The 60948-nt window shown below is 40.1% G+C and overlaps 1 protein-coding gene across 1 annotated transcript; it reads right to left on the reverse strand.

Moving 5' to 3' along the window:
• Window positions 1–28649: 28649 nt before the first annotated feature.
• STEEP1 (STING1 ER exit protein 1) lies at window positions 28650–40138 on the reverse strand. Its single transcript, XM_053472787.1, has 7 exons — window positions 39978–40138; window positions 35303–35420; window positions 33454–33495; window positions 30996–31134; window positions 30443–30532; window positions 29882–29974; window positions 28650–29414 (listed from the first exon to the last, which is right to left on the reverse strand). The coding sequence occupies exons 1-7, from the start codon at window positions 40099–40101 to the stop codon at window positions 29352–29354; spliced, it is 669 nt and encodes a 222-aa protein (XP_053328762.1). The 5' UTR covers window positions 40102–40138; the 3' UTR covers window positions 28650–29351.
• Between the last annotated feature and the right edge of the window lie 20810 nt (window positions 40139–60948).

Below are 60948 nucleotides of genomic sequence, written 5' to 3' on the forward strand. Positions count from 1 at the left end.
TTTTTAGCTAGTAATCTTTACTATGAAATCCAAGGGGTCTACATTGTTGTGAGCAACAAAGGCCCGGGAGCCACAATTAGTACCTAGAAACTAAAACTCTGGAGAATAGTAATTGTTGATGATGAAAAGAAATCTGCCTTTTTTCCAGTGAATCACTTTCGCAAATATGATGTTACCCTCAACCGCTAACTTTACAGGGGGAAGGCTCTTTATTCTTTTTTTTTTTCCTATTCAGCTTTTATTTGGAGTGAATCTCACGTTGACAAAGAAAAAAGGTACACTACCAAGAGTAACAACAGTAACAATTTTAATGTTAGGAGTAAACTTGCACATTCAGATGCATATGAATTGCAAATGTACCAAACTTTGGTAAATTCAGCCATTCATACAAAGCTCAGAAAATGATTCCAGACGAACCCAACACAAATCAGACAAAAACAAAGCAGAAAGCTCAGAATTTTCATCTGAAATTAAATTTGCAGCCTTTTCACTCACACTCTCATTCTCGTTCACTCTCTCTCACGCTCTTTATATAATTCCCTACCTCCTCTGCCTACCCCTTCTGCTTCTGCCAACCACTTCCACTTCCTCCTTCTCCCTTCCCTCTTCATCTTTTATCTCCAATCTTCTGTCTGTCTTCTATCTTCATCACTATCCCAAAATGATGGCCCTTGTGTTGACATCCTCTCCCCTTTCCCAAGTAATATGAGCTATAGTGAACTTCTCAAGAAGAACGACCCTAAGGATCCGTAAGTAGATCTCCATGTAATTGTGAGAATAAAGAAATCAGACCAGTGGAACCCTTTTAATTCCTGTCCGTGAACCCTCCCTCTTGCAGACATTATACATTCTTCCACGCGTGATTAATAAAAGAAATTGCCAATCAGTCTGTGAGTGTGGTACCCATGTCTGGTATCATATGGTAGTGGCTCTGTTTGATCGTAGAGCAGCATTTTATACAATATAGATAGTGAGTGGGGTGTTTCTGACCCAGAGGCACACAGCTCATCGAAAATGGTTAATTCCTGCAGGAGTTGGGTCACTCTGGCAATTGACCCAACGTAATGCTTGAGCTGATAATAAAGGAATTGGCATGGTCTCTGGTGTAAGAAACCCTCCTCAGGTAGGGATAAGCCCCTAAGAAGTGTCCCCCATGCCTGGTATAAAATCAGGATTATGGGATAAAGAATGTAAGTAGCTTGGGAACCCAGAAAGCTCTATATTGTATAATATCTCCTTCTATACCCGCAAAGTAACAGCTGCAGTCAGGTGATCTCTGTACATTGGATAGGTGACCGGGTCTCAAAGCCAGACCAACACTGGCAGTAGCCTACTAAAGGAACCCGGCTCTACCTCAACACACAGTTTTCTAGTGGGGATAACCCACTCCACCCTCCTGCCAGTGTTAGAGACCTGCCAGTACTTTTCTAGATGCGGCATACCCAATCCTCCCTTAGACCGCATCATAGTAAGACGTCTGTATGCTAGTATGGGTCCCGTGCCCCCCCCCCATACATAATGGGATATCAATCTTGAACATTGTTTGCGGAAGGAGCAGGAGATATTTGAAATATTTGCACCAACGAAAATTGAATTGACATTTCAACACAGACTCTTCAGCTGCATCAATGTGAACCCCCAAAATATCTGATTTTGCAAAATGTATCTGAAGGTGGGAGAAGGTACTATACCCTAAGTTCATTGGTTATGTGTGTAAGGGATTGGGTCATGTCAGTGACCTTAACCAGTATGTCGTTTGCGAATATAGCTAATTTGTGTTGTTTAGGCTGGATGTGGACCCCCTTAATTTTTGAGTTGCTCCTAATAGCATTGCCTAGTACTGTTTGACAGGGTGATCCAACCAGAGAGCTTCCTGTTGAGCCATATGTGTGTGGAAGGATCTTCATAAAAAAAGATCCTATCAGTCCATGAGCTGCAGGCCAAAACCTAGTCCCTCCAATACTTTAAACAAGCAGGGCCAGGCCACCAAATCAAACAGAAGGCTCTTTATGCTTTAGAAATCAGGGTTGGCGGGGGTGACCATAGTATACAGGCCACCGATGCAACTGCCTATGGCTCTGAACTGGTGGAGGACACCGCTGTCAGACTCTCTTCAAGGTTTCAAAAAAATGCATGCCGTATGGGTTGCCAGAGACCTAGGATGTAGGTGAGGCAAACAATGAAAAGAAACAGGTGACATCTAGGAACTATAAGCAGAATCAGGAACACAGGAGTAAAAACAAAGTTAGAACATGTTTACTGCAGAAAAACCTTGTCATACCAATGCCAGGGACATACCTAAAGTATTTGGCACCCAGGGCAGATCCTGTATGTGGCACCCCCCGCAAAAAAATGTTGGCAAGAATATTTATTTCACAAATTTGTAAACTGTATGTCAATCTGAAAAAAAAATGATTAACTTATAAATAAATAATAAAAGTATATATATATAAGTGTATATATATACATAATAAGTATAAGATATGGTACAGCAGAACTCATCACTATATACTGAGCCAGACATTGATGGTGATTGATGGCGAATTTTAAAATGCCGCCCCCCCATCTACCCTTCCTCTCCCTCCGTCCCTGCCGCCGCCCCCCCCATTATCTACCCCCCCCTTGTACTTACCTTTCAGCAGTCCTGCGGCGAGTCTCCCCGTTCGGTCTCGGTGCCGGCTTGTAATGCTGAGTGCCGGAAATGATGTAATCTTCTGGCACTCAGCATTACAAGCCGGCACCGAGACCGAACAGGGAGACTCGCCGCAGAGGAAAGCGCCCCTTTCTCTCTCTTTCGCTTTAAAAAAAAAAGGGCTTGGGGCAGCAAAGTGCCGCCCCTTCAAAAGTGCCGCCTGGAGCGGTTGCCTCACTCGGCTCCATTGTCGGGCCGGCCCTGATGGTGATACAGCGTAATTCCAATCACTTGACGGTAGTGCAGCATAACCCAAATCAATATACACTAAGCCAGACATTGACGTGGTAAGACGTCTGTCCCTTAAACAACCTGCTTGTGCCACCGCTGCCCCTAAACCAGTCTGCCTGGGCCACTTCTGCCCCTTTAGCAGCCTGCCTGTGCCACCTCTGCCCCTGAAGAAGCCTGTCTGTGCCACCGCTGCCCCTTTAGCATTCTGTCTATGCCACCTTTGCCCATGAAACAGCCTGCCTGTGCCACCTCTGCCCCGGAAAAAGCCTGCCTGTGTCACCTTTTCCCCTTAACAGCCTGCCTGTGCCAACCCTACCCTTTTAGTAACCTGCCTCTGCCACCTCTACCCCTTAACAGTCTGCCTTTGCCACCACTGCCCCCCCAACACTTACTCAATTATTCCTTCATTGACTCTCCCACACCCGTACTTCTCTTACAGAGGGCAGTCTCAATCTGGAATGAGAGTTCTCTTCAGAGGTGGATCTTGGGGTGGCATTTTAAGAAACTGCCCTGGTCTGTGGGAAAGAGAATTGAGCCAGAAAGTGCCGCTCAATAACTTTAGTGGAACGGTGCCAGTGTGCCGTAATTTTCCTGGGAGGCACCAGAGCCACTCAATGATTTTCATGGGTGGAGCCAGCATCAGTGTGGCAGCGGGAACCCAGCAAAGTGTCAGGGCACGTGGAGGACTGGAGGGATCAACCAAAGTCTTCAGGTAAGTTGGCAAACTGGGGACATGGTTGCAAATGGGAAGTTTTTTGAGGGAAGTGGTTGGCAATGGAAAACTGGGGACAATGATGACTATTGGAAGCTGTTTGGTGACAAAGATGGCTATGGGAAACTGGGGACAAAGATGACTATGGGAAGCTGTTTAGTGACAAAGATGGAACTGGGAAACCAGGGACAAAGATGACTATGGGAAGCTGGTTAGTGACAAAGGTGGCACTAGGAAGCTGTTTTTATATAATGTACGCCTGTGTGTTTAATCTCATCCGCTTCATAGTGTGGGGAAACTCTCTGTTCCTGCCCAGAGGAAGAAGGAAATTCCGCGAGAAAAAAGAGTTTCTTGTGTGTAAGCTCCACAGTTGTAAGCTGCAGGCCCACGTCAGGCCGCATAGACATCTGCTCGGCTGGCCCTTGGCCCTTGGTGGTTTTATCTTACCAAGTTGTCAGTACCCGCTCCGCCCCTCTCTCTCTCCTCTGCGAGCCCTCTAGCTTGGTCTCGGTGCCGGCTTGTAATGTTGAGCGCCGGGAGATGACGTCATTTCCGGCGCTCAGCATTACAAGCCGGCACCGAGACCGAGCAGGGAGACTCACCGCAGGACTGCTGAAAGGTAAGTACGGGGGGGGAGGAAGGGTAGATAATGGGGAAGGGGGCAGCAGGGAGAGGAAGGGTAGATAATGGGTGGGGCGGCATTTTAAACTTCGCCCCTGGCGGCATTTTGTCTTGGGCAGGCCCTGACTGGAGCGCTCTCATTTATATTATGTTTATATATTTGTTGCCAACTTTATTGGGGTAAGAAGCGCAGACAGTTTTTGTTTTTTGTACTGACTGGAGCGCTGCCCAAAGGACATTTGCCCGATGTGCCAGATGGCCACTCTAGGCCTGGTGCATACCCTGCATTATGTTGTTTATTTTTACGTCCATAGCCTGCGTGTACAATTTACATATGTACATATATTTGATAGAGTTACTAAGAGGAGTGGGACTTCCCCCAATTAAGGGACCTGCACTGTCAGCGGATCATAATAAGTAAGTAGGAATGTGGCCTGGACCCGTCGTCTCTAAGTAGGCACCTTGGTTAATTTCTGCATGATCCAGCAGCCTACTGTTTCTTTTATTTAGGCGCTGAACAACCAACATTTCAAAGATATAATGCATGAAAGACTCCCAGTGTTTCAACAAGAGCTTAGAAATATAATATGCAATTGATACTCCCTAAATGTATATTACAGTATTGTATTATATATATATAGTATATTTCTCAGTTTTTTTTTTTTTTTATGGGAGCAATGTTATTTTACTTCAAAATAATAGTTTTATTGTATTTATTAGACTTGGTTTTTTCTAGTAATTTTTGTTCTTTTTACATAAGATTCCACTAGTCACATGCCAAATGCACCATAAGGGCATTATCACATTATTTATGAAATGTGTGTTTAATAAAACATGCTAGCATTTGTGAAATACGTTCAGTTGTTAAGTCATGTATCAATGTGGCACAACACAGGTTGGCAACGGTTGTGACTTATACACCAAGTTCATAAGACGCTGTGCCTTAAATAATAATTTTGGCATAAAAACAGCCCTGCTGTGTTCCTGCCTCTCTGGGCCTATCCAAAAGGGCAATGCCCCCGGCCAGCACACCTCCGTATATTACAAAGGGTTGTTTTTACGGCAAAATTATTATTTCATGCAAAATTATAATAACAGCCTGTGATCAAGATATAACATTTCTTTGTACATATTGATACACTTGAGAGCAATATGTGGCAGAATCATCAGACCTCAGAGAAGGAGGGCAGCTGCAGTTACAGATTTGTAGCTACTACTTCAGTTAGTGCTTTATTTACCGGTATTTTAGTTTTGAAGAATGTTTATTAAACTGCTCACATAGTATTTTAATATGCATTCTTCTTTTGTGGGACTGTTATGCCATCAAATTAACAAAGCATTCACTAATAAATTGGTAGGATAATATTCAAAATGACCAGTAGGTGGCGAGTTAAGCCTTTGCAAAGAAATATAGTTAACATACTGTATAATCAAAGAACAAAAACATCTTTATAGATATGGTTAGCTGTAGTAGTATTTAAGTATTTAAGGTATGAGGTACACCTTACTTTTTCGAAACCTCTTTGCCCTCTCATGATTTGGGGGTCTCTAGTGACCGTGTATTACTGATATTATCTATGTTCTCAGGAGAAGTGTGAAATTCATGTTTTGTGTTTTCTTTCACATTCCAGCCCAGCATGCAGCATTCATACCAAAACATGACTGAAACGTGAAAAAGTAGAACTAGAACCTCAAAATGGTGTGTTCTCGTTAGATTTGTGGCCATCTAGAAACATAAGTGGGGTGTCTTTGAAGTCCTGGGGAGGGGGGGTGATTTTAGGGAACAAAGTTTTGTGGGATTGAATGTGAAAAATGCTTTCTTTTTTTGTTACACCAATTTTGAAAGGTAATGGAGTGGAATCATCTGCATTGAACATGTCAATATTCTCCTAATCCGTTTCCCAGTAGTGTTGTCTAGTTTTTTGAAAAAATATAGCTTTATTGGGGTTGGAATTGAAATATGTGACATCTACTTCTAATCAGATGTGGACCTAGCAAAGAGATCTGATCTATGAGAAACATTACTTTTTTGAAAATATCATTTTTATTGAGTTTTGTGGAAAAAAATCCCAAAAAACTACAAAGCAGTAGAAGAAAGAGGTAACAAAGAGAATTAGAGAATTAAAAAGGGGCCAGTCAACATCTTACTTGTCCGGTTCAGTAGAGTCCCCTGCCTGGGGGGCAAGTGGTTGTCTAAAACTGTCACTCTGAACCAACTCCAGTCAATAGTAATAAGTGGGCGTTCTGTGTGAGATCTCATGAAAATAGTGAATTTCCCCATTATTAATCCGTTCTTGGAATGATGGGAGGAGTGCGAGACTTTCACCAAGAGGGGACCAGAATCTTTGCAGCGTTCTGCAAGTGCTTAACTATTGATATTTTTATATTGTGACACTGAACTGTTAGTGTGGTGCAGCAGGTGAGAAACATAACTCAACCATGCATGTGGGGTATTGCTGTACTTAGGGGGGGGTGCTGACTACAAATAAATTACTTTTTGTTCTTCCACATACGCTCTCAGAAAAGAATATAGTGAAACTGCAAAGTGAATGTGTTTTTTTTTTGTGTGTGTTACACCAACATTGAAACATTGAAAGGTGCTAGCATTGAATAATCTGCATGGAACGTGTCAATATTCCACTAATCAGATTCCCATTGATGTCTATTGTTTTTTAAATATATGTAGTTTCAATTGTAGTTAAATTTAAATACCTCTACTGTGCCTCATATGAGACGCGGACCCAGTAAAGTGGCCAAGCAGAGAGGCATATTAGGGAGGCAGAGTGGCATATAGGAGTGGGTTTAAGCATACCTGGGAACTTTTGGCCTCCGGCTTCCTGCAGTCTTCCCTTGCGGAACATGGCCAGGACTGCCCACTGACGTTGGCGGATGGTCCCCTGGCATCAAGGGGCGTTCCCGCTGACGTCTGTTGGAAACACCCCTATTTCAAGGGAACATGGGTGGGGAGGGAGGCGTGTCAAGACCCCACTCCCGCGACCCGGAGGATACGGGTCTTGACCAGGAGAACCAGAGAAGCGGTGCTTCACCCGGCAATCTCCGGGTCAAACACGGAGAGTTCCCAGTTATGGGTATAAGGCATATCTGGGGGGCAGAGTGGCATATAGGGGGGTATAAAGTATATCGCAAGCCGGGGGGCAGATGTGCATAACTAGAGAGCATGTTGGCAAATAAAATGAGATAAAAACAATAATAAGACCTCAAATAGAGGTCTGACTACAAGACAAATATCCAGATCCCCTGCCACGCTGGGACTCGATCCGCCTCTCTGGCAGCAGGGACTTCCTCTGGGGCTTCTATGACGGAGCGCCGGCATCACAAGATCTTCTGGTGCTCATTCATAGAAGCCCCGGTGTAAGTGCCGGCAGCAGCAGCGGAGATTGTCTGTGCACATCACACAGACCTCCACTGGCTGCCCCCACTACACACCAAGGAACCTGCACGAGATGCACTGGTAAGTCGGGGGAGGGTAATAGTGGCATATTGTGGGGGTATAAGGGCTTTCTGGAGGCAGAGTGGGATATAGGGGGTTAAAAGGAATATCAGGGAGGCACAGTGGCATATAGGGGTGTATAAGGCATATCTTGGGGACAGAGTGGCATATAGGGGTATAAGGCATATCTGTTTTTTTAATGCAAAAATGCATTTTGCTCAATCATAGTTTTTATTAAATATGAAAAAATACATGTGAATAAATATTTACTAGTAAAACTTTTTTATAGGGTAGTCATATTCAAGCTCTTTCTTTTTTTCCTAAATTAATATTCAAATTTTGAGGGGTCATCTTGTAATCGAGCAAATACGGTAATACGTTTTTTCAGTAATTGCTTGTACCCTTGGAAAGAAATGTACAAAAATTCTGTGTATGTATATAATGTCTGTTAAAAATTATATTTTACTGCAATCTGCAATGTTTAAATAAAAAGGGTTAAAATGGGATGTAGACTTTTAAAAAAATATATACTTTTATTCAGCAGTTTTGCTTTTTCTAGCCACTCTTGGAGCCCAACTAACCAATAAAATCTTGTTTGGAAACAGTTACATGCATCATTCATACTTAGCTTTGTAACTACCACAATAAATGTAGATACCAGGCATATGAGGTGTTTCCAAAATCAGGGCAAATATCTTGATATATTTTGTTTTTGTTATTTCCTATTGTACTGGCTGTATGAAGCTTTTATAAGCAAAACGTTGAAAAATGTGTTATTTCTTAATTTTTCAAATTAGATTTTTTTAATACAAAATCATGAGTTATGTATGCAAATATTATTTAAAAATAAAGCCTTACTTGTCCTTAAAAAATTAAATAATTTGAGTGCGTGCATTGAACACAAAGGAAGATAAAAACTGTTATGTTGCAAAAATAAATAAATTCTGGTCTTCAAGGCATATCTAATGGAGCATAGAACTTGTTAATTAAGGGGTTAAAATGATTCTATGTCCAATGCACAAAAAGGAGGCACTCAACAAATTTGTTATGTTGGGCATTCCTTTGCCACCTTTGGTGTATTATGTACATTTTGGAGTCCCAAATCTTCTAAAGAAGATTACACAAAAATGATGAACTGATCTGAGACAGGAGATGCAGCTCTACAGCTGTTCTCCTTCTCCATGGTCTGATGATTCTTGCCACTGATTGGCTGCTTAAAGAGCCAATCAGTGGCAGAAAATGTGACATTGTTGATATCAACAATTTAACCCAGGATGGAAGTTTATTATTCGAGGAAAAATGCTAAAACAATAGGTTACAATGTAATACTGGAGAGTCTTCCAGCAAAAGTGGTAGAGACTAATACAGAGAGAAAATTTAAATAGGGTAGCAAAGAATGATAGGAATATGATTAACCTGATTATAAAACAAGACCAGGAATTGATTAAGATTAGAGTCGTTACATTAGATAAAAAGTCTGACAACTGGATGTGACAAAATGTATTCTTGGGTTTGGATGTTAAAATAGTTCAGTAAATAAATAGCCTGGGATATGATTTTTTAGCCCTCTGGTATCGAGGTGGCTAAGTAGGCTCCACTTGTCTATGTGGGGGCAAATTAAGTTGATAATTGCACAAGAATCACCTGTTTGTTTTTTTTGTTTGAGCCTTATACTTTTATGTTTTTTTCTTCTCACTTAAATATGCTCTGGCCTATGGATGTTGATGGATAAGATCTAAGCATTAGCCATGGGCTGGGGTTTGAAATAGACACAAAACCACTTCATGTTTGGAGCACATGTGTTTTGGTTTGAGCCTTTTGGCCCTATCCCTCCTTATAGACTTCAGTGGGTCTACCTCTTGGAGGAGACCCAAGAAGATCTGTCCCTCCCTTGACTTTGGTCTGGGAGGGAAGGAAGGGGCTCTGTATCCCCTTAGGGGGGAGTGCAGCCTCAGAAGAAGAAGATTGGGGACATGTGTCCTTAGACTCGCTGGAGCACCTGTCACCTTTTTCTTTTTCACAACGAAAGATAAGCAAGCCATCCCAGGTTCAAATATAAAATTATTAAAATACGGCAAACATCGCTTTATTGTAACTGTGTACAATTTTAAATGATAATGCATTAAATATGCTTTCTTGTGGATTATAATGTATTACCCAACTGTATTGTGGCAATAAGATAATACAAATGAATATCAAACATTATAAAATATTTGCGTGAACAATTTAGTAAAATAGTATGTGAATGTTTCAGGGTTTTGGTGAAGAATTAACATATTTTAAGCTATTTATACACATATTTTTGCTTTAAACACAAAAGTTCACATTTCTCACATATATTTTTTAATGTCCTCCATTGCACTATAGATAATGCATATGCATGTAGAGGGAATTAATTAGGCCTTGATTCATTTATTTCCCTCTGCCATCATATGTAACCAGCATGTAGAGCCTCAACATACAAAGTACTTTGTGTCTGACAAAAATGGGTGGCAACTTTGGTATGACATACTTAGATATTATAGATTTAGGTGAGGTTACAAAGTTAACTGGTGCCCTCACCCAGTACCTTTCAAAGTAATATTCACAGGCTGTACTCATATTCTGACACAATCCCTTAACTAGCCACCCCAGAAACATCCCAGATGCTCAAACCAGACAGACTACTGCTTATACTCACTAGTACCATCACACCAGAGTGCATCCAAACTACACAACCAGGCCAATGGGATGGCTCAGACCAGTCTCTAGTGCAATGCGTTCTTCGGCTTGGCTAGTTAAGAGGAAAGGAGCATGGGCTAAAGCTGAGAAACCTACAACTTTTTCATTCCACATTTGGGTCAACAGCCAACGCATCAAACTATGCCAGACTGAGCAGCAGCATCACACCATACAAACAACATCAAATATATTACATACTACCTATTGTAAACCAATGCCAATGTTTTGAAAAGAGTGGGTTCAAAAGTGGGTTGGTGATGTCTGTTATTCCATTTTGTAGCGTTATTGACAGGAAGAGGGAGAATACCTAGAATAGCTTTTTAGTGGCTAAACAGTATGAAAAGCTTCTTCTGTGGATACCTCCTCACAGCAGAATCCTGAGCCTTTGCATAAATTCAAGAGAATTGTAGTAATCAAAGATATGGGTTGTATTCACCAACTTGTAACCTTTATAATACATTTAAGACAGATAAGTCAGATGAAAGGGAAAGGGGATTTATGTCAATGGTTTTAGCAGGGGCATAATATGAATATCAATAAAAAAGCACAGTAATTTATTAATCCATTCAGGCTTGGGAAATTTCGTACAATAAAGCCTGTGTGTTTTTTTGACATTTTTACCATATGTGGGTTTAATTAAGATTCCCCTTCTCTGTGTTTAATATACCCATACAAATTACACATCCTATTTTTTTCCAGAAAAATAAGACCTTCATTTGAAACCATAGATACATGCAAAAAATAATAATTGTGAGCGCAAGTATGTAAAAAAAAACTATAAAAAAACCAAAACACTATTTTTTTTTTGCAATTTTCATAAAAAAAACATTAAGTGTTACTTATGAAAAATGACCCAATTTATGTTCGACAGCATCCCTTAATTACAGCCATACCCACATACATATGTATTTATGTTTTAAAGGGCCACACTTGTGATCGCCCCGGTAGCAGTTGTGACCCCTATGGTCATGATTGTTACACCCTGGTGTTACTTGCTCTACTTTGCTCAGAAAGAAGCTCTAACCTGCCACACAGGGGCAGCACTTAGATTTAACCAGGGTATTCATTATGCCTACTTCTGAGAACTTTCTTGCACATAGGAGATCCCGCTAATGTCACAGGACACACACCATTGTTGGAGAGAAAGTGGGTGGGGAGTTGGGGATGCAGCATCGGCTCTCTCGTGACCCGGAGAAGCAGCTCTTCACCCAGAGTCTCTGGGTTTTACCTGGGGCAAAGTTTAAAATTGTGCCCCCTCCATTATCTACCCTTCCTCTCCCTCCCTCCCTATTATCTACCCTACCCCCCACCCTGAGCTAGAGGGCTCGCAGAGGAGAGAGAGGGGCGCCGAGCGGGTACCAACAACTTGGTAAGTGGCTTAGGGATTGTAACAATTTTAGCTAATAGCACTTCAGATGGAAATGCCCTCTCTGTGATCACTGTGTTAAAGAGTTTAGTTACATTTGGTATTAATATATTCTATACTTTTCTATAATATAGAAATCCATTTGGCCCTGTTGGTTGTGGATTTTTTTACATTCATAATTTCATTTTTTGAGCTAGGCTGGGTCAACCTATCGCCCAATTTTGCAGCTAATTGTGAAGGCTTGGTTCACCTCCAAAAGATATAAATTTCCTTTAGAATTGGTTGGTGGGTGTTTTTAATCACTTTTTTTAGGTTATATAATTGTGCGTAATAATGCTTCTACCAGCGTCATTCTCCACTTCTGCAGTGAACTCAACCCCTTAACATCTAATATGAGTAAAAAAGAGGGGGTGCCCAAAATGGAACTGTATTGTTCAATTTCAGGCCGAAAGTGGGCTTCCATGTGCACGAGATGGAGGTCGGTACTTTCCAGTGCTGTGGGTACTAGAAAGCGAGAATAAGGGAGACGAAGCAGAGGTAAAGTAAAAAATTATTCTAGTTATTTTGCCTGGAGTGTTCCTCCATGTCTGCCCAAATGTTGACTATGGCTGGTAGTAGAATTAGCCCATGGAAATGGTAAAAAATCTACTATTTGAAATACCCCGCAGTGTCTAGTTTTCAAACATATTTGGTGTGATGGGGAAAATTGAATTGGGGGGCTTCAAATATGTCTCAAAGACAACATGGTGTCAAAATTCCAAGTTGAAATACTGAATTGAGCATGTCCCAAACATGGCCTATTACCTCCTTACACAACTCGACAAACCCATCGGGGAATCATTGTAATTAGAAGATATTGCTGAACACATATTGGGGTGTTTTGCAGTGACATACACCAGAAGCTGTACATTCATACCTGAGGTAAAGTGTGTATTAAAAAAAAACACAAAACAATTACTATCACAAAGTTTGACAAAGGCTGATGGTAGAATTAGGGTTAAAATGCTAGCATTTGAAATACCCTGGGGTGTCTAGTTTTCAAACATATATGGTTTGATGGGGATAAATTGAAAATTCTAAGATTTTCCAAAGGGAGTAGTCATGGGGGAGAATGACCATAATTGGTTTTTAATAGAGAAATAGGCTACTTGTACTTATTGTCCTATAAAATGCAAAAAAACATAAAAACCATTGGGCATTTCTAAACTGAGGTCAAATAGAATCTATTTAGCAGTTTTTCCATTAGCTTTTGTAGATGAGTAAAACAAAGCGCATTTTTCTCAAATTTTCACCATATTGTTTTACCATATTGTTTTACAAAATAGTGGCATCTAAAGAAAGCCCTTCTTGCCCTGAAAAAAAAAACAATATATAACTTGTGTGGGCTAAGTAAACAAGAAAGAAGAAAATTACAGCTAAATGTTAAAACAGCCATTGTCACAAAGAGTACAAAAAGTAAAATCAGCCATCGTCACAAAGGGGTTACATGTGGCACTTAGCTTTACAAATTTGTACTCTTTTTAATGCTTTCTCTCTGGATTACCCCATCGAGCCACAATAAGTTCACAAAATACGTATTTAATAAAGAACTCTCCCTCTATAACTGCTGTAAAGTTATGTAACTGTCTGCTAAAGGAGCCTGTTGTATACATAACTGTAAGAGAAATAATGTGAGCTAAATATGAGTTTTCAAGAATATAGTTTTCATTCATTCCACAGTATGCTGTATGTTTTTATAGCATGGACTCTATTTGACCCTGATTGGATAACACAAAGGTACCTCAGGGAAGTAGAGCAAACCTAGCTGATGTTATGACACCTTTATAAGCATTTGTTTCTCTCCTTTTGAGGCACCCTCATTCATCAGTGTACACGGCAGTTTCTCTAAACACAGACTCCAATGCTATGTGCTAAATCTATTTATTTTGGCACTTGTTGCCAATAAACAATGCATCTTTTCCTAACGGCTTGTCATTTATCAGCTGGAAACTAAGCAACTAAAACTTACTAAAAATTACTCTATGCTGCACTGGAACACTAAAGTTAGGTTATCTAGTACTGAGAACTGCCAGGAATTACAAGCGTAGAATTTTAGCAGAAAATAATTTGTAGACGGTGTCATTCCTGGGCACAATGAGCTACGGTGCCAATGGGCCACCATACTCAGTGTTTTCAATTATGCTTTGGGTCCCTAGTTTTTCAGTGGGCCCCTTGTCCTACTCTTGATTAATATTTGTGCATTCTTTGCTACAGAGGGGTAGGCAAGGTGTTTCTTGAAGGACTTAAGTAAGCAATATACTGCTTGTGGAAGTCCAAAGTACATATTTAGATAGATGTCCTTCACATAGTGTATATTGTTGGCTATTACTGACGACCACCCTTTTAGAGTCTTCTTTTCCCTACTTGCACCCTGCTGGCCTTGTGCCAGTTCCTTTACCGCCTCTGAGAAGCTACATGCTGCAGTTTGCCTTGATATAGATGTGTGCTAATCTACTGCCAGACACTTTGGTTATCAGTCTATATACAGCATTCATAACAGTCTAGATGATATAGTTGAGCAGGAGTATACTTAAAATTTGTTTCACTGATCAATAAACTATATGACATGACTCTTCCTTTAAGGCAAAGGCCTGAACTATTCTATGACAATTATTAAGTATACTTTTATGACTTTGAGAAGCGTGTCCTTGAGTGGTAAAAAGAAGAACTTCATATTGGTGACCCTGTTGTCTTAGATTTCTATTTTACATGTTAAAAAACTTGAGCCTTTACCCCTTTAGTTTAACCATCTCCACATCCCAAACCTCGCTCTACTATTTGCTTTTTAGCAGAGGTTTCCATAATCAAATAATTTTTTACAAGAATGTATGTTGCTACATTTTCACAGTTTTATATATTACACTAAGAATACCATATATGGTATAATCGCAGATAATTCAAGAATTTTTGGGTTAAAAATACACCAAATAATTGTGTTCGGCTTATTTACAAATATTATGGCCTGATCACTTATTTTATGAAAGAGGAGGGATCATGTAACATTGTATGTGTCTGGGTGTCTGGGTATGTGTGTTAATGTGAGTGTCTGCATGTGTGAGTGTTTAAGTGTGTGTGTTTACATTTTTACAATCTGCTTATATATGGGTTACACAGTTTTAATGGTATTTTGCTTGAAATTTTGAGGGTCAGCTTATCTGCCGCATATGTTCGCAAATAACCTATAAACCAGTGAAAACAAATTTGTTTGAAATTTGTATGCTACATTCAGTTTCAAACATGTAACATGTATTAACAATGGGGGCATGTTCAGTTAAAAGGAGCTTTGTTTAATTTATGTAGGAATTAACCTATAATGGTATTGTTGTTCTTCATACTCACCTGTGTACAGTTAGAATAATACAGATACATTATATTTTAAGTGGCATTAATTATATTCTTCATTTTGTTCGGAACTTATCTGTACAGTTACTTGAAGAACAACCCGCAATCCCTTTAGGGCTGTCTTTTCCCCTCCGACCACTATTACCACAGAGTGTGCAGTTCCTTTTGCACCGTGCCAAAGCAAGCTACTGTGGAATTTCAAAACATAAGCAGAAGAACTTGTTTGCAATCCATCCTTCCCTCAGCAGGGAGCAGAAGGACATAAATTTCAGGGGCCCTTTCAAACAGCATGCCAAGATGGAATAGAATAAAAAGCAGAGGAGTTTAGGGCCGTGACTCCAGGTGCTCTACATTTTATGCGATACGTGCCTCTCATTCCAGAGCCTGCATTCTTACTTTCTAATCTACCAGATAATGCTATATTTGGGACTTCAGTATGCTGTCGAGAATCCAGACAAGCAGTGAATTGGAGAACAAAAAAAATATATTTAAAAAAATCCATTTTTGTGAAACATGACAATCGCATTTTTTTGTGAGGCCTGTAGTGAGGGGCTGAGAATTTCAGGATGCACATTGTGTGTCTCATGGCATTAGCGAGAAGATATTTGAAGTTAATCTACTACTTTTGCAAGTGTTCCCACAAGAGGCCTTGTGAAAAGCAGAAATGTCACAATGTATTTGTAATCCACATGGAAAAAGTAACCTTACACAAACTGAAACTAGTAACTGAGCAGATTTCACCATGACTAGTAACAAAAATAGACGAGATGGAGGCATGGGCGACTGGCGGGGGGGGGAAGGGGGCAGAGGGGAGCCCCCCCTGGAAATTCAAAGAGCAGCAGCAGGACAGGGGGAAACTGTAGGTTTCTTAAAGTAGGTTAACTAGACATAGAGGCAGAAAAAAACACCTGGTAGTCAGCAAAAAAAGTGTTTATTTCATTCAGTATGCTGATGCCATGAGACACACAATGTCTTAAGTACATGAATTCTAAAAAAAAAAAAAAACCCAAAAAAGTAAAGTGTAGGTACATTAAAAACAGAGATGGGAGTGTTAGATAACGAGGACCAGGAAAATGCAGAAACTTTAAATAACTATTTTTCCTCAGTATATATTAAGGAGGAACCTATGGCAATGGTAATGCAAATGACTACTGCAAAAAAAATCTGCAGTCAAACTGTGATTGGATGACTCAGGAAAAGGTGCTGCAGCAACTAAAGAAAGTTAATGTCAACAAAGCTCCGGGGCCTGACGGTATTCACCCACGAGTACTTAAGGAGCTGAGTCTGGAAATAAGTGAACCTCTGTTTCTAATCTTCCCGGATTCTTTTCTTTCAGGAATCGTACCAGAGGATTGGAGGAAGGCAGATGTGATTCCTATTTTCAAAAAGGGTTCAAACTCTTTGCCTGGAAATTATAGACCTGTGAGCCTAACTTCTGTGGCTGGGAAAGTATTTGAAGGGCTATTAAGGGATTATATTTAGGAATTCATTGGGAAGAACAGTGTTATTAGCAAACATCTGCATGGTTTTATGAAACATAGGTCCTGTCAAACTAATTTAATTGCATTCTACAAAGAAGTAAGTAGAAGTGTAGATCAGGGTGTTGCAGTGGATGTAATCTACTTGGATTTTGCCAAGGTGTTTGACACGGTTCCACACAATACAGAGAGTTGTCATAAATGGTAAATTTTCAAGCTGGATAAAAGTAATAAGTGGTGCTCCTGAGGGTTCTGTCCTGGGACCAATTTTATTCAACATATTTATAAATGACCTTGCAATAGGCGTTGAAAGTCATGTTTCTGTGTTTGCAGATGACATAAAACTCTGTAATGTAATACAGTGTGAGCAGGATATCACTTTGCTGCAGAGGGATTTAGATATACTGGGGGACCGGGCACACAAATGGCAGATGAAATTTAATGTAGATTATTGCACTTCAGGGTAAGGAATGCACAAGCAATTTACATGCTAAATGGTAGTGAATTGGGGATAACAACAAATGAGAAGTATTTGGGAATTATAAACCACAAACTAGGAAACAATGTGCAAATGTGTCAGTCAGCAGTTGCTAAGGCCAGTAAGCATACCTGGGATCTCTCCGGGTTTGACCGGGAGATTGCCGGGTGAGTGCTGCTCCTCCGGTTTTCTGGGTCAAGACCCGAAATCCTCCGGGTCACTTTTTCCATTAACGTCAGCGGGAACGCCCATTAACGTCAGTGGGACCACCCACCAACATCAGCGGGAACACCTCCCGACATCAGTGTGCAGTCCTGGCCGCGTCCAGCAAGGGAAAGCTCTGAGGAGCTGGAACCCAGAAGTTCCCAGGTATGCCAGTAAGGTATTGTCATGTATTAAAAGGGGCATCAATTCGCAGGATAAAAATATAATTTTGTTCCTTTATAAATCAATGGTAAGACCACACCTTGAATATGCTGTGCAATTTTGGGCACCTATTCTAAAGAAGGATATTATAGCACTGGTGCAGAGGAAGGCTACAAAATTAATTAAAGGAATGTAACACTTTAGTTATGAAGAAAGGTTAATTAATTTAAATCTGTTTAGTTTAGAAAAACGGCGCCTCAGAGGGGATATGATAGCATTATATAAATATATTTGGGGCCAATACAAACCATTGTGTGGAAATCTATTCATAAATAGGACTATGCATAGGACACGTGGTCACGCATTTAGACTGGAAGAAAGGAGATTTAGTCTAAGGCAAAGAAAAGGGTTTTTTACAGTTAGGACAATAAGGACGTGGAATTCTCTGCCTGCAGAGGTAGTTTTATTAGAGTCTGTACAGACATTTAACCCATTCGAGACCAGCATTTCGGTACTGCGTCTTCACTTGAAGACCGCGTACCCATTTACATTTCCTAGTTCCATACATGTGATTTGCTTCAGAAACGATCACGTGCATGGAACTGAGGGGGATTGGCTGCCATGGATCACCCATCAGTCAGTAGCAGCCATCCCTTTGCGATCCCAGCGTTCAGAGCGACGCTGGATCGTGCATCATCAATGACGTACCTGGTATGTCCTGGTCTGGAAGGGGTTAAACAACAATTGGATGTATACTTGCAAAAACATAATATTCGGGGTACAATATTTAAATTATGGGGAAACAGCTTCTTGATCCAAGAAGGATTTTTTTTCCCTAGCTTGTGCAAAATTGGAAGAGCCACAACTGGGGGTTTTTGCCTTCTTTTGGATCAACAGCAAGAAATAAACAGATATGGGAAAGGCTGAACTTGGTGGATGCATGTCTTTTTTCAGCCTATCTAACTATGTAACTATGTACACCCCTCTGCTGTCAGAGTGGTTTGGTCTGCATTCTACTCTCCCTCTGTCTGGTCTCCTCCCCTTCACTATGGTAGCCACTTCTTCAAAGAGACAGTTCCCACTTGGACAGATACGCAGTTTACAGGCTGCAGACAGAAGGTTGTTTTATTTTGATCATGTATGGGAGCTATGGTTAGTTAATACTCAAGCCCCCATGACTCCCATACAGTCTGGTATGTTAAGCATAATAGGAAAGTGAGTACAACTAGAGTATGAAAGGTTAGTTTTTGTAAGCTCGTTTGAGCAGGGCCCTCCTCACCTGTTGTCTCTGCAAGTCAAATTGTTATGTTACATACTACTTGTTGTGTCCTGTCCACCCATTGTACAGTGCTACAGAATTTGATGGTGCTATATAAAACAATAAATGATAATATCATTATGGAATGGCACTGCAGCTGCTGTGGAATGCACATCTCATGATTCTCAGCCATCCGTTTAGTAATAACAGCACTTTCAGTGCCAAACGTTACCACAGCTGTGGAAAAACTACCAAGTGTCCTATTTTGGTTCCAAACCTTTATGTTCCTTTTTTTTTATCCCCCTTTAACTATTCTCTTTTTTTTATGTGAGGGGCCTACAATAAGTCCTCAGTACAAACACTCACTTTTGTTGACTGCACCTACAGTAATTTTCAGCAGCCATCTTGCTGGCTGAACTTCGTGGCAGTTGTAGTTATACACTGGGGTGTGGTAACTACACTACACACAAACTGCAGCTACCATGATATACAGTCAGCCATTACTGGCTAAACACAATTACATTACATTTATGTGGCACCAGCAGATTCAGTAGCCCTGTTACAGAGTCAGTAAAGTCATTTAAAATCACACACAATAGCAAACTGATACACAATGTGAAGATGTCCCTGCTCTTGTGAGCATACAATCTAGACCGGAGTCGTCTTTACCACCCTAGCTATTGTAAACTAAAGTTTTCATGCTGCATGGGTTCATGACGGTCGTATAATTTTTCCTATGAATGGGTCAGTAACATTTGCCTCCCACCAGAAAACCCCTCTCCAGATTTAACAAAGGTAGGCAGTGGGGATGAGGTATTGGGGTGGGAGAGGGGAAAGGTGCGGAGGAAAAAATCCTGCGGACACTCACGGATAGAAGACTCAAGTATCACAGATTATTATAGAATATGAAGTCTGCTTATGACTGCATAAGCCCAAAAATACACCCTTTCACCATGTGTACAATCGCCTCACTAACTTCCTCTCCTCTAATTCCCTCCTTGACCCTCTACAGTCTGGTTTCAAACCCCTTCACTCTACTGAAACAGCTCTAACAAAAGTCTCCAATGACTTGCTCTCTGCCAAAGCAAAAGGTCACTTCTCTATTCTAATACTACTGGATCTCTCTGCTGCTTTCGATACTGTTGATCACCACCTTCTTCTAGACTCACTTGCTTCTATAGGCATTCGAGATACAGCTCTCTCCTGGATCTCCTCATATCTGTCTAACCGTTCCTTCTCTGTCAACTTCTCTGGCAAGACATCATCACCCCTTCCACTTTCCGTTGGTGCCCCCCCCGCTGTTCTCTCTTTATACTTCCTCTCTTGGCAAACTAATCAACTCATTTGGCCTCCAGAATCACCTATATGCAGATGATACCCAAATCTACCTGTCTTCTCCTGATCTCTCTCCATCTCTCATGTCCCGTATTACCAATTGCTTGTCTGCCATTTCCTCATGGATGTCACAACACTACCTGAAACTTAATCTTTCTAAAACTGAACTCATTATCTTCCCTCCCTCCATCTCCACTCCACTACCTGAATTCTCTATCATCATTAACAACACGACTATCTCTCCTACTAACCAGGCCCGATGCCTTGGGGGTCATCCTTGACTCAAACCTCTCCTTCATCCCTCACATTCAGTCCCTCGCCAGATCTTGCCGCTTGCACCTAAAAAACATCTCTCGTATCCGCCCATTCCTCACCCAAGAATCCACAAAAACTCTGGTTCATTCACTTATCATTTCCTGTCTTGACTACTGCAACACTCTTCTGGTTGGCACTCCACTGTCTCGACTCCTCCTCTACAGTCTATCCTAAATGCCGCTACTAGGCTCATCTTCCTTGCACGTCACTCCTCTTCTGCTTCCCCACTCTGTGAAACCCTCCACTGGCTCCCAATTACCTTTAGAATTAAATTTAAGATCCTGGTACTGACATATAAGGCCATCCATAATACTGCTCCTCCGTACATTTATGACCTCATTAGCAAATACTCTCCTACTCGATCCCTACGTTCCTCCCATGGGCTAAGGCTCTCCTCCTCACTCATCACCTCTTCCTTTTCCCGTCTACAAGATTTCACTCGAGCTGCCCCATATCTCTGGAATCTACTCCCAAGGAACCTTCAGCATTCACCCTCCCTCCCGACATTCAAGAAACATCTAAAAACCCACTTCTTCAGAGAAGCCGCACCTTCTTAGCTGCTAAAACTTCCTTGTCATCGATCCAACCACCACACTACCTCTCACCCTTTCTCTATGCCTTATGTTTGTCACCCCATTTCCCTCTAGATTGTAAGCTTGCAAGCAGGGCTCTCTCCACCAAATGTATCGGTTTGTCTTAGTCTGTCAATTCTTGTCTTGTCATATCCCTTGAATTTATGTATTGTATTAAGCGTTGCGTAAACTGTTGGCGCTATATAAATAAAGGATAATAATAATAATAATAAAAGAGACCAAACTAAAAAGCACAAGACTTGGGTCCAAACCCCTAGAATTTCCAGATAAGGCCATTACAAATGTTAGTTTTGTAATGAGACTATCACTATTTTTGTGTTATTTCACATATTTCTAAAATGTTCTTGTGTACAAGTAGAGCTATATATATATATATATATATATATATATATATATATACATATGAAACATTTTGTCTGTTGCCTTTGCATGAATTTATTACCCTAGCTTGAGACAGATGATCAGTTTATTATTCAAGACACTATGTATCATTTTCAATGCAGCTTCTAAAAGTGGTCTTATCGCCATAGCAACCAAAGGAATGCTTTAATCCACAGGAACATTTCTCTTGGTTGCCGTGGTGGTAGTACCACTCTTCACATTTTGCATATAGACCAATTTTAATATATATAACTCCCTTGCCTTTTTATTGTTTAAAGTACTGCACATTTGGATCATTCGGGATAGCAATATGGTTACTCTTTCAAATTCACAATCACATTTTGCACATAACCTCCACTGTTTGTTTTCCAGTTTTTGTCCTCCATGGATATTTGAAAGGCTTTGAACCTCAAGAAAATCCTATACATTCCCTATACATTCTGATGAATTATATCATTACATAACAGTATCAGTCTGCTCCTGCCTATGCTTACTGAATGTTGTGAACATTAGATGAGATCTATACATGTAAGTATTGCATCATCACATACTCCTAGACCTTTTTTTATTTTTAGTATACATCTGTAATAAATTAATTCGAATATACTTTATAGACATTCCTCAGCATCCACAGCTTCATATTAAGCCTAGATACATTGCTGCACAAAAAATGTTGCATATGAATTTAAAGGCAAGTGTGCCAACTCTCAACAACAACTTGATCAAATGCAAGTGTATGTTTTTTGAATTTCAAGTACTTTTTGTTGTTGTTAATCCTGTCCCATATACAGAGATGTACTTGATGGGCAGTTCCCTAGACCTAAGCAGGGCTGGACGGGGGATGAGTAGATGGCCCTTTAAGTCCAGTAGCCTCCAAATGCTTTACTTTCAGAGGAAGTGGCAAATACATGTGTTTATTGGCAGAGAAAAGGTTAAAGAGTGGGTGAAATAAATTAGTCTCTTAAGTTTTGACGCAGAGCACTCTTTAAAACTAATCGCCACGCTTAATATTAAAAAGTAATTAACATTTAATAAACAGATCACTGGGAAGGAATAATCCTTATAAGAGGACGTGCTTAGGCAGCAATGTTAAGTGTTTATCTTCTCATTAGGAGCCTTATTGGTCCCTGTGTAAAAGAAATCATAGTCCCATTCAAATTAATGAAAACAATCCTACATCCAAACTGCAAATGGTCAGCAACATGACCATGTTCTACATAGACAGATGTATTCATTAATAAGAGCCTCTGTTAAAAAATACTCATTTTATCCATGTCATGTTTTAGTGGCACTTGATCATAGGCATAAATAAACCAGGTTCTTTTTTTTAATACAGGTGGTGTTATAGCCCACTTGGTGTACATGATGTATGATACCATGCCCTGACATACATATCAAAATGTTAATTGGACATTGCAGAACAAATTCTAATCAAATATAAAAAAATATCCCAAGTTTTAATATCTTTCTTATATAGCCTTCTTTTTTTCATGGTCTTTTCTGACTACTACACAGGTGCCTCATTAATGGCTTCTCTGACTTTAGGCAAAGTTGACGTGAGTACCTGTGAGGGCAAGTAAGTACAGTAAACTCGAGGTACAACATTAGGTGTCTCCTGGTTTTGTTCACCAGGGCACCCACTGTGTGATTATTTGTGCAGGGACACAATTGCACTTCATAAGTGATGTAGGTAAGCATGCCTTTTGCACCCTAGCTCCTTCGCTACACTTTTTTATTTCTCACCCCAACCGTAATATGCCCCGGCCTCTGGCTTGTGGTAGTGGGTTAACTTCCAGCCATGGACTGGGGCCAGTATATGGCACTCTACGTTCCTGACAGCACGTTTTGCGTTTAGTGCATATGTGTTTTGTGTTAAGCACCTCATTTGGTCACCACAATGTCACAACGGAGCTGGGTCCCTGAAGACTCAGCTCTTTTGGTGGGGTGGGAATGTTGCACCTTTTGGCCACTTTTCCACTCTTGAAGACTTCAGGTGGTTCCTCACTAGGGGATCCAAGAAGATCCACCCCTCCTTTGGCTTGGGCCTTGGAGGGAAAGAAGGGATGCATTGACCTTTGTGGGAGTGCAGTCACAAAGATGAAGATTGGGGACTCGGCTACCACTGGAGTAACATTGCAACTTCAGTAGATGGAGAAGCACAAGTAGCTTGGGCTTCCAAAAAACAGGCGCCTCATTATTAGTGTCCGGAGAAGGCCTTACGTTGCTTTAGAGTCTCTTTTGGGTTGAAATACAAAGCAGTCCCACTGATTCAGCTCCTTGGTAAGCAATATATCCATGAAAAATTAGATAGGACTCACCAAACTTTGGGTACTTTGACTTAGTGGGGGGCTAAGCATATAGTGGCCATATAGTGTGACAGATTCCCCAATATTTATGAAGCTTTTAATGGGTATGTGCTGAATTCTTTGTTTTGTGTATTTATTGGTCATTAATATTATAGCAGCAACCTGGCAATCGGAATGTCTGTGTCTTTTGTGCTTCTTAAATTGTGCTCTCCCCTATTTTGTATATATTTTGTGTGCTCTCTATTCTTTACTGTTATTTATAATTTGTTTATACTGTTCATTATAATTTGTTTTGCTACATCCAATTAACATTTTACTATATGCAATGTGAACTGACCTCAGGTCCAACTGCAAAACAATAGGCTCATTAATAGACCCAATTTAAATGTTGTCCTTTTCCCTATTGCTTGTCCTTAGGCGACTTGCTGAATCACCTGTGCTCTACCAAAAAATAATTTCATGTTGGGCTCTTCAAAATCCTTGGAGAGTTAATCTAAGTCGCTTTTTCATTCTGTTCTGACAATCATCAGAGTATTGTGTGCGGGAGTTTTATTCCCCTGTGTTTCAATGGGTTGCGCGGTACAGAGAAACCGAACAAAAGGAACCAGTCACTGTGCAAATAACTAAGTAGTACAAAAGACTGTTACAAGCACCCTAATACATAAAATACAGATAAATGAGAATTAAACAGTGAGGTTTTTTGGAACAATGAGAGTTTAGCTATATATGTGTTTTCCCTATGTGTTACTATAAACATAATAAATAAACACCATTTTCCTAAGAAAATAAAATCACTTAAATACTGATATTCATGAAGCTGTAGGGGACATAATACAAGCAAAAGTACAAAACAAAAGATTCTGTGCTTAAAACCATAATAATAAAAACATCATCTTAAAACATATCATCTTGCCAACCGCCCTATAAGCCAGCTGGCCTAACTCAAAATATCAGTTCACCCCATAAAATTATAGGGTAACCATACCCCAATAAAAGCTACGACAAATAATTTTTCAAAAACATTACAGCAATATAAAGGGAGGGGTGGGCGGGCGCATCTTCATCAACTCGTCCATCTTCAGCTCACCGCTTCGCCACTGCTTACGAGCCTCAAGGACAGTGCAGTATCGGCTAGGCGGTTTGCCAGGTAAGTAAACTAGCCCCCTCAGGAGCGCTCTATTTATACTTAGTTTTCCCACCCTTAGCGCAGTGCGAGACAGGGCGCGGCATTCCTAAACGCATCGCGAGGCACCCGCGAGCGGGCACGAGACAGCTAAAAAAGGCGCTAGCGCAGGCGCAAAACACACTTTGCTTATATACCGTATTGGCTCGGATATAGGCCGTCCCCGTATATAGGCCGCACCCTAAAAGTTTGGTGCTTTTTTAAAGAAAAAGTTTTTTTCTTTAAAAAAGCATCAAAAAAAACATGCTGCCACTCTGTCCCTTCCCCGAGATATGCTACCACTGTCCTCCTCCCCCCACCGAGATATGCTACCACTGTCCTCCTCCCCCCACCGAGATATGCTGCCACTGTCCTCCCCCCCCCCGAGATATGCTGCCACTGTCCTCCTCGGCGCCCCCCCCCGACTTACTGGAGCAGACTCCCGGGTGTCTTGCGGGGCCGGCGGGGGACATCTACGCAATACGCGTATACAACTTCTGGTGCCGGCACCGGAAGTTGTATACCCGTATTGCGTAGATGTCCCCCGCCGGCCCCGCAAGACACCCGGGATTCTGCTCCGGTAAGTCGGGGGTGGGCAGAGGTAAAACGCATCGTGCGGAGTAGGATGCAGGTCCCCTGCACCGCTGCGGGGGATCTGTATCCTAACCCCGCTGCCTAGACCCCGAATATAGCCGCACCCCCACTTTAAAGACTTAAAGTGGGGGAAAAAGTGCGGCCTATATTCGAGCCAATACGGTAACTTTTCTCTTTTTTTTTTTTTTTTTATAAACGCTGACCTTTCTCTTACCCCATTCCTATTAAAGTCAATGGCACATTAACCTCTACTCTGTCCCCACATCTTCATGTCACCCTGCCCTATTTGGTGCAGGCTTTATCATTATCCCCTTCTTCCCCGACATGGTGGTGTTTATTATTAACTAAACAGGGGGATAAAATAAATTTGCAGCGACATAAAAAAATTAAAGTCACCACATAAACCATACATTATAAGAGATACTATGACAGGTTAGGCCTTTATAATGTTAGTAATACAGTGAGATAAAATATCAAATCTCACCTACAACTCAATGTGCAGTTAATAAAACCTTAATGTTACTAAGATGAACTTTACATATTGAAAGTAGGGAATAGAAATAGGAAATACAGCAATAAGATGTTGGCATTTCCGCTATCAAATCACAATCCGCCACCAAATCTTCTATCATGTGCCTCACTTTTAAAATTTATATAAAGTATATTCAATTTATACTGATCAGTAAGCACTGTTAAGTACCACTAAGGGCTCTGGAACTATTAATAAGGGCTGGGTTTTCTGTGTATATGATACTGGAAGCATTGCTGGTGGCAAATGGTTAACAGAAGGAGTCTTCAAACAGGGCTGTCATGCTTATGCTGCTACGTGCCCACCAAGTCCCTATAGGCAGTGTGGCACATTTGGCACACGTTCTACCTTCCTTCACACCAGCAGATGTTTTATCTGCTCTGCCACCCAGAGCTGTCAGGGTTTATTAAGTTCCTAGATGACAGGGGACAGAATTTAGCTAGTCAGATGTTAGAGTGAAATCAATGTATGCTATGCAAAGGTAAATGATGCAGCGTGTAGACACAGAACGAGAAATAAAATAAATCAGGGCAGTTCATGCAGGAAAAGACTTAATTTAACTTCCTCTGCGCCACGAAGGCAAATGCTACGTCAATAGCTATGGGGGCTCTTTTCCATGTATGACTTTCTGCTCACTATTCCGAACAATGCCAAAATACTAATAATCTGTTTGCTGAGGCTATCAAATAAAGGATTGTTACTTTCACTGCTCCAGTCTATCCTACGCAACTCCACCAGAATATTTTTTGCCCCAGTGCACCAGTCCCCTAGATCAAAATATCTGATTCTTAGCTACAGAGCTTTTATCAACAACAGCTGTTTTTTGCAAATATTCTCCTAACCATCTTCATGAGCTGGCCATGACTTGCTTTCCTCTATATCATTTCTTCACAGCCAAGTCACCAGGAGTTCACCTACTCCCTACCCTGTTGCTTGAAAGACTAGAATTGTTACACGCATTTAAACTGCTAACGTCTTCATAGTGAATTCAGGACTGGGACAGAACGATGTCATTGATCTTCCTTATGTCTTATTAAATACAGCTGCGGAATATGATGGCACTATATGAAACAATAATACACACAGAACAATTTAACACCTTCATTAAAGGTATTTCACCTTCAGTGAAATTGTTTTAAATGTATCTGGTTACTTGTACTAAAACGGGGCCCGTGTAAAAAGCTGGTAGAAATAGCATATGAAACAACAGCTCATCATGAATTTAAACACGGAAATTGATTGCAGATAAGAACTATACTGGATAGTGGGGCTGAAGCTCCAGGGCTGGGCAGAGGAGGGTCCTGAGGGTTGCGCATGAAAAAGTTTTCAGCAACCAGCTGGTGCCCCTCTGTCTCCTACCACCATCCGCCTCTGCCCTGATTGTGTTAGTGGGAGCACAAGGCCTGTTTCCGTCATGGTGCCGGTGATCAGCATGAAGCGGTGTGCACCATGGCAGAGCAGCAAGAAAGAGACCTTGTGCTCCCACTGCAGGACTTCAACAGAGTAAATGAAATACAAAGGGGGGAGAGTGGGTAGATATTGAGAAAGGGGGGGGTAGTAAGATTATTGAAATAAAGAAAAACATAAGGGAGAGATAACGAGGAGAAAGATGGCAGCTCCCATGTGCAATCTGGGTACTGGGGGCAAGTTCCTTGTGCTGACCAAGTCGTTTAGATGTAACGTGGGTGCTGCCGCAAGTCCTATGACTGAATTCTGGGTACGGGGGGGGGAGCGGGGCAAGTCCTGTGGATGCAACCTGGGTGCTGAAGGCAAGTCTTGTGAATGCAATCTGGGTGCCACAGCTGGCCTTGGGTGTGCAACCATGAATGCTAATCTGCATTTTTCACTTTTCATACATGATAGTTTTCGGTTTGTTTTTATTCTAACTTTAACACCATAAAAATTTAAATTGTTTATCTGTAATGAATCAATGTTTATATTCTTAATTCTGATGAGCCAACCATTCATAATTTCTTCTAGCTGGTCCTTTTATATAACTAAACTGGCCCTTAACAATGTATCATTATTGGACACAATACAGCTACTTGGTGTAAAAACTAGGAACGCTTTAACCAATGGCCCAGCACATAAAATTAAAAATTGATATGCATTTACTGGTGTGATGTTGGGAGTTATGCTGTACCACTGTCAGTGTATAGTGATGAGAGTTAGGGTGTATCTCCATCAATGTCTGACACAGTATGTATTCATAGGAGCTATTCTTTACCGCTGTCTGTGTCTATCTTGCTTATAATAATAAGAGATACACTGTACCCGCCTCAGTGTCTGGATCACTATAGAATGATAGGAGTTATACTGTTGTGGCAATGGATGATGTGGTATTCCACTGTCAAGCTCAGTGTGTATATATATATTATATATAAATATTGAAGGGTGTTATACTGTACCACCGTCAGGCTCAGTATATATATTGATGGGAGTTTTGTTGTACCACCCTGTATCAAAATGTGAATAAATCACTGGGTTTGGCAAAACTTGTTTTACTATTGTATTTTTAACTCTGCAGTTATCTTCAGTGATCCTAGGCTCAGCTCTGTGAAGCCCCTGTCAACTTCACCATTAGGGGCAATTGGCTGGTCCACAAGATCATAGATCTCCCTCGAACTGGCCCCAAATAAAATCATTACATAGGTTTGTTAAATTGTATACAACTACACATCTTGGAAAATAACAGATTTACTTTAATGGGGTTAAAAAGTATAAATATAATAGGTTCCTTTTAAAATGATTCCAGTTACGTGAAACAAGAATAAAACGGAGACCTTTTGTCTAAACCATTCCAATTTCTGACAAAAAGAATTTTTATAAAAGGCAGAAATAAACTCAATAGCCTCAAAAGAAATAAACTTGCTGAATCCGCAGAAAGAGAAGGGTTTTCTGTTTCTGCATAATTTTATCACTGATGTGACGAACCGATAATCTTTTTTCTTTACAATTTCTGTTTACTTAAATGCATTTTTTTTACATCTTGACAGGAGATGGAAAGATGTCTGTGCAAGATATAAGGATGAGCAAGTCCAGTATTATTATACAGTCTCTCCTGTAATGTGCCAGACAGGAAAAGTCCAAGAAGATGTAAGCACAAAAGGTTGTGGGAAGTCCTGCTCCTCATGTGGCACAGTAGAATGTGTGTTTTACTGCAATCTGTTTGCTGATTTGTGTAATTCATTTGGTAAACATGGCATTCACTTAAGTGTGTTATCGACCACAATAAAGGAGAAGATCACCCTCCACACTTTATGCTGCAATTTTTTAGACCATACTCTTCTGCCACACGTATATATCATCTGGTTTGGAGATGTAACATTATGCCTGGCAAGTTGTCCTAAAACACTGTCAGTTTCATAGCACAAGCCTCATTTATTTAAACTGGTTGTCAATCAGCGTTCCTTTCATCTTGGCTTTCTTCGCTTCCAGCTCAGCCTGATGGGGAGAAAAGATTGTGTCATTAACACTCAGATGCAAAAACATACTGCAAAATGCTTCTCAACATCGTCAGTGTCTGATATCCAACCCAAGCCATCTACTGCATGGAACATGTGTATACACATTACAATAAGAAGTACTTTTCTGCAAAAGCTACTTTAAAGGGACATATGCAGAGTGGCTTTCCATGGCCCACCAGCAAGCTTCATAGAGTCCTGCTAAACCATTTTTCTGCTACACCATTAGTGATACTTTGAAAAGTTGCTAATTTCCCCAGATGCTTTACTTCCCTTTGGTGGTGTCTACTGTGCATACTTATACAAGAAAGAAAAGAGGCCCAATGGCTACCAGATTCATGGGACATATCCAGACTTGCATGGGGAAAATGTTCGATGGATTTAAAGACTACTCCACTAACAGGAATCCGGCATCTATGACAAGGGATGTAAATGAAAATGACATACCAGTTCCTGCAGCCTCCTTTTGCTCATTCCTTTTCTTTCAAGTTGTTTCTCGATCACTTTGGCATTCTGGGCATAAGAGTCTGCTACCTCCCTCTAAATGAAAAATGACAAGAATATAAGTGCGACACACTATGCAACAATAAAGAGGTACCAGAAATGGCAATTAAGGAGAGGTACAGTGATGAATTCAGGGTGGGTAGCAGCACTCCAGCCACCCCACCCCAGAAGGATGTGCAACACCAGGTACAGCTGAAATTGGTAGGTAACAAGGGAGATATCTGACAAACAAATGCAGTGCATCTGTAATCCTATACATTGAGTAGTTAAACATGATGATGATGAATACAGTGATAATGTCTAAATGCAAGGGAACACGAGCACCGTTTTTTAGAGGCGCAAACACACAATAATAGGTAGTCAACATAAATTGGAATTCTGTTGAGTCAATACAGAATGAGCACTGACTGTATGCAATCAGGGACACAATGACAGGTATAATGTAACTAGTCTCACTGAATATTTGCCCAAATGCCCCAAGATACAATGTAGTAATCTCCTTACCGCTTCTATCTCCTCCTCTTCTTCATCAATAGTGGACACTGTAACGGAGCTGAATTTTCCCATGTCCTTTGTACGTTTTGTCATCATCACCTAGGATTAAAAAAACAAAAATGCTATTTTGTGTCATCTCTGTAGTGATAAACAGAACTAACCTGGGCCAGGCTTCAAGTTAATCGGTACCTTAGAGTGAGAACACAATGTGCTGTAGCCAGTTTCAACCGTTCTCCTAAATGTGGAACTCTGCTAGAAAACCTTTCTGGCAAACCACTAATCTGAGTAAAATATTGTTGTAATACATCCTAGTCTTTTGAACATTGTATATACTATTAAGAATAAACATCATGCTTTAACAACCAATGAGAAATCAGCAATCAGAACTACAATAAACCGCTAGCCAATCATGGTGCCAAGATTTATAACTGCCTGGAATCATACTTTGGTTCAGTCATTACTGTTTTGAACAGTATTTCTCAAATCGACTAAATTGTCTAAACATCCCTCTGCCTGCGAGAGCCAAGGCTATAGACTTCAGAAAACGGTTGACGATTGGTACCTTTTTGGGTGGGTCGGGTTTTTGGGTGTAGATATTTGTTTTGCCAAATCCTTGTCCGAACTTCACCAAAGCCCCATTAACGATGAACGTAGCAGGAGGATTCTTCTGGTGATGCTGGTAGAAGAGAAGGAGGCTGCATCTGCATTAAATAAAAACAATATATTTCTGGTTAAGGAATGGCCCATAAATTCTAAAAACTGCACACATACAATATACATGCATACAAAGGTGCGAAAAAACAATCACAAAGTAAAGTCCTGGGGTAAAAAAATATTCCAAAAGCATTGTACGCAGCCTTCTCTTGACAAAGTACTATTTAGATTGCATTCTGAATTCAGGCTATATTTAGTATCCTGTTTCCCTATGGCTGATTGAAAGGTGCAACTGACTTTTTAAGACTTCCCAATGATTATCCGCCTGATGCAAACAATAAGAATGTCCCCAAATCTTAAAGAAAACACTAAAGTTATTTCCGCTGTGCTGATTGGAAAGGTGCAACACGAGGCTGCCCTGTTCCACAGTTAAACTATATCACATTCTGGGTGTGACACAGCAATATAAGTGTAGATGCTTTCAAAATCATTGCTCCTTATAGAAAAACCAAAGAACATAAAAGAGCATAGAAAAAGTCTGTTTGGAACAAAAAGACTCAAATCAAGAAGACCTGTGATTACAATCCACTGTCTAATTTAAAGGACGGTTTCCATACGTTCATATCCATGCACTACCTACAATTCTAATCCTCTCTCCCTCGTTATAAACTACTAAAAGGTTTAACTAAAATGATCATATTGCCGTCCCCGTAATCACTGGCTCCTTGAAACCTGTTGAGAATTTGCATAATACACGGTCATCTTATCTACGAGTGGCGTTTCTGAAGGAAGCTGCTCAAGTGCACGACTGGCAAGTACCCTGCCTAATGCTTTCCATAGATGTCTCAAGACGTCTCTCCCAGCACAAGGGATTACAGACATGTCAGGAATGTCGCATGTAACCGTGTGGAATAGATGCGGCCAGCAGACTAAGCTGGTGGCCCAAAATAGAACACGTAGCAGAAAAGAAGTGCATCCGAACAGACATAGCTTTGTGTAGCTTTATTTTGGAAATTGTACATCTGACATGTGCAGCATCAGGCCTAAAAATTATAGCCAATAAAAAGTCATTTTTAGGTTAGAAACACGAGTTCTCCAATGGAATGTTACAGAACTGCCCATCATTAAAACATTTTACAAATGACATAATTGTCCCTCTTAAAACAGGACTGCACATATCAGACAGTACTAAACAGAAGCAGTCATGACACTAACGAGTAATAAAAACCGGGTTATTTTACTATTTTATTGTATAAGCACTACTCATTAGAATTAAATAGTTCTGCATATAAACATAAGCTTGTTCGCTTTATCCGACAACGTATCAGCTTAAGTGTCACTTGGCAGTTAAGTGTTCCTTGTAAAAAAAAATATGAACGAGGAAAGTTGAAAATGCATGATTAAAAAAATATATTTGTAGACTCGAGTTAGGCAGCAGTACTAGGAATTGTTTCTTATGCTGCATTAAGTTACAAAACCATTAAATTCAGGCGAGTAGGTGGAACAGCACCTTTAATAACTAATTCAAATGAGGCCCTTGTCTTGCTTTGGGTACGGTTATGCCTTAGGTTAACCTCTTGCGGATATATGCTCTGCTTCCAGTAATCTATGCGGTGTTGCTTAATTACAGAGCGTGATTTGGCATACTTACCGCTTATACAAGATTGCATTATACAAAGAGGCTGAGCGTTAAAGCAACAGACATATAAATCGATTTTTACGTGGCTGATCCTCTATAGGACATCTGTCAGTATTTCTGTCTCCCCTTGGTCTGCAGATATTTTTTCTCTAAAGCAATCAGGAGATTGATGAGTAGCGATGTGGATTTTGTCTGCTAAGAGGTATGCATTGACAGCCACGGCAAGACTATGGACATATATTCCAGGTCAAGAGAAGAAACATTACTTACCCACACAATGGCAAGTAGTTTGTAAGTAGTAGTAATAATTCCCAGCTCTGACTTTAATTACAGTGAGAGCTACTAAAGAATACTGTGTTATTGAAAGACAAGACATGGTAAGTAGGGTCAAGTAAATGAGTCCCTTGTCATAAAGCCACCTCTAATCGTTCATATGGATAGGGACAATCACAATCTGCTTGCTAAGACTTGTTTGAATGTGGCTTCCTGAGTCACTGCATTTAAGTTGCGTCTATAACTATTACTATAAGTAATGAGAGCTATAATACACTTTACAAACCCAAACAAAGGTAAAGTCCAGTATTTGAATCCTTTCATTCAGCCAACTGGAAAGTAATTAGAACCAACAGACTACAAAACGTTAATGTACGTTTAAGAATGACAAACATCATCATAGCAACCAAAAAGGAGAATATGTCGAAAGTCTTGTGGATCGTTGGCTACTTACTTGCTGCACTTTTTTCTGTACTGCCTCTCAATGCCATCTGGCCTGAAAAACAAAACATAACACAGTTATATTGTGATCGCTGCTGGTCTGGAGTAATGCGGCTCACCTACCGCCATGCACAGCGGTAACCTAGCTGTATGAACGCGTCTACTGCATAAAAGCGTCACCTGCGGTAAAGGGAGACCCGTAATGCCATGATGCCTAGCAGCAAATTCTTTCGGCTGCTGTCACGTTTAAAGAACTACTGCCAGCTAGACAGATTTTACCATTGTACATTTGTTACCAAAATTAATATAATAGACCCGAGTCATTTGGTTTTAAATTAAGGCACTGTTGTAAAAGCTCATTTGAGGAGGGCCCTATTCTGTATTTGTTTCAGTAAGTTGGAATTGTTCTGTTATTGTTACCTGAGCAGCCCTCTCCAGGCTTCCGATGATCAGTATAATAAGTTATAATATATAAATATATATATACATACACATATATACATACACACACACCTCTACTCTATATACATATATACACACAAAACACACTAATCATACATACATACACGCATTGAGATGTCGATAAAACTACATATTAACTGGAGGTATTAATCTACTGGTCTACTGTACCAGCAGAAGTGGAAAAACAGACTCATCTAAATAAGTAGTAAGCGGTATCTCCAACTGCTTCAGTTTTATTGAAAGCCATTATGTAAAAATGGCATTTGTAATCTTCCTTGAGGCCCCCCCCCCACTAGAAGACGTTTTGTTAAGGCACAAGACTCCTGCTGATTAGCGTTTGTTAGAAGCAGAGTGGAAATTGGCTGCAGTAATCAAGCCCAATCATATGATAAATGAGTGACGGGATACCATCCGCTGCCAAAGCAAGCATCTTAATTATATCCCTCAGTGCGACTAATACGAATTAGCACACTGTTCATTCCAACGCATCTCCTGCACTTAACAGAAACACAGGCAGTCACTATTACATGGGGCACATCGCTTTATAGGAGAGAAGTAGCAGAGCAGCAAGGTGAAAGGATGAAAGAAAATATAATTAAGGGAATGGGTAGAAATAAAGGTAATAGCTCGAAAGGAGGAAAAATAAATCAAAGAATGTAAGGAGAGAAAGAAGTGACAACTATCTAAAGGCATTAGTATCAGATGTAAGGACTTGCTGGTTTGCGGATACAGAGAGACTTATTTACAGAGGTCATGGAAGTATTTCATCAAAAGCCACCATTACCGATTAGCATAAAACCAAACATTGCAGATTTTTTAATTAATTTATACAAATGTTTGTTTGATTTACATTATATTTTGATTTCTAATCAGAAAAGGCTATCATCCTGAGGAATAGTGGCATTCTCTTTGAATTATAGCTTAATTGTTCTCATCCAAAATACCATGTACGCAATAAACATGATTGGGTTCATACTTTATGAGCACTCTAAACTGTAACGGCGAGCATTTAAATATTCTATAACCTACATTTTTAAATGCTTAATAAACCTAGGTAGCGGTGCTTAAAGAACGTGTGTGTATAAACATTACGCATACAGAACAGACAGCTGTTAAAACTGTTCAACCAATCTGGTCAGTCCATTAAATAAATCATACACATTCCCTGCTAACAGTCTTTGGACGATTATTTCTGCCATATGGTGAATAACTAAATCAAGAGACCATGTTCAGTTACACTTTAATTTATGAAAATTGGAAATTTGTCTCAACTAAGATATAAACAACATGGTCACAAGGGAGTCCAAGAAGTTTTGACTGCTAACACGTAAAATAGCTAGAAACATATAAAAAAAAACCCAGTTACACCCAGTGGACAAGCGATCACCCAGAGGAGATACCTGCGCAGATAAACGGCTTCCTCCTCCTCTGTGTTACAGAACTTGTGAGCATGTTTTGCTACATCGATGACTCTTGCTTTATCCCGTGGCCTCATGGGCAGTTTCTCCAGCTGACAATCTAAAAAAAGAACGGAGACAGAAACTAGGATGAGAAACCAAATAAACTAATACAACAGGCCATTCACGCGGAACACTGCGGAGCCTATTTCATGACCCACGTGCAATCTGTTAAGGTCCAGTCTGGGTTAAGAAGCCAATTCACGAACATATCCTCTTTATAGTACTATTTATTCAGAGCACGCATCAGTGTTTAAGCAAACAGATTCTTGCTTTGACATTATGATCCACGGCAATGTCTTTTTTTAGACAATTTAATGGGTCACATTTACAGGAGTTCGTTTTGAAATAATGCATTCTCCATTCCAACAAAAAAATTCTCCTATTTCTCCAGCAGGGTTACTGCGAATCCACGGCAGTAAAGGGATTACGGTCATTAAAAGTTGCAGATCTTTGACGAAAAACAGGATTTAAGCAGGGTACCGTTATCACAACCCTTCTGCTCCCCATCAGAAATTAAATAATTACTGCTTCCCAGCAGGAAAGAGGATTCTAGCTACAGAGAGGAACCCAAATCCAATTACATCCTCAAAGTCCTTTCTGCTATTTTGACAGCAGTATAAGGAGCGTTTAGAAAATTTCATTTTGCCAAAAAAAGCAATCATAAATCACTGTCGTCATTTAAAAATAAATGTATTCTCAGAGGAATAGATAATGTAAAGGAATGACGTAGAAATTCATATACATGTAAGTGGCTTTAGAAGCCAGTCGATTTCACACCTTAACCGTGCAGCTTCATGGCAGATTTCATTTCCATTTTTTTTAACCTTCCTCTGGTCCATCTTACATAGACACAAAATATTACTTTAAATATTTGTTCTAATCTTTTCTTAAAATCAAAAAAATTCTACCCGAGTTGTCTCACGTAGACAACAATGGACTAGCGTTAAAATTGCAAAATTATAATTTTGTAAAATGATTACCAATAACTAGTTCATAGCTTTTCAGTCGCTTATACACATTATAGGCTGTTATTTATTATGTATTGTTTTATATAGCGCCATCATATGCCGTAGTGCTGTACAATGGGTAGACAAGTCATAAGTAGAATATAACATAACCGTTTGACTTACAGAAACAAGCTCAAAATCTAGAGGGCATTGGGGTGTATTACACAATAGGTAAAAGTGCCAGGATGTTAGGGATGGACCAGCCACACTAGTATAAGTATTGCAGGAGAGGGACTAGGAAAGGTGAGCTAAAGAATATGGGTGTTAACATGTAAGGTTGTAGGTGTCCTCAAATAAGTGGGTCTTGAGTGATAATAAAAATTAAAAAAAAAAGTCCAAAAGGTGGGTTTGGGGGGACAGGCTTTAAAAGACAGATAGGCCAGGGAATGGCATTCCAGTGGATAGGGGCAGCCATTGAGAACTCTTGTAAGCGTGCATGAGAGCTAGAAATCAGAGGAGAGGATAGAAGGAGATAATTGGAAGAGCAGTGATACCAGTTAGGAGTGTATTTAGGGATGAGTGAGGAGATGTAAGTAGGAGGAAGATCTGTAAAGGGCTTTGTAAGTAAGAGTCAGGATTTTGAGATCACAGGCAGATCAAGTGCACAGGCAGCCAGTAAGGAGACTGACAGAGGGGAGAGCTTTTAGTAAAGCAATGGGAGAGGAAGATAAGTCTGGCAGCAGCAGTCAGCAGTGACGGTGGATTGTAGAGGGCCAAGATGGGTAAGAGTCACAATAATCGAGGCGAGAGATAATGAGGTCATGGACAAGAGCCTTAGTGGCATCTTGTGTTAGGGAGGGATGCTGGCAATGTTTTTAAGATGGAGACGGCAGTTTTAAGAGACAGACTGAATGTGGGGGGGTGAATGAGAGTTCAGAGTCAAGGGTAACACAGAGGCAGGGAGCGTGAGAGGACAGGGACATCATTGCACCATTAACATTAAGGGAAACCGATATAAGGGAGGTTAGCATTGGAGGGTAAGAAGATGAGAAGGTGAGCGATTGAGTTTTTTTTCTAGGTATAGACAGATGCTAGGCAGTTACTAGCACTATCTAAGACAGAGGGAGAGAGATCATGAGCATACAGGTGGTATTGAAAGGCAAAGGAGGAGATTGGTTTGCCAAGTGAGGTAGTGTAAAGAGAGAACGGAAGGTTCTAGTGGTCCTAGAACTGAGTCTCGGGGTACCCCGACAGAGGGGGAGGGGAATAGTTACTGGAGACAGAAACGATAAATGAACGATCAGAGAGGTAGGGTGTAAGCCAGGAGAGAGTAGTGTCACAGAGACCAAGATCATGAAGAGTTTGAAGGAGAAGAGGGTGGTTCACAGTGCCGAAAACAGCATAGAGTGGTGGCCCTTCAATTTAGCAGTAAGTAGGTCATTAGTAACTTTAGTAAGGGCGGTCTGAGTAGAATGTTGAGGGCAGAAAGCAGATTGAAGGGGTTCAAGTAAGGATTTGGAATCAAGAAACTTAGTTAATTGGGTATAAACAATTATTTGAAGAAGCTTGGAGGTGAGAGGAAATAAGAGAGATGGGACGGTAATTGGCCAGATCAGTTGGGTCCAGGGAGGGCTTTTTCAAGATTGGAGTAATGGTAACATGCCTGAAAAAGATCCATTGATGAAAAACTGGGTAAGATGGCTGGGGATTGGTTTAATGTAGAGAAGGAAGAAGAGTTCAATGTATAGGAGAGCGCACAGCCAGAGGGAGGGTGAGGTCAGAGGGGGAACTGTGTAGATTCATAACTGATAGTTTCGATTTTATTATTGTTAGTGAAAGGGGTCATAGGGATAGGTAAAAGAAGGAAATTAAAAGTACTTAAGGGGCGTTTAAAGGTTACGAGACAGGAAGAAGATGAAGGTGAAGTAGGTTTCTGCAGTTGGTAGCTGTGGCGCAAAAAAATTTACTGCAGGTACCATCAAATTAGATGTGATATTTGAAGAGCAAGTAAAGAAATTCAAATAAAAAATAAGTAGTCCAACCTCCATTGATTTGTTACAGGTGACATAAAGGGGATTATTCATTAAAGCAGGAGTCTGCAGAAGAGTTGTAGCTTCCCTTTAGGGACGTCATTACGTATTGGGCCAATCCCAGTGAGAGCTTCTCCTGCAAAGAGGTCTAAGCAGAAGCCACACTGTCAAACGCCTTACAAAAAACCCTGGCCCTTTATAATCCAGACAATCTTTATTCACTAATATGGGGAGTTGTCAGAAGAGTTAGCAAGATAACTGCGATTTCAACCCACTCACTTTACTATTTATTACGAAGGGCCGACACTGGCAAGTTTTTGCTGCAAGAAGAAATGGCCCTGGATTGGATATGCAGGAGAGGCATAATGCAGTTTTCCTTTTAGTTAGTGAGTTCATTTTCTATATTGATAAAAAAGAGAGAATTTTAGAGCAAGTTTTGGTTTCTTACAAAAAAATATCACGCGGGCCTAGGCCGTGACATTTTGCAGTCCTTTCCAAAATTTTCTAATTTCGACAACAAGGTTCTCAGTGGATCTAGAAAGCAGGCTGCTTCTGAAAGGTCAATTATTTAAAATAAATAGGTTATTTCATAAGCTGTGCTTAACACTAACCTCCTAAGCTCGCTGACTTTAACCTTCAGGCTTTTTCCCTGTACTTTATTGGACTGAAGATGTCATTTGCTAAATTATTCAGGAGCGTACTGTAAATATTTTTTTGTAAGCATGTAAAAATTTTAATATGACTAATTGGGAAATAAAGCCTTAGCTATATGTTGTTCCTACAACAAATGGCTTTTTATCCTAGACAGATTTGTTCAAAATTCATGATTAAGATACATTTGTGAAGGATTTTTGTACAGTAGATTATATTTATTCATACAGAGCCAGCAGATCCTGTAGCCCTATTACAATAACGTGTAACAATTTAATGTGACCATAAAACAGACAAGATACAATCCGACAATAAGATTAAGACATAAGAAGAGGGTCCTGTACCTGCAAACAATCTTAAACGAGTAACTATCACAGGCAGTGAAGTTAAACTGTAAGCAATATAATTATCAGCCAGACATCAAATAACAAAACAATGTTAACTAGAAGGAAGCAAACATGTTTCATCTGGTCCCCATTAGAAAGGGAATTTAAACTGGCCAAAACCATCACTTTCTGAGGATGATTCTTAACACGAATCAATGAAATTCAGCCTTGCTGTTAATTAATAATTATTATTATTATTATTTTACTGCCAAGTATATATAGTAATGTGGGAATGGGACCACTCCATTATTAACTATTTGGTTTCTGGGGAGAATTAAAGCGGTTGATTAATTCCTTTGTTAGACATGTACGTTACAGAGCTCTGAATAATGGGAGCAGTGAAAAAAACTCTAAAAACTCTTAAAAATAATATTTAGCCCTTTTACATTAGCAGCTATAATTGTTACCCGATACAGCCAAGATACATAAAGAAAGCAAACTACCCCCTTAATTATTTCCGAAATGTAATATCATCGGTGACAGTCTGCTAATTTATATGCCGCAAAATAACACTTAAAACCGATTGCCATTTACATAGTTCCCGGAAGTGATTTACTATTTTTTTAAATAACTTATTACATTTAAAAAAGCCCGTACTCACCCAAAACCAGTACCATCTGCCCACAAAGACAGTAGTACACATGTAAAGGCTTTTCACCGTCATCATACTCCTCACGGTCCCGTGTATCCGAGCAAACTACCGAGCGCGACACTACCTTCGGCATTTTTTCGGTTCCTTGCAAACAAACAAGGCGAGATACAGTGATTTCACATTAGTCGCTGATGGATGACGTAGCCACAAAGAGCGCACTTTCAATATACAACTTTATTGACAACGAGTAATACAGGTTAGTAAGGATGAAAGCGGCAAGTGCCTTAAAGTTTTATAGAAGTGCTGTTCGGTGGAATTGATTTGAATGATTTTCGCTGTTATATGTTTACGGTGCTTTTCGTACACCTTCATTGGGAGAACGACGTTCTTAGAAGTGAATGACGTGGTTCAGGTAATGCAGTTTTAGGCTTCCTTCTCCTGAGGTGAATGCTAGAATGGACAGTTTGTTGGCCCTTACAGCTCTGCCAAAGAAGAATGAATATTAAAGAAGTGTTTTTGGAAAACATATGTCTGTTGCTGGCTTAACAAAGTAAGAAATAGTCTTGATTAGTGCTTTAAATACATGATAATAATGAACACTGGTAACTGGTTGCTTTTACTTGTATTTTAGAGTAATTTATTCCGTTACCAGCTGGATAAGCAAAATAATTTTTTTAACATATCCAGTTCCTCAAATCAATTAGCCAGTCAATCAAAGGAGCCACACAGCTATCATATGCATTAACCCCTTTATGGGTCAGGCATGTCACAGAAAAACGGTCAGTTAACGACCAAATGACGTGCCTGACACGTCATTTCATTAAACAAGCTTACAATCACTTTCTTCGCTTAAACTGTGTTGCTGTAATGCCTCGATGTCGAGGCATTCAGCAACACCGAGATCGGCATCATGGGCCATGTTTGGCCCCTCCCGGACGCCCGTTTTAAAAGTTTAGGAGGCGATCAACGATCACCTCCTAAACTTCAATGTTGTTGCTGAAATGCCTCGATCACGAGGCATTCAGCAACACCGAACACTCCCCAGGACGCGTTGTGACTGCTCTGGAAAAATAACATTGGAAAAGTTTCACTGTAATCAGGAGATGTTGATGAACACGCATTGGGGTGTTCTGTGATAGTGTTGTATACCTGGAGCTATAAATTGATACCAGAAGTACAATTTGTGTGAAAAAAATACCCCAAAAAAATACTACTACAAACTTTGGCAAAAGCTGGTGGTAGAATTTCATGCATGGAAAGGATTAAAATACTACCATTTGAAATACCTTGGGGTGTCTAGTATTCAAAAATATATGGTTTGATGGCGTGAATTTTATTAGCCAGCTTCAAAGATGGCCCTATTAGGACATGGGGGCAGTAGGACCAGATGTAAAAGTTCCAAGTTAAAAAATGTGCGCTTCCTAAATGTGGAGTTTTACCTCCCAAACAACCAGACAAACCCATGCATGGGTGGTATCACTGTACTCGGGAGATGTCGCTGAACACATATTGGGGTCTTATTTGAAAGTGACATATACCAGGAGCTGTAAATCCATACCTGAAACGCAATTTTAGTGATACAAAAACCACAAAATAAATTACTACCACAAAGTTTGACAAAGGGTGGTAGTAGAATTAATACATGGAAAGGCCTAAAATACCAGCATTTGAAATACCTCGAGGCGTCCAGTTTTAAAAAATATATGGTTTGATTCAAAGATACCCGAAATAGCACATTTGGCAGAATGCCCAATAACTTGCAGAAAAAAACATAAAAACACAGGGTATTTCTTAACTCAGGACAATTAGTAGAATCTATTTAGCGGTTTTTTTTTATTCGCTTTTTCGGATGAGTAAAAGATTTTTCGGGTAAAAGTCAGAAAATTTATTTTTTTTTCAATTTTTCATCATATTTTTTTCATCATTTGTTTTTATGGGAAATTAGATAATATGATCAAATGGTATCTGAAGAAAGCCCTTCTTGTCCTGAAAAAAACAACATATAACTTGTGTGGGTACACTAAATGAGTGAGGAGAAAATTACAGCTGAACACGAGCACCGCAAAAGTGTTAAAACAGCCTCAGTCCCAAAAGGTAAAACACAGCCTGGCCCTTAAGGGGTTAAAGTGCTTATGATGGCTGGAGTGTCCCTTTAACTTAGCCTGTTTACACTATTTTACTGGTATATTAGAAGATCAGTATATACTATATACAAAATGATTTGGTGGGGACATCTCTCTGGTATTTTTGTTTCTTATATCATTGTTTGTTATTGAAAGGGTTAACCACCAAGAAAAGTTAAACATTCAGAACAAAAGAGCAATTATTTTGCCTCATGTCCCCAATGGATGAGGGTCTAGCGGTCACCTCACATACTCTTTCATTCTAAGTCTAGAGGTAATGCTTTTAGCGTGTAACTGAAGACTCAGGGGAGAGTCTTCATGGACGGAAGAACACTTTCCAGTACACGGACACCAACAGCGGATAGACCATAGATATATTTGTCGGCTTGATCCAAAGGATAATGCTGGCATCAGAAAGGTCAGCAAACGTTGGTTAAATGAAACTGCCTGGTTACAGCACTTGTACACCATTTAACATGCCTGCAATGCAACCAATAAACAGCAGCTATCCTTACGTGGCGTATGAGATACCCAGTAGCGTTACCTGAAATATAAGGAAGCATTGCAGCCCGGTCTAGTCCCCAAAATGCATTTTTGTTATTAATACATGTTAAGAGTCCATTTTGCAAGAAGTGTAATACATTGTACTGCATAAAACTGGTGCTTTGTTATTATTATCTTTTATTTATATAGCGCCAACAGTTTACGCAGCGCTTAATACAATACATAAATTCAAGGGGTATGACAAGACAAGAATTGACAAACTAAGACAAACCGATATATTAGGCGGAGAGAGCCCTGCTTGCAAGCTTACAATATTGAGATAATCTTTAGTTACTGGAGTTAGAAAATGAGACTTTTGTCTGATTTAACATCTCCACTGGATGCCTCTGCTGAAACTAGGAAGCATAAGACATCTTCCACATGCTCTGTAGCATTCCAATTGAAGTCATTGAAGCAGCAGCCAATCGCGTATATATGCTGTCAATAATAGCAGTCATGCGATTTAGTTCTGCAACTATATTTTTTTTTACTTGGATAAAAAAAAATATGCCTTTTTTTGTTTATTTAAAATAATTTAATCGGGGGACTGGGAAAGTTAATGATGGGAACTGGGTACCAGATCAGACCTAAGAATGGGAGGGACTTTATTTAATTTGCAGACTGATGGGTGGGAGGGGGTTAATGAAGGGACTGGGGGAGTTAATGATGGGATGAGAGAGAACCAGGGGACCAGATAAGAGCGAAGGTTGGGAGGGAGTTTATTGTATTTGCATACCGGAGGGTGGGATGGGGTTAATGATGAACAGGGAACGGATCAGAGCGAAGGGTGGGAGCAAGTTAATACAGCAGCCTGCAGTCTGGCTTGTCATCTTCACTCAGCTCCAAAGTAGCATCTTTCTGAAATAAGTTAAACTTTAAAACAATAGTGCATGCTGTACCCTAATGTAATTAGCTACTCCCAAAAACAAACCCCTGTGGTGTCATCATGACATCAATGTCGGTACCACCTGGTTATAAGAGATTTTACTATAACTAAAGGGGTTTCTAGGCTTGCTTGCACATCTCTTGTTATAAAATTCTGATACCAGTTTTTTTTTTAAACAGTGCCCCTAAACGCCTCAAGCCAGTTGTATAAAACAATATACAATATAGAATAATATGTAAAGAAGGCAACTTAAAAAATGTTATTACTGTATTCAAAATATTTTTTTCTGGTTTAGTATGTTTTTTTTTTTATATAAATACTCATTATTAAGTCTTATGAATTTCTATGATTTTAATAGAATGCCCTACTAGTCCTGAACATTAGTATTTACAATTTGTCAGTAGTAGTTCCAGAAGATTGGAAGTTGGCAATTGTAGTACCACTTCACAAAAAAGGTAGCAGGGAAGACTCTGCCCAGTACAGACCAGTAAGTGTTATGTCAGTAGTGGACCATAGTCTAAAGCTTGGAGTGTCAGGGGTTTAGATGTAATGGTAGGAACGTTTTATTTTACTGAGAGGATGGCAGATAAACGGAACAGCCTTCCATCAGAAGTTGCAGAGGCTAATACAGAATGTAAATATGCATGGGATAGGCATTAAGCTATCCTGAATCTAAGACAAGGCCAAGGGCTGGTTAGATGGGCCAAGGGGTTCTTATGCGCCATCAAATTCTATGCTATGTTTTTTTTAAAATATGGGAGAAAGGAACCATGGTTTAACAAACATACTGTAAATTTGGGTTATTAAATGCAAAAAAGGTGAATTATGGGTAAAGCAACTTAAAGAAGAAAGCTCTTGATCAGGAAGAGGTTAAAGAGTAAATAAGCTTTACTTTTACCTTCCTAAATGCACAACATTCCTGTTATGTGTGCACTTATGTGCCATTCTTGCTGCTACAATTAAGGAGATAACACTTTTCTGTGCTTCTTCTTGCATCATAGAGAAACGGATGTCTTTGCTTGAGGTCTTGCTCCCTTCTGTGTCCCTGACAGAAAGAAACAAAACCTCAGAGGAACCACCGAGATGAACTTTGAAACTTCATTAGACAGTTTGTTACTCTGATCTTTTGTGTCAGATATTAGCTCACCCATCAGTCTTGGGAACACTCTAGCTCTTTGCGAGGCACTGTGCAGAAGGCTTTAGCAGTACACTTCTGTTGTCCTGTTTGTAAGATCTGCCATCTCACTGCCATATCGTATGGTGAATTGCCACTCCTGGGTCAGGTAGTCGTGAAAATAAATGCAAGGTTTTCAGTTAACATCTCTAGTGTTAGAAGTGCATGTGCACAGCTGTCAACAGTTCAGACTTTGCTGGAACAGTTTAGGTAGTCAGGTTTATATCCAGTTGTCTCCACAAAAGTCTTCTTAGATCGACAACTATGGGTATTGTTTAAGATCTGTTTGTCTTATTTGGGATGCGCTCAGCTACATTTTAATGACCCAGGTGTTTCATGGGTTAGCCGATTGTTAGTCTTTACTATTTAATTATATGTGATCTGAAAGACCAGTCGCTCTATGATCTACATGTGTGTTGATACTATAGCAGAGCTGCCATCTTTGTTGGATATATTGAAATGTGACATAATCATATTATATGATATTTTTATTAATAATATATGTTTATGTATACTTGTGTCTAATCTGAGCAGGCTACAAAAGTACTACAGATCATGAATTTAAGAATAAGAAAACAAAGACATTAGATTGTGAGGTTCATATGAAAGATGGATTTTAGGCAGGTGTCTAATTTACCACGTTTTTATGAGCATCACAGAAGACTAAAGAAAATGAGTTTGCAGAAAGTAAATGTGGCCCTCTCAGTAAGTACCTAAGAAGATGGGTTAATTAGCATAAGTGTGCAACACTTTGAGATGATGATATTTGAGAGACTTCAAGTAGATCTTTTTTTGCGGGAGTTCCATACCAAGAGACTGCAGCAGCACTTCACTTCACTTATCCAAAACAGATACTTGGGTGGGACAATTTCTACTTGTGGCATTCATTGTTAATTTTCTAAACCATGGATCAATTATTTTAAAGTGTCTATGTAAGGAAATCAACAACTTCAAGAAACAAGAACCTGAAACCTCTCTATGTGAAATAAAAAATAGCACGATGAAGTACGAGAAACATTCCAGAGATTTATTATTCCAAATATCTTCTGCCAGTGCCTTAAAAGAACCTAAGCAACCACAGTCAAGAAGTAGCTAAACTTAGATAAATTTCAATGGCAATCAACTTCCTCAGGAGCTGAACAGAAGAAGTCTTGAAGCTTTTTATTAAAAACTTACTACTTATTATTGTTTCATGACAGAAGGTCATTTATGGTGCGCGATAAATTGGCCAGCAAATGGTAGAGATGGTTGAGAGGAAGGCAATATTTTCGCATGCATGAATTATTTTTATATATTATATTTAAAAGGAGCAAATTGTGCCTCCAACATCATTTCTTGTTTCAATGTATTTAATTAAAGGTAACTGAAAGAGAAATAAAATGTCAAAAGGTTATTGAAATAAATGTCAAACATTTTTCATGACAAAGAGTAGCTCACTAGATTAACGATAAAGATTGACATTGTCATTCAGCATACAATGGATGGTTAATCTCTTTATAAAGGGTATTACTAAAAATATAAATGGTTAAACATGCACCTTTGCATTCTGTTTTTAAATAAGAATTTATATTAGCATAAAGTCACCCCTGTTTCACAGTCATTTATCAATACAGTGCTCTGTGCTTTCATCGTATAGCCACATATGCATGTTCCTTCCTGATTGTAACAAATTCAGTTATGTTATTTTTCACTGTTTGATGCTAATCATTAGACATACCGGTATATAAAATTGTTACAAATACAGGAAAAGTACAAAATCTTTGCATTCAGAGAAACACAATGAAATATCTATTATTCTAGATATTATTGTTCCCCCTTTATGGGCTATTGCTGTATGTGAGGAAGGTTTTATGATAAATATGTCTGTCATTCATATATTACCGGTATGTGGAATAAACACTCTGAATACGAAATGGTTTCCATGAATCTCTTGTTATGTCATATTATCTATGTAGGCCTTTTTTTAGTTTTATATGGTTCAAAAGGTGTGTTTTTTGTCATAAGATCTTTTATATAAAGATTATTATAGTGCTTTTGTCCTAAAATGTTCATATCACTTTCAGTCCCCCTATGTCCTTAAAACTTCTGTCAAGAAGCCCATTAGGATGTGCAGATACAGGTCCTGCCGCCTGATCGATTGTAATAGTGCTCACTGCGAGAACTGGTACACTATCATTCAAGGAATGCCTGATCAGGCAATCGGGCATTCCCTTCTGGTAGGTGTCACTGCTGACACCCATGGGAAGCTCACTTGAGCAGAGGATAGCCTCAGCAGAGTATTTCTAGACCCTGCTTGCATCATCCATTGAACCCCCTTCTGACTGATTGCAATTATTGCAATCTGCAATGCAGGGCTCTGTGTAATTGTGTAGGTGAAGTGTTGGGGTCCTGCTACTGAAATTATTTTGAACCCCATTGTGTTAGGGTGTAGACCTCTGCTACCCATCTTCTGTCTGCACTTGTCACAAACATTTTACATTTATTCAAAACATGGCCAGGTGTGTATTTTAAGCACATCAGAAAGGTCATAGGAGTGTGTTTTTTAAACATCTTTCAAAAATACTAAACCATTTTAAAATGAAGACACTCTTTTGTGTCTGCTGGCAGGTTTTTATTAGAAAGCCCCATTTTGTTATAGTCTACACAAGATGATTGTATGTGCAGAAGTTCTAGAAAAATCCAGGAAAATCAAATATTTGCACAGTGAGCTTACAAGTGAGGGGCAGATTCCATAGTTGGAAATATTTACTATCACAAAATTGGAGTCCTTAGATGATAATATTTGGTGTCTCCTTGAGTTGTTTGCATCTGGTTAAAATTAGCACTTGTTTATCCATCAATTGCTATCCTACATTATCTGTTTAAGTTCCTGGGCTCCAGCATACTATACATTCCCCTACAGCCTACATATCACATTTTCTGTATACATACATGTCTATGCATTGGACTGTTCTGGAATGTAAAAATATAGGCAGCCAAAGGACAAATTCAAGGTTAGAGCTGTGCCAGTAAAGACCACACACAATTTAAGCGGTCAGTTAAAAAAAAAAAAAAGGGTGTATAAAATCTTTATGAAACTTGAGATAATTTGAAAGAAACAAAATAAAAAAAAAATTTCTATAGAGAATATAGTATTTTAAACTATACTTTAAGTTAAGGGTAGGAGATATTGACCTGTTTTCTAATCTGAACCTTAATGATAATTTGCAGATGATAATAACCAGATCTGGCCTATTGTTTAATTGAATTTATAGTTTTATAATATGCTGCAAGTTAAATGATTATTTTGATGAACAAAAGAAGACTAATAACACAGTATAGTGGAGGCGGGTATATAGTGTATCAAGGGCCATGTATGGAAGTGTTGTATAGGTCCCATAGAGGGAAGCTTAAAAATGCTAATGCTCTATTTGCAGAATTAAAATACATAAATATTATTAGAGGCACTTTATCTAGTTCTGCATTTAGAAACATAACACACAGAATTTGACACATATAAGAACTCATCTAGTCTGCTCATTCTTCCTGATGTAAGGGATTTAAATTCTTTGGTATAGTCCCATATTGAGCATAATTTTATGTCTATGTCATGCATGTGTTAAATTCCCTCATTCTATTAGCCTTCACTACTTCTGCTGGGAGACCGTTCCATTTATCTACTACTCTCTCAGTAAAGTAGAACTTTACACAATACTTTAGGTTAGGCCTGACCAGAAATCTGTAAAGTGGCGTAATCACCTCCCCCTTCCTGCTACTAATGCCTCATGCTATATACACAGCATCCTGCTGCCTTCTGTCACTTAGCCATTACCTTATCCATTCAACTATTTTCAAATCCAAACCCAAATACTTCAATTTATTGGTAATTTGTTTTTATGGGGGGCAGTATCCAATTCCTAACTGAAACCTAGATAGGCATTATCTACTGCCCCTGGTCTATTATTTTAGTTACCCAGCCCAAAACAATGAATTAACTCAGTTTGACAGGATCTGATTATGAAAACCATTTACTTCCAGATATTTATCAATTTTACTCTTTTTGAATGGTTTCAATGCAGGGCAGAGGTGTTTTTGTTTATGCCCTGTTGAACAACTCTGTCACAAAACCAATAAAGGCATACCCCAGCCATCATATGCACTTTAATGCATATGATAGCTGAGTGATCCCTATAATTTTTTTGTGTGGTTCCCCTTGCAAATGCATAGAAGGATTCTGCACAACCCATCTGTCAGGGTCCGCGGAACCGACCCCGCCTCAGCAACTCACCAGAATACCTCGTGGGTACCGTATCCAGAATGCCGTCCGGTCCTCTCCTCTTCCGTGGCTGCAGTTAGAGGGCGCGCGCGCCATTCACGTAACTTTATTGTTCCTGAACAAGTGCCGGCGGGAACACACTTCAGTGACGTCATGGGCGGCAAGCTTTGCTCAGTGCTCAGTTATTGTGCTTTCTGTTGCTACGTTCGTTGTTTCTCCTATTGATTTTGGTGTACGAGACCTGGCTTATCCTGACTACCTCCTCTTGTGTACCAGACCTCGGCTAGCCTTTTGGACTTTGTCTCCCTCCTGTCTACCGAACCTTGGCTTCCTCTACGACTCAAATTTTGGGGCATTATCTACTAAACGCTGCGCTCCGGTTCCTGTTCCTGCATTCTGGACTCCTCCATTATCCTATCCTCCCCAACTACCTGACACCATCATACGCATTAGCTTCTTTCTTACACATCAGGAGATGTGTTAAACTTGAGCACTGTAGCTTCTCCCCCCGGGATATTTAAAGTGGTCGCACCCCTATACCAGTGCTCAGTTGTATTGTGGCTTCCTATGTGGATGTTCCTACTTCCTCTGAGCTTTGTCTGTGTTCCTGATTTTTTCTATTACCTGACCCTGGCTTATTCTATGACTACTCGTGATCTCTGGCACCCTGACCTGGCTCGTTATTTGACCACCCTTGACCTCTGGCTTCCTGACCCTGGCTTGCTCATACGACCACCCGTGCTTATGGTTACCCCACAAGAGTGTCCTGTTATCACCCCCAGGCCTCCCAGTGTGTGTTACGTGTCAAGCAAGTGTGTTCATTCCTGCAGTTTGGATTTCTTCCGGTAAGACGTACTACCATCCTCACAAGTGCTTTTATTTTTAATAGGGTGAAGAATGCTTATTAACCTCTTAAAGACAGGGCTGTTTTTTTCTTTTTGTACCCTTAGTGACCAAGGGTGTTTTAACACCTTTGCGGTGCTTTTTGTTTTCAGCAATGCTTTCAACAGATACCATTTGCTTTCATCATAAAATATTTTACTTTTCTACAAAATCTAATGGGAAAAAACCTGCTAAATATACCCAATATAGAAATGCCCAATATAGCATTTTGCTATTTCAAAACCATTTTTCCCACATCTGTTTATTCTGCCCCCTTGTGCTATTTGGGACATCTTTGAAGCTGGCCAATTCAATTTACCCCATCAAACCATTTACCGTATTGGCTCGAATATAGGCCGCACTTTTTTCCCCCACTTTAAGTTTTTAAAGTGGGGGTGCGGCCTATATTCGGGGTCTAGCGCCCGACGCCCGGGACATGCAGTCCCGGGCGCCGGGCAGGCAGCGGGGTTAAGATACAGATCCCCCGCAGCGGTGCAGGGGACCTGCATCCTTCTCCCCGATACGCTCAGACAGCCTCCCCTGCCAGCACTTCCCACGGGGGGGGGTGCCGGCACGGGAGGTTATCTAAGCGTTTTACCTCTGCCCACCCCCGACTTACCGGAGCAGACTCCCGGGTGTCTTGCGGGGCCGGCGGGAGACATTTACGCAATACGCAAATGCAACTTCCGGTAACGGTACCGGAAGTTGCATACGCGTATTGCGTAGATGTCCCTCGCCGGCCCTGAAGACACCCGGGAGTCTGCTCCGGTAAGTCGAGGAGGGGGGGCAGAGGAGGACAGCGGATCGCGGGGAGGGAGGACAGCGGCAGCGGATCTCGGGGAGGGAGGGCAGCGGATCTCGGGGAGGGAGGGCAGCGGATCTCGGGGAGGGAGGGCAGCGGATCTCGGGGAGGGAGGGCAGCGGATCTCGGGGAGGGAGGGCAGCGGATCTCGGGGAGGGAGCGCAGCGGATCGCGGGGAGGGAGCGCAGCGGATCGCGGGGAGGGAGGACAGCGGCAGCGTATCGCGGGGAGGGAGGACAGCGGCAAGCGTATCGCGGGGAGGGAGTACAGCGGCAGCGTATCTCGGGGAGGGAGGACAGTGGCAGCATATCTCGGGGGGGGGGGACAGAGTGGCAACATGTTTTTTTTGGTGCTTTTTTAAAGAAAAAAAACTTTTTCTTTAAAAAAGCACCAAACTTTTAGGGTGCGGCCTATATACGGGGGCGGCCTATATCCGAGCCAATACGGTATATATAAATCAAACAAGACACCCTTTCCATGCACAAATTCTACCACCAGCCTTTGCCAAAGTTTGTAGAGAAATTTCAGACAAATTGTATATCCGGTATGAATTTATAGCTCGTGGTATACGTCCCTGTCAAACACCACCACAATATGTGTTCAACAACATCTCCCATGTACAGTGATACCACCCATGCTTATGTTTGTCAGGTTATTTTGGGGATAAAAGGCCACATTTAGGAGGTGTGCATTTTTCAATTTAGAACTTTACCATCTGATCATCCTGCCCCATGTCCTATTTGGAACAGCTTTGAACCAGGCCAATTCAATGTATCCCATCAAACTAGACACCCCAAGGTATTTCAACTTGTGGTATTTTAACTCTTTCCATGCACTAATTCTACCACTAGCCTTTGTCTAACTTTGTGGTAGCCATTTTTTGTTTTTTTTATTCCCCCCCCACACACACATTGTACTTTAGGTATGAATTTACAGCTCCTGGTATATGTCACCGTCAAACAACATCCCGATATGTGTTCAGCAATATCCTGAGTACGATGATACTACCCATGCATGGGTTTGTCGGGTTGTTTGGAGACCACATTTGGGAGGTGCACTTTTTTCATTTTGACATCTGGTCAGTCTGCGCTTATGCCCTATTTGGGACATCTTTAAACCTGGCCAATTCATTTTACCCCATCAAATCATATTGGAAATGCTAGTATTTTAACTATTTCTATGCCAGGATTTATGGCAAGATACGGAGCTAAATTTAGCACTTGCTCATAAAAATAAACTTTATTTTTATATTTTTGGCCTTTTTTTCTATTTTGTTGGAACTGGATGGTTCCTGTTGATGGTGACATCACTGCATAATTATTTTAAATGTTACCAAATGTATTTATTTTTTGCTTTATTACTAGGAACAGAGCTTTGGAAGAGAAGATGTCATGAAACCTGGGTAAACTTTTACGAGCAGAACCCTCTTTTCCTTCTATACCAGTAGTTCTTATAGTGTGTCAATCTTATTGTTAATTCTGATTTTTTGGGGGCTGGGTTTTCAGTGCCGCTGAATCCCTCACTATCGAGGCATTTCAGAGACATACAAGAAGCTTAGGATCGCCTCTTAAGCTCTTTTAAATCAGCTGCCCACAACCATATGGCAGACACTGGCACCCTGGGGAGGGGCCACACAGGGCCCCTGCTGCCGTTCTTGGTGTTGCTGAATGCCTCGAAATTAAGGCATTACAGCAACACCATTTAATGCTATGACGTGCCAAGCATTGGTTGTTAACTGGCTGTTTTTCCGTGACATTCATGAATGTTGGTTGTTAAGGGGTTAATTTATTTACAAAGTATTTTAATATGCATTCTTCTTTGGTGAGGCTGCATGGGACCGTCCACTGGAGTGTCCCTTTAATCCTATAGTGACAGAATAGAGATAAAGGCAACAGAATGTCCATATATGCACACATATCAAGGAATTACAAGTACAAGAGGCAATGACATTCACATAAAGGTTGCAGTGGATGCAGTTGCACCACTGACAAGAAGAAATGTGAGAACAAGAGGTCATAATCTAAAAATAGATGTAAGGAAGTTTTACTTTACTGAGAAGGTGGTAGATAAATGGAACAGCCTCCAAGCAGATATGGTAAATGCTAATACAGTAAGGGAATTTAAACATGCATGGAGTAGACATAAAGCGATCCTGACCGTGGGACAACTGCGGTGCCAGAAGCAACCTAGTGACCTAGAGAAATTGCTAGGTGGTGTTGACTTGGCCCTAAGATAGGAAGGGGTTTATTCATTAATGTAGGAGTCTGCATGAGTGTTGTGGTTCTATATCACAGACTTTATTATGCAGTATAAAGGGCCAACCATTACATTTCTCCTGAAACATGGGCTAAGATGGTCCTACCGTTTAAAAGGTAGAGAGACTTTCATCAATTCCCGCTGATTTAACTATGATTTATGCAGGGCAAACCAAGCTCTTGCTACTGAAAAGCTCTGTGTGGTTGGCCATTATAATACTTTGTGAAATGAGTTGAAACTGCACCTCTCCTGCAAATACCATCTCAGGTTCCTCGCTAAAGTCATTCTGGATGCAAGAGACGGAGAAGACTAGGGTCTTAGCAGGCTCAGCATGGGCTTTCATTTACCTTTCCTGATGAGCCAGATGTTGGTCACAAACACTCCAGTTTCACCCCAGTTCTAATTACATAAACCATTTAATTGCCATACTCTGTATTTTCTGTATGATGGTTGTATTAAGTAAAGTAGTCTTGTAATCTTGTCAATCTTTTAGTTTATTTACTAAACCAAGCAAAGTATCCAATCATCCTACAGTATATCAAGAGAATGTTACATCTCCGACCTTGTTTTTTTTAACAAAACTATTTTATAATTATAAAAGAATACACAAGGCGGCTATACAAATCAGAAGTGTGCAGCTCATAATACTTTGGTGCTTCAATAACGCAAGTAATATTGCAATGTCTAATTATATAGTATGAATGGGCACCATTTGTCCTAAAGAATACTCCTCTAAAATCAAGATGTCATATTGCTTGTATTTTGGGAGTTATAGTACAGGAGCAGCAGAATGACCCTTTAACATATGTTTATTTCACATTTGGGCTCTTGAAAAAAAAGGTTGTTGTGCAGGGCTTGTAGTTTCTTTACATACTATTGTTAGCTGGAGTATATTATATTGTTAAATAGTATACTTCTAGCAACATAATTATATCTTGATTTAGAGAGATAGCTTACCATAATATAATGCTGCAGCTCTATCTCATAATCACACCTGACCTGCAATTATTGTACAAAATAGCAAAATCAGGCAAATAACCAAGGCAACAAATCTTCCATCCATTAAAAAAGACATCAAATACAGTAAGGTTTACTGTTGCTCTATAACTAGGTGCAGAGCTTTGGAAGAGAAGATGTCATGAAACCTTCGTTTCATTTTTGATCTAACAGTCTGTAAGCTTTTACAAACAGAACCCTCTTCTTCTATACCAGTAGTTCTCGTTGTGTGTCAATCTTATTGTTAAATCTGAATATTTGCATTCACTCTCATTCCCTATCTCATGTTCTTTCACAATCTCTCACATTCTCATTCACATTCTCTTATATTCTCATTCAGTCTCTATCATGCTATCTCTGTGTGTCTCCCTACCTTCTCCGCCATCTGCTTCCATGTACCTTTCTTCTTGTTGCGCAGCTCCGCATCTTCTCTTGCATCTTCTTGTGCTTCTGTCTTCTTTCTTCTGTTCTCAAAGTCTTTCTTCTTCGTCCGCTTCTCCATGGAAAACTAGACATGGCCTCCCGGTGAACTTCCGTGAAAGGGTGGAATGGGAGAGAGGCTGTCCCCATGGCTCCGCCCTTTTGCACAATTCCACAGAGAGGTTAGAATGATACAGAAAGATTTGTGGAGAAGTAGATGTGCTGAAACACTTCTCTTTCCCAGCAAATCTGTCTTCATTATTCTGGGCTTTCGGTGAACTTCAGCAAAGAGGGTGGAGCCTCCAGACACACCCTCTCCCCCATTCTTCCAATGGGTGTAAAGGGTGTGCCCAAAGGCTCCACCTTTTTGTGGAAATACTGTTTGCTGCATTGTGTGATCTTTACGTGTCAATTACTATAATGCTCCTCATTAATTGTTTCATTGGCTTTAAATCACTGCCACTGGATCGGTTTAGTGCTGGGATGATCTTTGTGGCGATGTGGTGCAGTCCGGGCCTGATATACTGTACATACTTAAATTCACTGGATGTAAACGTCATATTATACATACCGTATTTGCTCGATTATAAGACGAGGTTTTTTTCAGAGCAAATGCTCTGAAAAATACCCCTCGTCTTCTAATCGGGGTCGTCTTCTAATCAGACCTCAAATAGAGGTCTGATTAGGAGACTTAAGATCCAGATCCCCCGCACCGCTGCAGGGGACCTGGATCCTCCTGTCTCACCCGACCCCCCCCATCATACACACACTTACCGGTGCTTCCTGCTGTGTTGCCGGGGCAGCGGGTTGAGGTCTACGCGATCCGCGTAGACAACGTCCGCTGCAGCCGGAAGGAGGTGTGGCTAGCAGCGGGGGTTGTCTGCGTCCGTCGCATAGACCTTCCCCGACTGTCAGAGATCAGCCGGGGAAGGTATATGCGACGGACGCATACAAACTCCCGCTGCTAGCCACACCTCCTTCCGGCTGCTGCAGAAGGCGACGTCAACCCGCTGCCCCGGCTGGAAGCACCGGTAAGAGAGTGGGGAGAGCGGGGGAAGGGGGGTGAGAGAGGGGGGGAGAGAGAGAGAGAGAGTGTGTGTGTGTGTGTGTGTGTTAAATGGGGGCATAGGGCATTTCTGGAGTGGCGTTAAGGGGGCATTTAATAGAGCACTCTGCCTCCTGAAATGCCTTATACCTCCCTATATGCCACTCTGCCCCAAAATATGCCTTTTAACCCCCTAAATGGCAGAGTGGGATATAGGGGTATAAGGCATTTCTGGAGGCAGAGTGCTCTATACAATGCCTTTTAACTCCGTTAATGCCACTCTGCCTCCTGAAATGCCTTATACCTCCCTATATGCCACTCTGCCCCATAATATGCATTTTAACCCCCTAAATGCCAGAATGGGATATAGGGGTATAAGGCATTTCTGGAGGCAGAGTGGCACATAGGGGGTCAAAAGGCATACCATGGGGCACAGTGGCATATAGAGGGTTAAAAGGCATATCATGGGCCACAGTGCCATATTGGAGTGGCAAGCCTGGGGGCAGATGTGCGTAACTGGGGGACAGGTTGGAAAATACAAGAAATAAAAACAAAAAAAATCTTTTTCTCAATCATAGCTTTTATTAAAAAAAATAGTTGACATGAATTAACATTTACTGGTAAAACTTTTTTCCTTTGGGGTCGTCTTATATTCAGGCTTTTTCTTTTTTTCCTAAGTTAATATTCAGATTTTGGGGGGTCGTCTTATAATCAGGGTCGTCTTATAATCGAGCAAATACGGTGTATATATATATATATATATATATATATATATATATATAATTTATTTATAAAGCACCGGCCGATTCCGCATACAATAGACATTATAACTTTTTCAACAGCATCAATCACCGGTTGATAATGGGTTGTGTCATTATGAGGGTCTCACGGTATAACCACTTGTGATTACTAGCCCTATTGCACAGAGCCTTCTTTCATTTAGAGAAATTAATTGCAGGTGGGACATTTCTCAGTTGAGGAACAAGATTATTGGGTACTTCTATCATTAATTGAACTGTTTGAGGGCAGAAATGGTTATGTGGCATTGCCTGCAGGTACATACTTATTGTACTCAAAGTTAAGCAAACAGGTAATGATGTGAGAGACATTTTAGATTTTTCCATTTCATCCTACTATTCGTAGGCTGCAGGTGGAAAATATCTTTGTGAGGAAACCATTTAACGCGTTATCTGTAACTGTCAATTTGCCAGTAAAAGTGGAAAGCTGGAACTTTATTTCAAAGTGCAAGATTTTCACTCAAATCTCCAGCGAGGATTTAATGAGGTCCGATCCCATTTTAAAGGGTTGATACATTAAATATGTTTATTACAAGTGTAAACAAGTCTTCTACAAGTATACTGTTTTCAGCTTGACCTCTGATATTCCCATGGAATTACTGTGAGGGTAACAACCTCTGATCCATAGTGTAGTAGCTGGACTGTATATCTACACTTGTAAATGTCAGGAATTCTGTTAGGATGACATACAGGATTCTGCAGGAGAGAAGCTATCCAGAACTAAAATGTCAGTATAAGTATACTGCATGTTTCTTAAGGAAGATAAAGAGAACTATGGAGTATGTAGTATTGAAACTTGATGGTTCTGTTGTTAAAAGTGTTTGTTAAAAGTGTCATGTTTTTACCTAAACCCAAGAGGCGTAAGGATTGAGTTCCTTCTATAATGTGATACTTTATATATAGTGACACTCTGAGCCTATAGCATAGATCAGCCGCTATTTTAGTATAGATGCACTTAAATACACAGCTAAGGAAATCTTCCAATTCCAGATACCAGCCCTCAGATATCAGCTAGGATCTGGTCACCCAAGACTGCTTTCTATGACCGCAAGTTACTCATAAGTTAGCCTCCTGCCCTTTCGCCCAATGCAGCCGTACCTGACGGTTTCACAAAGTTTGATTACTTAGTTGTTGCTTCCAAATTGCCAAATATGCAAAGAGCTAGTATAACAAAATTATTGACACAGCTTCAGTGAGGGATGTGAGAAATGGTTCCTGATCAAGTCATCATGAGTGACTCTAGGTGATTAAGCACCTTAGCACATGTAATACAAAATAATTATGCATACGCTGAGAACTCAATATTTATTACCATAAATATAATATTTATTTTTTGATTTAAGAAAAATTAATTGCAGAACTATAACTTTATGTAGAAAATCTTCAGCTTGTAAGGGGCCTCTTAGACCACTGAGGCCCCTAAGCGTTAGTAAATCATCAATAGATCAAATACATGTTAAAAAGATGTTTGGATGATCCCGTCCATGCCAGGAAAGTAGAGGTTGGTGATGAAACTGTTTGCTACAGGTGAAAAAAAACAAATAAGCATATTTATCGAGTCAATTATTCAATGCTTCCAAAAAGGCTAGGCTGAGCTTGAAGGAAACATTCTATTCTCAACCTCCTATTTAACAAACCAAAAATGGTTAAGTCAAATGATACAGTTTGCGTTTACCTTCCCAGCTGAAGGGTTTGTTCACTAAATCAGGAGTTTGCAGGATAACTGATGTTTCAATTTACTGACTTCATTAAGCATCCTGAAGGTCCATCCCTGGCAAGTCTCAGTTGTTAAAATGTATTGTATGCATTAAAATTGATCAAGTATGATGTTCATACAGGAGAACTTGACTGGGTTGGCTCTCAAAACACATAAAGTAGGTGAGCTGAAAATGCCACTGTAACATTGAGTACAGCAGGAATGAACCGTTTATTGTTGTAAAACATAGACTCATATATCCACAGAACTTCATTAACATAAATTAACAGATACATGTATTCAACCCAACCTTTAATTCCCTTTGCAGCAATCCTATTGATGGGATTAATTAAACAATGGAGTTCCTACCTGTGCTATCTTTGTTTGACAACCAGGCTGGAGCCATCTCTGAGTACCTTGGGGCCCTGTATGACAGGTGATTCTGTCACAGCCACCCTCCCCCAAACTCTCACTTTAGTGAATAACATTCTTAGATTTTATATTGGCAGCAAAATGGACAAAAAAAATTCTTTAGTTTTTTAAATCCCGCAATTGGATTATAATAGACGCCTGTACTGTGCACATTAAAACACAGATGCTGGTTTTATTACCCTCCAATGATTATGTATAGGGCCTATAGCAAGGTTGGCTATACAGCATACCGTATATTAAGGAGTTATTTGTTAAATGAAAGACACTTAGTTATCAGAGGAACTTTACTAATGCCTTCTTATTTTCAGAAAATTACATAACCCACTAGTACTGGGCCCCTACATCGCTATTAATCAACAAGTTAAGGGTTTTCCTCATAGACCCCCAAAAGCTTGTAATTCGAGTGACAAATTGCCTTGCAAATAAGCTCCTAACTACAATGGGGTGAAAATAATATCTGATCCTTGCTCACCAGTCTTTTGCTGGTTAATAACATATGCTGTTTTGTGATAAGCAAACCTAATACCTGAAATATTCATAGGTCACCATTGTTGCTATCTAATGTGTGCATTACAAATGGAAATCAGCATAGCAATCCATATCAGTAGGTGGGCAGCCATGGCTTGTATACCTTGGGATGTGCACATAGTATGCAAAATAATCAAATAATACCAAGTTTCACAAAATCACATTGGTTTACCTGCTGGCATGGGCACATTACATATTAATAATAACTAGGAAAGCAGTATGATTTCACAGATCTGAAAACTGCTGTCAGTGGATGGTAGATCATGGAACTTCAAAAAGCAAATAACTAAACAAAATATATGTCTATACCTACAATGTGGTCTAAAAATGAAGAAAGGGAAACCAAAATTGTTTTCAACTTATTACTGTTGATTGTTTTGATGGGAATGTGTGATCACATTTTCCAGAACATGATATACATAACATTTGGAAGCCCATGCAACCCAGCGGTAGGTGGCATGAAGGTCCAGACTTGCCACCAGACAAACTGGGCAAATGTGCTCCCCATGTATCTGACTATTGCAGAGTGGGACACCCCACAAGAGCTGCAGTTTTGAGGATGCTCTGACCCAGTCATCTAGCCGTCACAATTTGGCCCTTGTCACAGTCGCTCAGATCCTTACGCTTGCCCGTTTTTCCTACTTCTAACACATCAACTTTAAGGTCAAAATGTCTAATATATCCCTCCCACTGACAGGTGCCATAATAACAAGATTATCAGTGTTATGGCTGATTGATATATATAGCAATTCCCCATATATATAGCACCCTATGTATTTAATACCAATCATAATTGGTTGATAAACCAGCTGGCCGGGGATACTAGGACATTTCAGATGTGGCCAGAGGTCACAAGTGATCAATACAAAGTAAAATAATAATCAAGTAATAATTTTTCTAGTTAATTCAATTCTTAGTCTGTACATTTGATCCAATTTTGTTATGTTAAATAATGTGAAGAAATGATCAATAGATCATTTGATTGCTAAAATACTTGAAGCTTGCGCCTTTATCTCCATAATGCTACATTTTTCTAATAAAGGATTTTGTTAAAAATGACCCCAAGAGATGAACTGGAGAGACAATCAAATTTGTCTGGTACATCCGACCCTTATTTAAACAATTAGAGGAGCTTGCGTTGGAGGCTATTAAACCCGCGGTAACATTGAAGCTTTTCCTGCGCAAACGACATCTTCAGATAATCCTGTGGATCCCCCATAGTTTTGCTGATAATCTGTTCACTCCCCGCAGAGCACGCAGAAGTGAGTTGAAACTCATCACAGATGGATTTCGCAGGCTTTATTTTCAGGGGTGAGGAAATATCCCCCATTCAGACTGTATATATTAATAATATGTCATGCGGCACTGCTGAGATGGTCTAATGACCTCTCACTGCAGATAAAATATACAAGAAATGTAAGAGTGTGTATTCACAAAATACCAGTGTATGTCAATCACCAGTGTATACACATAAAACGCAAAGGAATGCTAAAATACATCAATATAACGTTATTAGGTGTAGAAGAGCAAAGTGGCAATGGAAACGCCATATGCTGCTGTATATGATGAAAAACACAGAAGTATCTTGCAGTGATATTTCATAGATTAACAAAAAAATGTAAAAGTTTTATTGTATTTTCAGCATATATATACCAAGGGGTACAGAAATCAAAACAGAGAAAACCAATGTGTGATTGCAAATGTGCTATTATCTCTACCATAGCAACCAACAGAATCATGAGAATCATGAGAAGCATTCTGTCCATCGTTATGGTAACACCACCACTTTGCACTGAAATGCGTTTATATACCTAATTACCAAAATGTTCTTACTGAGTTTAAGATTAAGGACTTTACATGAATGTCTATTAGTTAGTACCCTTAAACCATTAAAACTTTACTGTATCCAGTAAAGTATTGTATCGAATGAATGATCTATAGACAATTTCTTAGGCATTTCATAGATTGCCTAGCATTGCATTCTGGAAATATAAGACATTTTAGGGGTGACAATTACCTCTAGAGGTATACTTTTTTTTTTATCAATATGGTCGTTCATGAGTACTGCTGACCCTTCCGCCCAGTTTGCCAAAGCAGTGCAGACTATGACCTCAAATGAGTTATCTGTCTCCAAGGGAGAAGCTT

The sequence above is a fragment of the Spea bombifrons genome, chromosome 8 (assembly GCF_027358695.1).
Source record: "Spea bombifrons isolate aSpeBom1 chromosome 8, aSpeBom1.2.pri, whole genome shotgun sequence".
Lineage (NCBI taxonomy): Eukaryota > Metazoa > Chordata > Amphibia > Anura > Pelobatidae > Spea > Spea bombifrons.

What these genes read in the sequence shown, in the direction of transcription:
- STEEP1 (XM_053472787.1), bottom strand. Translation starts at nt 40,101, where the DNA reads ATGCCGAAGGTAGTGTCGCGCTCGGTAGTTTGCTCGGATACACGGGAC. An exon ending in AACCCGACCCACCCAAAAAG is followed by an intron (nt 30,533 to 30,995) that starts GTACCAATCGTC and finishes TTTTAATCCTAG; the next exon opens with GTGATGATGACAAAACGTAC. An exon ending in AAGAGGAGGAGATAGAAGCG is followed by an intron (nt 29,975 to 30,442) that starts GTAAGGAGATTA and finishes TTTTTCATTTAG; the next exon opens with AGGGAGGTAGCAGACTCTTA.